Below are 72,089 nucleotides of genomic sequence, written 5' to 3'. Positions count from 1 at the left end.
TGATGGACTGGGCTTCATTCACGTACCAAGCTGTGATACAACCAGAAAGAACGCTTTTTATGGTGCATCGGTAAAAGTTGGTGAGAATTGTCGTGGGCATACCAAATTTCCTAAGCCTTCTGAGAAAGTAAAGTGTTGGTGGTCTTTCTTAACTACAGTGTCAGCGTGGGGGGACAAATTCTGGGTGATTGGGTACTTCAGGTACTTATAATCACAAGGGCGACCGTGAGGAATTATTCCTTCTCAGTAAGTGGCATGGTTGTTGTTGATGACACCTCAGACTCCTGTACATTTAACATGAGTTACTGCAAACCTAGTGATAGTATGGAACTCCCTCAGCCTCTGTGATGTGTGATTCAATCTTTTGAACCAATAAAAAAATTTTCATGCAAATTCCAATGGTTGAAAATGAATCGTGAAATAAAAATGCCTTTTGTGGCGGTTTAATTATTTCACCGGATCCCAGTACCCTGAGTTCATCAGCGTAACACTGTGATCATGATAATGAGGATGATGCTGATCAAATTGATCAAGGTTTGGCTGTATCGAGGGCACGGAAACGTTCACATGCATTGGGCAAAGTCCAACAGAAACGGGGATTTAGATTTGGAGAATGAAGAAGATGGGAAAGATATTAACCTCCCGAGGGTCACCATTGACCAGAAACTGAACTGGACCAAGCCGGTAAAGATTATTTCTACAAGAAGAGGTTAGAGGCTGGAAATTCTGCGACGAGTAATTCACTTTCTGACTCCCCAAAACCTGTCCACCATCGACAAGGCACAAGTCAGGAGTATGATGGATTACTCTCCACTTGCCTGGATGGGTGCAACTCCAAGAACACTCAAGAAGCTCAACACCATCATGGACAAACCAACCCGCTTGATTGCTATCCATTCCACAAACATTCATTCCTTCCATCATCAAAGAACAGTGGCAGCAGTGTGTACCATCTACAAGATGCACTGCAGCGACTCACCAAGGCTCCTTCGACAGCACCTTCCAAACCCATGACTGTGACCACCTTGAATGACAAAGGCAACCAGACATATAGGGAACACCACCACCTGAAAGTTCCCTTCAAGACCACTCACCAGGAAATATATGGCCGTGCCTTCACTGTTGCTGGGTGAAAATCCTAGAAGTCCCACCCTAATAGCGCTCTAGGTTTACCCCATCACAGGGACTGCAGCAGCTCAAGAAGGTAGCTGATCACCACCACTTAAGGGGCTGGGCAGTAAATGCTGGTCTTGCCAGTGATGTCAACGTCTCATGAATGAACTTTTAAAAAACGTCATGAGTGGAGGGTTTTGAATGATAGTGATTATATTTCAGTGAGACTTGCGGATTCTTGAGAGAGAATAAAGATCAGGGGGAATGAAAGTCTTTAGTTGGTGAAAGGTGATTCAGGAAGTGGATTAAAAAACAGATCCTTGAAGGCAAATCTGTGCCAGGTCATTGGGAGTGTGGGGTCAATTTTCTTCAGAATAAACTTGAGCACGACTGATTCAAAGTAAATACTCCTTTATTTAAGCGTCTTTTATAAGCATTTTACAGAAAGCGAAATAAGGATTACTTAAGAGAGTGAAAAAAAATAACAAAAGCCAGCCAGCCTTATTTCCAGTGACTGATGCATGAGGACACCAAGGTCTCACTGAATATCCATCTCTCTCAATTTGCACTCATTCAATTAATAATCTGTCTTCCTATTATTGCTACCAAAGTGGATAATCTCCACATTTATCCACATTATACTGCATCTGCCATGCACATGCCCATACACTCAGCCTGTCCAAATCACGCTGAAGCATCTCTGCATCCTCCTCACAGCTCACCCTCCTACCCAACTTTGTATCATCTGCAAATTTGGAGATAATACATTCAGTTCTCTCTTCCAAATCATTCATACATAATGTGAACACCTGCGGAACCCCACTTGTCACTGACTGCCAATCAGAAAAAGACCCATTTATACCAACTTTTTGCTTTCGATCTGCTAACCAGCTTTCAATCCACCTCAAGACACTGCCTGCCTCCCATCAACTTATCGTCGAATGGAGAGGCAGTCAGTTGGTGTACTGCAATGCAGAGGTCCAGGATAAACCTCTGTGGATGTGGGTTAACATCCCACCATGGAAATTGGTGGAATTTAAATTCAACTAATCCAATTTGGAATATGTCAAGCAAATTGTGAGTGTGAACCTACCTACGATGGATGTGCAAACCCATCTGGGCCGCTCATGCGTCCTTCAGTGAGGGGAAATCTGCCATCATGATCTGCCCTTCATGTCAATCAGACTAATATGGTTGACTCCTTACTGCCCCTAAAATGGTCTAATCAGTCACACGGTTCAAGGGAAATGAGGAATGAGCAACACACCTTGACTGTGTGGCCAACAAGAAATTAATCTCTATCCGATCTCCCCTCAATCTCTTGTGCATTAAACCAGCCTCCCATCCATTGACTCTGTCTACAGTTCCCATTGCCTCGGAAAAGCAGCCAGCATAATCAAGGACCCCATGCACCCCGGACATATACTCTTCCACCTTGTTCTGTCAGGAAAAAGATACAGAAGTCTGAGGACACGTACCAACCAACTCAAAAACAGCTTCTGCTCTGCTGTCATTAGCCTTTTGAGTGGACCTACCTCGCATGAAGTATATCTTTCTTTGCACCCTAGCAATGACTGTAACACTACATTCTGTGTTCTCTACTTTCCTTCTCTATGAATGGTATGCTTTGTCTGTGTAGCACACCAAAAACAATACTTTCCACTGTATACATGTGACAATAATAAAGCAAATCAAATGCATTAAGGTGGACCTTTTCTCCAACCTAACCTTCTAGCTAAAATCCCTTGTATCTGGATCTCCACACTATTGCAAGAACACCCGTTTCCTTCCTAAAGCATGACCAGGATTAGCCACCTCATTTCTGATCAGGAAATAATCAGAATCATGGCAGTGTTAATTTGCAGACCGAGACCATTTGGCCCATCAAGTCTGCCATGTCCATAGAATTCGACCCACTCTCCTGCCTTGTCCCCGTAACCTGGTAAATTATCTCGTTTCACATAGCAACTCAATTCTATTCTGAGTACCACAATCGTAGGGTGGCACAGTGGTTAGCAATACTACCTTATAATGCCAGGGATGTGGGTTCAATTCCGGCCTTGGGTGAATATGTGGAGTCTGCAGATTCTCCCCATTTTTGCATGGGTTTCCTCTGGGTGCTCCAGTTTCCTCTGATGGGATGACATCGGGACTGGTCATCAGGATCGGGGAGGGGTCGGGACTGCCCGGGAGAGAGGGGGAATGTCTGGGTAATCGGGGCTGGCCTATCATGTAATCTTCACTAAGCTTACAATTTCCCTTGTAATTCATTGTTCCCAAATCCTGCCATTTCTATCCTTCATTTTTGTGGGGACATTTCTGATCTGCACTTCAATCAACTGGCCTTTAATGTTGGCCAGGGGGAGGACATAGGGGCCGGCCTGGGAAAGCCAGGGGGCCAGCGATTGGGTGGTGGGGCATCAGTAGGCCAGCGATGGGGGGTTGCGGGGACGGCCAGCAATTTGGGCTGACCTGCGATCGAGAGGTCAGCAATGAGGGGCCACTGCGTATTTGTGGACCTCGGCACTGAAGAATCAGCACATGACATGCAGTGGACCGCTCAGCGCTATGCTCCTGGCCTCTCGGACGAGAATATTTCCAGAGAAATCCCGTTGGGGCACTCTGTGATGCACAGAGTGTCGGAGATTCATTCTGTAAATCACACTAAGAAATCCAATTGGATTTACTCCCATTTTTCCACACGTTGGGAACTTGGGAATTTTTTGGGGAGAATCCGAGCCAATATCCCTGTCAAAATCGTTCAGAATTTTGGGCATCTCATAAGGTCACCTCTTAATCTTCTCTGCTCCAAGGTGAATAAGCCCAATTTCTCAAAATTTCCCTTGTATCTAAAATTCCCCATTCCTGGTATCATTCTAGTGAATCTCCTTTGCACTCTGTCTCTCTCAGGCTTTAACATTCTTCCTTAAATAAGGTGCCCAGAACTGAACACAAAACTCCGAATGCGATCTGACCGATGATTTGTAGAGGTATGGCACCACTTTGTTGCTTTTATAATCTCTGCCTCTATTTATAAATAGAGGTCCAGGATTTAAAAAGAGAGATGCGAGAACCTCTCCGGCTATGTCGAGGGCATCCTGAAACCCATTGTACAAAGAACCCCCACCTTTTGTCAGGACACTACGGACTTCCTACAGAAACTCAGCACACGTGGAGCAGTTGAACCAGGAGCACTCCTCGTCACAATGGATGTCTCAGCACTCTACACCAGCATCCCCCACGATGATGGCATTGCTGCAACGGCCTCAGTGCTCAACGCCGACAACTGCCAGTTTCCAGATGCAATTTTACAACTCATCCGCTTCATCCTGGACCACAATGTCCTCACCTTCAACAACCAGTTCTTCATCCAGACACACGGAACAGCCATGGGGACCAAATTCGCACCTCAATATGCCAACATCTTCATGCACAGGTTCGAACAAGACTTCTTCACCGCACAGGACCTTCAACCGATGCTATACACTAGATACATCAATGACATTTTCTTCCTTTGGAGTCATGGTGAACAATCACTGAAACAACTATATGATGACATCAACAAGTTCCATCCCACCATCAGACTCACCATGGACTACTCTCCAGAATCGGTTGCATTCTTGGACACACGCATCTCCAGTAAGGACGGTCACCTCAGCACCTCACTGTAGCGCAAGCCCACGGATAACCTCACGATGCTCAACTTCTCCAGCTTCCATCCTAAACACGTTAAAGAAGCCATCCCCTACGGACAAGCCCTCCATACGCACAGGATCTGCTCGGATGAGGAGGATCGCAACAGACACTTCCAGACACTGAAAGATGACCTCATAAGAACAGGATATGGCGCTCGACTCATCGATTGACAGTTCTGACGCGCCACAGCGAAAAACCGCACCGACCTCCTCAGAAGACAAACACAGGACATGGTGGACAGAGTACCCTTCATCGTCCAGGACTTCCCCAGAGCGCATAAGCTACGGCATCCCCTCCGGAGCCTTCAACATGTCGTTGATGAAGATGAACATCTCGCCAAGGCCATCCCCACAGCCCCACTTCTTGCCTTCAAACAACCGCACAACCTCAAACAGACCATTGTCCGCAGCAAACTACCCAGACTTCAGGAGAACAGTGATCACGACACCACACAACCCTGCCACAGCAACCTCTGCAAGACGTGCCAGATCATCGACACAGATGCCATCATCTCACGTGAGAACACCATCTACCAGGTACATGGTACCTACTCTTGCAACGCGGCCAATGTTGTCTCCCTGATACGCTGCAGGAAAGGATGTCCCGAGGTATGGTACATTGGGGAAACCATGCAGACGCTACGACAACGGATGAATGAACACCGCTCGACAATCACCAGGCAAGACTGTTCTCTTCCTGTGGGGGAGCACTTCAGCGGTCACGGGCATTCAGCCTCTGATCTTCGGGTAAGCGTTCTCCAAGGCGGCCTTCATGACACACGACAGCGCAGAGTCGCTGAGCAGAAACTGATAGCCAAGTTCCGCACACATGAGGATGGCCTAAACCGGGATGTTGTGTTTATGTCACACGATCAGTAACCCCCACAGCTTGCCTGCTGGACTTGCAGAATCTCACTGACTGTCCTGTCTGGAGACAATACACATCTCTTTAACCTGTGCTTAATGCTCCCTCCACTTACATTGTCTGTATCTTTAAGACCTGGTTGGCTGTAGAGATTCGCATTCTAATCAGTATTCTGTAACTTGATTTTCTGTCTCTGTGCCCTGTTTGAGAGCAGATTTCCACTCCATCTGACGAAGGAGCAGCGCTCCGAAAGCGAATGGCATTTGCTACCAAATAAACCTGTTGGACTTTAAGCTGGTGTTGTTAAAACTCTTCCTCTATTTTTAAACACAGTAAGAAGTCTACTGTGACTTCTTACTGTGTTTTCCCCAGTCCAATGCCAGCATCTCCACATCATGGCTACCATCCATTTTTAAACCCAAAGACCCTATAAACCTCCTGAACAACTGTATCAGCTTGCCTGGCCACATTCAGAGATTGATGCCCTCGAACCCCGTGGTCCTCTGCTCCTGTTCTCCCCTGTACGTTGTATCATTGCGCCTGTTTTGGTTCCCCATTCCGCCCCCCTTCCCCATGTTTTATCTACAAAAATGCATGACCTCACATCTGGCTGCAATGAAATTCATCTGCCAGGTGTCTGCCCATTTGGCCAACTTGTCAATGCTCCTCTGAATTCACTCAGCACCATCCTCACAATTCATTATTCTCCTCAGCTTGGAATCATCTGCCGATCTAGAGATTTATGTCTTCTACAACCATCTCTGAATCATGCGTATAAATCAGAAAAAGGAAAATACTGATCCCTGGGAAACACCACTTTCAACTCATCTCCAGTTTGAGAAATGCACATCTCTCCTACCCTCTGTTTCCTTTCTCTTAGCCAACTTCCACTCCATGCTGCCAAGGGCCCATCAATCGTAAACATTTCAAATTTGCTAACCAACCTGCCATGTGGCACCGTATCAAATAAACAAGCAGATAAGGGATGCGTGTAAAAACGGAACGGCAATAATCATGGGGGACTTCAACATGCACATTGACTGGCAGACTCAAGTCGGTAAGGGTGGAATGGAGGAAGAGTTCTTAGAATGCTGTCGGGATAGTTTCCTTGAACAGCATGTTACGGAACCGACGAGGGAACGAGCTATTTTGGATCTGGTATTGTGTAACGAGGTAGGTAGAATTAAGGATCTTATTGTGAAGGACCCTCTTGGGTCTAGTGACCACAATATGGTCGAATTTCTGATTCAGATGGAAGAGGAGAAAGTTTGGTCTCAAACCAGTGTCCTCTGTTTGAACAGAGGGAAATATGATAGGATGAGGGATGAATTGGCTAAGGTAGACTGGGAGAGCAGGCTGGCAGGTAGGATAGCTGAGGAACAGTGGAGGATTTTTAAGGAGATCCTTTTCAGTTCTCAGCAAAAATATATTCCAGCAAAAAACAAGGATTGTAAGAAAAGGGAGAACCAGCCGTGGATAACGAAGGAAATAAAGGAGAGTATTAAAATAAAAACAGCTGCGTACAGAGTGGCCAAAAATAGTGGAGAAACAAGTGATTGGGAAAAATTTAAGAAACAACAAAGAGAGACTAAGAAAGCGATAAAGAAAGGAAGGATAGACTATGAAGCTAGGCTAGCAATTAATATAAAAAATGATAGTAAAAGTTTTTATAAATATATAAAAAGGAATAGAGTGGCTAGAGTGAATGTTGGACCCTTGGAGGACGAGAGGGGGGAGTTAATAGTGGGAAATGAGGATATGGCTGAGTCTTTAAATACGTTTTTTGTGTCGGTCTTCACGGTGGAGGACACAAATAGTTTGCCAAATATTAACGATAGAGGGTTGGCAGCAGGAGAAATACTTAATACGATTAATGTTACCAGAGAGGCAGTGCTGGGTAGACTAATGGGACTGAAGGTGGACAAGTCCCCGGGTCCGGATGGAATGCATCCCAGGGTATTGAAAGAAATGTCAGAGGTAATAGTGGATGCGTTAGTGATTATTTATCAAAACTCGTTGCATTCTGGGGTAGTGCCGGTTGATTGGAAAACGGCTAATGTTACGCCGCTGTTTAAAAAAGGAAGGAGACAAAAGGCGGGTAACTATAGGCCGGTCAGCTTAACGTCTGTAGTAGGGAAAATGCTGGAATCCATTATTAAAGAGGAGATAGCAGGGCATCTGGATAGAAATGGTTCGATCAATCAGACGCAGCATGGATTCATGAGGGGAAAGTCGTGCTTGACGAACATGTTGGATTTTTATGAAGATGTGACGAGGGCGGTTGATGGAGGAGAACCGGTGGATGCGGTGTTTTTGGATTTCCAAAAGGCGTTTGATAAGGTGCCCCATAAAAGGCTGCTGAAGAAGATTAGGGCACACGGAGTTGGGGGTAGTGTGTTAAAGTGGATTGGGGACTGGCTATCCGACAGGAAGCAAAGAGTCGGAATAAATGGGTGTTTTTCCAGTTGGAGGAAGGTAACTAGTGGCGTGCCGCAGGGATCGGTACTTGGGCCGCAACTGTTTACCATTTATATAGATGATCTGGAGGAGGGGACGGAGTGTAGGGTAACGAAGTTTGCAGACGACACAAAGATAAGTGGAAAAGTGAATCGTGTGGAGGACGGAGAAGATCTGCAGAGAGATTTGGACAGGCTGAGTGAGTGGGCGAGGATATGGCAAATGGAGTATAACGTTGAGAAATGCGAGGTTATACACTTTGGAGGAAATAATAACAAATGGGATTACTATCTCAATGGAAACAAATTAAAACATGCTACCGTGCAAAGGGACCTGGGGGTCCTTGTGCATGAGACGCAAAAGCCCAGTCTGCAGGTACAACAGGTGATCAAGAAGGCAAATGGGATGTTGGCCTATATTGCGAAGGGGATAGAATATAAAAGCAGGGATGTCTTGATGCACCTGTACAGGGCATTGGTGAGGCCGCAGCTGGAATACTGTGTGCAGTATTGGTCCCCTTATATGAGGAAGGATATATTGGCATTGGAGGGAGTGCAGAGAAGGTTCACCAGGTTGATACCAGAGATGAGGGGTTTGGATTATGAGGAGAGGCTGAGAAGATTGGGTTTGTACTCGTTGGAGTTTAGAAGGATGAGGGGGGATCTTATGGAGACTTATAAGATAATGCGGGGGCTGGATAGGGTGGAGGCGGAGAGATTCTTTCCACTTAGTAAGGAAGTTAAAACTAGAGGACACAGCCTCAAAATCAAGGGGGGTCGGTTTAAGACAGAGTTGAGGAGGAACTTCTTCTCCCAGAGGGTGGTGAATCTCTGGAATTCTCTGCCCACTGAGGTGGTGGAGGCTACCTCGCTGAATATGTTTAAAGCGCGGATGGATGGATTCCTGAGCGGTAAGGGAATTAAGGGTTATGGGGATCAGGCGGGTAAGTGGTACTGATCCACGTCAGATCAGCCATGATCTTATTGAATGGCGGGGCAGGCTCGAGGGGCTAGATGGCCTACTCCTGCTCCTATTTCTTATGTTCTTAAATGCTTTCTTAAAGTTCAAATATGCAACATCGATGGCACACCCCTCAAATGCTGCTTGTGTCACCTTGTCTTATGAATGAGTCCAATGATCAAGATGAATGGTGTTGAAAATAGACCATGTGGTTTTCAATATCTATTCGGTGGGACATAGAATCCCTACAGTGCAGAAGGAGGCCATTCGGCCCATCGAGTCTGTAATGACCACACCCCACCCAGGCCCCGACACTCGGGTCAATTTAGCATGGCCAGTCAACCTAACCCACACATCTTCAGAGTGTGGGAGGAAACCGGAGCACCTGGAGGAAACCCACGCAGACATGCGGAGAACATGCAACTGCACACAGACTCCCAAGGCCAGAATTGAACCCGGGTCCCTCGTGCTGTGAGGCAGCAGTGCCAACCACTGTGCCACCGTGATGAGTGGGGGAGCTCTCTCACCCCAGAGCATGATCCTTTTTGGCATTGGCCACAGCTAATAGAATCTTAGACCCCGCATTATGGTGAAAGCCAATAGCCCTTTTCAACTGGTGCCCCAACTCGCCACAACTCAATTATCTCAATTATTAAAGTCAAAGTATTGTAAGAATGAGTCCAATGGTCAAAATCATGAAGAGGAACAAATGGGGCACAGAATAAGTGACATTACATTCGCTGTCTCTTATATAGGATGGCACGGTGACACAGTGATTGGCACTGCTGCCTCACAGCACTAGGGACCCAGGTTCAATTCTGGCCTCGAGCCACTCTCTGTGTGGAGTTTTCACATTCTCCTCGTGTCTACATGGGTTTCCTCCCACCCGCAAAAGATGTGGAGTTTAGGTGTCTTAGCCATGTTAAATTACCCCTTAGTGCCCCAAGATGTGTGGGTTAGGGGATTAGCAGGGTAAACATGTGGGGTTACTGGGATAGGGTCTGGGAAAGGTATTCTGTCAGAGAGTTGATACAGACTCGATGGACTGAACTGGTCTCCTTCTGCACTGTAGGGATTCTATGATATAGGAAGATGGTGCAGTAATGCGCTCATAAACCAAAGGGCCCACGGTAGTGCTTTGGACATAATTTAAGATCCCACCACAACAGATGGGCCGAATGGCCTCTTTCTGCACTGCAGGGGATCTATGATTCTATGGTGGAGGTCAAATTCAGCTCATAAGTCTGGAATCGAAGGTCAGTCACAGTGATAATGATCATGAATATCTTTCTGAATGTTGCACATCGGGAAGGAAATCTGCTAATCAAGGAAAATTAAACGGATTGCTGCCTTTGCCCGGGACGCCTGTGTCAAATAAAGATTGAACAAAATCAATCAGCTGTGGATCAGTGGAAGATGGCTCCGTCAGCAATGTTCTCCCTGAGCTGCACAATTTCAAGACATCGACATATTGCCCTGTTATACCACCGTGCATGGATGGACGAGCAATGCACAGGACAAATAAAAGAGGATTGTGTGTTTAAACTGGAATTGAGTCCTTTGGATGAAGTCTGCAGTTCTCTGGATAGACTCAGATCAGTTTGAAGTCAGGACAGTTTCTCAGAACCCCAGGTCGACACTGGTCAAGTCACAAACAACAGAGTTTCTACTCCAGCAAGGCTTTCAGATAACCCGCAGAATGTCCAATACCAGGGAGAGAAAGAGAGAGAGAGAGAGACTTGTTTTCCAGCTTGATGTCCCTTCGAAACAGTAAAACTCAATCTGCAGCCAAACAGAAGAAAAAAACTTTAAACCCCCGAGGAAGGAAAACAAAAACCTGTCCAGATCACATGACCTTTTCTCCTAACAATGCAGGACCATTAAACTAATCCTGGAGTAAACATAAACAACACCATTTAGCCACTTAAGTAGCAATGAAAGGACTCCTTGTAGCCAGCTCGGCAACGATGACATCAGCTAAGGCTGTGAGTTGAGAAAATATGATTTTTTTTTTTAGTCTCTCAAAGACACACGAACATCACATGCCACGAGGGCATCGCCTCCCCTTATATGAAGTGCTTTCTTGTTCAATGGCTGTCATCGTGAACTTGTATTCAGCAGAGCTGCTTTACAACTATCAGCATGTTGAACTGAAGCAACTTCCTTGAAAAATTGTGCACCACATAGCAAACAAGGTTCTGTAAAATATTGCCCGCAATTTCATGCGAAACAAGTTTGAGGTTTACAAATTTAGATGGAAGGAAACAAATCTGTTTATGACTGCTTTTTTTTTGATGGAACAACGAACTGAAGTACAAACCTTTTAGTCACGTAAGCATCTCAATAAGAGTGGCAGTGGTGTAATGGTCTTGTCACTGCAGTAGTAAATCGAGGACCTCAGGCGAGATCTGTGGACCATAGTTCAAATTCCACATGGCTGATGATAAAAGATCTGTATTCTTAAATCATAATAATCTAATCATGAACATGAATCCATTGTCGATTGTTGTGAAAAACACATCTGGTTCACTGATGTCCTTTCGGGAAGGAAAAGTGGTTCGCACTGCTGTCTCAGTGCCAGGGACCCGAGTTTGATTCCGGCCTTGGGTGACTGTATGTGTGGAGTTTTTGCATTCTCCCTGTGTCTGCATGGGTTGCCTTCGGGTACTCTGGTATCCTCCCACAGATGTGGAGATGCCAGCGCTGGACTGGGGTAAACACAGTAAGAAGTCTCACAACACCAGGTTAAAGTCCAGCAGTCCAAAGAGATGTGTATTGTCTCCAGCCGGGACAGTTCGTGAGATTTTGCAAGCCCAGGCAAGTCGTGGGGGTTACAGATAGTGTGACATGAACCCAAGAGACTGATAGCCAAGTTTCGCACACATGAGGACAGCCTCAACCGGGATCTTGGGTACATGTCACACTATCAGTTAGCCCCGCACCTCTTTAACCTGTGCTTAACCCTCTCTCCACTCACATTGTCTGTACCTTTAAGATTTGATTACCTGTAAAGACTCGCATTCCAACCATTATTTTGTAAATTGAGTTTGTGTCTTTATATGCCCTGTTTGTGAACTGAAATCCCATTCATCTGACGAAGGAGCAGCGAGCGTTCCGAAAGCTAGTGGCTTTTAATACGAAATAAACCTGTTGGACTTTAAGCTGGTGTTGTGAGACTTCTTACTGTCTTCCTCCCACAGCCCAAAAATGTGCAGGTTTGGTGGATTGGCCATGCTAAATTGCCCCTTAATGTCCCAAGATGTGGAATTAAGGTGGATTGGCCATAATGAATATATGGGGTTATAAGGATCAGGTGGGTGAGAAGGTCTGGGTAAGATGTGCTGTCAGGGAGTCAGCGCAGACCTGATGGGCCGAATATCTTCCTTCAGTTCAACAGCTTCAGAGCATGAACTCTGCTCCATTTCGCCCAGTGCCAGTTTGCATCTTGGACTCATGTCTTGCTTTCAGACAGCGATAACCCTAACTCTGCTATTAACGTTTTCGGCTACTTTGCGTTTAGACAGTGTTGACTTTTGATTTGATTTGATTTATTATTGTCACATAGAGTCATGAAGTCATGGAGGTTTACAGCATGGAAACAGGCCCTTCGGCCCAACATGTCCATGCCGCCCTTTTTTTTTTAAAACCCCAAGGCTAATCCCAATTGCCCGCATTTGGCCCATATCCCTCTCTACCCATCGTATCCATGGAACTATCTAAATACTTTTTAAAAGATAAACTTGTACCCGCCTCTACTACTACCTCGGGCAGCTTGTTCCAGACACTCACCACCCTGTGTGAAAAAATTGCCCCTCTGGACACTTTTGTATCTCTCCCCTCTCACCTTAAACCTGTGCCCTCTGGTCTTAGACTCCCCTAACTTTGGGAAATGATATTGACTATCTACCTTGTCTATGCCCCTCATTATTTTATAGACCGATATAAGGTCACCCCTCAGCCTCCTACGTTCCAGAGAAAAAAGTCCCAGTCTATTCAGCCTCTCCTTATAACTCAATCCATCAAGTCCCGGTAGCATTCCAGTAAATCTTTTCTGCACTCTTTCTAGTTTAATAATATCCTTTCTATAATAGGGTGACCAGAATTGCACACAGTATTCCAAGTGTGGCCTTACCAATGTCTTGTACAACTTCAACAAGACGTTCCAACTCCTGTATTCAATGTTCTGACCGATGAAACCAAGCATGCCGAATGCCTTCTTCACCACTCTGTCCACCTGTGACTCCACTTTCAAGGAGCTATGAACATGTACCCTTAGATCTCTTTGTTCTGTAACTCTCCCCAACACCCTACCATGAACTGAGTAAGTCCTGCCCTGGTTCAATCTACCAAAATGCATCACTTCGCATTTGTCTAAATTAAACTCCATCTGCCATTCGTCAACCCACTGGCCCAATTGATCAAGATCCCACTGCAATTGGAGATAACCTTCCTCACTGTCCACCATGCCACCAATCTTGGTGTCATCTGCAAACTTACTAACCATGCCCCCTATATTCTCATCCAAATCATTAATATAAATGACAAATAGCAGTGGGCCCAGCATTGATCCCTGAGGCACACCGCTGGTCACAGGCCTCCAGTTTGAAAGATAACTCTCTACAACCACCATCTGGCTTCTGTCAAGAAGTCAATTTTGTATCCATTTAGATACCTTACCCTGGATCCCATGAGATTTAACCTTATGCAACAACCTACCATGCGGTACCTTGTCAAAGGCCTTGCTAAAGTCCAATGCAGACAACATCAACTGCACTGCCCTCATCGACATGTTTTCTTTGAGGATAATTAAAGCTTTTTTTTTGGAAGACACTAATGTCCTTTAGGGAAGGAAACTGCCACACTTACCACTCTGGCCTACATGTAACCAGACTCACATCAATGCGGTTGACTGTTAACTGCCCTCTGAAGTGGCATGGCAAACCATTCAGTAAAATGACAAATAGTGATAGGCAGCAAATACTGACACGGTGGCACAGTGGTTAGCACTGCTGCCTCGCAGTGTCAGGACCCGGGTTCAATTCCGGCCTCGGGTGACTGTGTGGAGTTTGCACATTCTCTCCGTGTCTGCACGGGTTTCCTCTGGGTGCTCCGGTTTCCTCCCACACTCCAAAGATGTGCGGGCTAGGTTGGTGGCCACACGAAATTGTGTCTTCGTGTCCAAAAATGTGTAGGTTAGGGGGATTGGCCATGATAAATTGCCCCTTAGTGTCAGGGGGACGAGCAAGGGAAATACGTAAAAAAATGTGGGGTTATGGGGATAGTGCCTTGGTGCGATTGTTGTCAGTGCAAACTTGATGGGCTGAATGGTCTCCTTCTGCACTGTAGGGATTCTATGAACACCAACACCCATGAAATAATTATTTACATATAGAAGAGGAGGATTGACATCCAGAGAGGCAAGGCGAATGAGGAACCGAATAGCTATAAGTGGAAGTTTCAAACCTCCTTGTGGTAAAAGGCATGTCTTTTTTGGGGGGTTTACAGACTGGAAATTCTCTTTTTTGTTGTCAACCCAGCTGCAGTTTGGAGCCAGTTCATTTCAAGACGAGAGCTTCATATCAGAACGGAACAGTTTCCTTCAGGATGCTGCTGCTTCCTTAATCAGCAAAGATGCCTAGGTAACCATTGGGATTTTGCCTTTGACCTTTTGCAGGTCAAAATGAACTGTTACAGAGCAAACTTCAGGCATCTGCTCCTCCTTTGTGTGTTGCGAATTCTCGACCGGACTCTCTGTTTGTCAGTCCTGCCCTTGCGGGTGAAGTCTTAACTCCACACAATCATCTGTGTTGCAAGTGCTGCTCAGCTGCACTGGAAAGAGGAACTATGTTTCTTTTATTCTCTATTCTCAAAACCGACTAACCTCAGATGATCACTCAAGATGCCCCGTTAAACAAATGTCACAGTCCGTCTGTTCAGGGGCCAGTTGGTCTCCAGAAAAACAGCAGCAACTTTACGCAACAGCAGCACGGTATGAAACAATAGAGGTGTTATTTGAAAAGCCATTGGTGAGGCCACACTTGGAGTTTTGTGTATAGTTTTGGTCTCCTTATCTGAGGAAGGATATCGTTGCCATGGAGGGAGTACACAAAAGGTTTACCAGGCTGATTCCTGGGATGGCAGGTCTGTCACTTGAGGAAAGATTAAGTCGGTTAGGATTATATTCACTGGAGTTTAGAAGAGTGAGAGGGGATCTCACTGAAACTTGTAGAATTCTGACAGGTTTAGGCAGGGCAGATTCAGAAAGAATATTCCCGATGGTGGGGGGAGTCCAGAACGAGGGATCATACTTTGAGGAAAGGGGTAAACCTTTTAGGACTGAGGTGAGGAGAACTTTCTTCACCCAGTGGATAGTAAATGTGTGGAATTCACTACCACAGAAAGTAGTTGAGGCTAAAACATTGTGTGACTTCAAGAAGAAATTGGATATACATCTTGGGGCTCAAGGGATCAAGCGATAAGGGAGGAAGGCGGGATCAGGATATTGAATTTGATGAGCAGACATGATCAAAATGAATGGCGGAGCAGACTCGAAGGGCAGAATGGCCTCCTCCTGCTTCTATTTTTCATCTTTGGAGTTTATGCATGCTTTGTTTTGTCCAGCCGCTGTGTGCAAGAATACCACTCCTCCCCCCCTCACTTGTCTCGGTCTTTGTCCAATCTTTAAGCTCTCATAGTGTACCGGGTGATGTTATCTCATGTCTATTGAGTTTGTTATTTGCCCAACACTGCCGGTGACTCACTCCACCTCTGTCTCCTTCAGGTTCTCTGCTCTTCAAGACACAATCACAATCGCTGGCTGGAATTCAAACAGCATTGGACATTGTCAATCTGACCCTGACTTTCTGAAGAAAATTCCTGTCAGAGAGAGGAGTCGAGATGGATCTCCCGTTGGCTTTTCTGTTACTTTGTAAGTATCAGTGTGCATTGAAACGACCGCTAACAATCTATAAGGAGTAATTCTGCCACTGAAATTTCACATATGTATTCACACACACAGAAAAACGCATTGTCCAGCACACATATATTTTCACACACACACATACACACACATACAACTCACATACACACTCTCTCTCTCACACACACACATGCACACTCACACATACGCTCTCTCAAACACAGACACATACACAGTCTTTCTCTGTCACACACAGACAAACACACACAGTCTCTTTCCTATGGTAGAAAAGTCAAGCACTCGGGGACATAGTTTTAAGTTGCGTGAGGAAAACGTTAGAGGAGATGTGCAAAGCAAGTTTTTTACACAGAGGGTGGTGAATGTCTGGAACTCGCTGCCCAGGGAGGTGGTGGGAGCAGGAACGATAGCGGCATTTAAGGGGCAACTGGACGAATTCATGAATCAGTGGGAATGGAGTGATACGGACTCTAGAATTGCATACGGTTTTAGTTCAGGCAGGCATCATGATCAGCGCAGGCTGAGGGCCGAAGGGCCTGTTCCTGTGCTGTATTTCTCTCTGTTCTTTGTTCACTCACACACATGTATAATTATGGCTGCTGTGACTGAGTGGATGTGTGCAGTTGATTGTGAATGTGTGAGTATGGGTGTGAAAGCATATGTGTGTGTGAACCCGGATGTGTGTTTGTGAGTATCTGCATCAGTATGTGTATGATTAAGTGTGTATGAGTCTGAGCATTTGTGCATCTGTGTTTGTTTGTGCATAGAATCATAGAAACCTTACAGTGCAGAAAGAGGCCACCCGGCCCATCGAGTCTGCAGCGACCACAATCCCACCCAGGCCCGACCCCCATATCCCTACATATTTACCGGCTAATCCCTCGAACCTACGCATCTCAGGACACTTAGGGGCAATTTTGGCATGGCCAATCAACCTAACCTGCACATCTTTGGATGATATGTGTGTGCTTGTTATTGTGTGTATGTGCGCGTCTGTATATGTCTGAGTTTGTGCATGTGTGTATCAGTGTTTGCGTGCGTGGGATTGTGAGTGTGAGTTTCTACGTGTGTGTATGTGAGCATTTGCCTTTGAGAATGTGTGCCCTTATGTGTCTGATTCCTTGTGTGTATATGTGCATTTTTGTGCGTGTATATGTGTGAATATGTGAACATGTGCATGTATCTGTGCGTGTGTGTGTGAATGCATGGATTTGTGAACGTGTGTGTATTTGTGAGCGTGTGCGCTCTGACGAAGGGACATCCCGACTCGAAACGTTGGCTCTATTCTCTCTCCACAGATGCTGTCAGAGCTGCTGAAATTTTCCAGCATTCTCTGTTTTTGTTTCTGATTCCAGCATCCACAGTATTTTGCCTTTACCTTGTGTGTGTTGTGTGTTTATATGTATATGTTTCTGTGTGTCTATGTGTCTGTGTGTGCATGTGTGTATGTGTCTGTGTGTTTGTGTGTGTGAGTGTTTCTGTCAGTCTGTGTGCATTTGTGTGTGTCGTGTGAGGTTTGTGTGTCTGTGTTTCTGTGTGTGTGTGTGAGAGAGATTTGTGTGTGTATGTGTTTTTGTTTGAGTGTGTGTGTGTGAGTGAGGTTTGTGTGTGTTTCTGTGAGTGTGCATGTTTCTGTTTGTGTGTGTGTTAATTTAAGGAGTGAGCGATATCCTTGCCTGGGACAAATATGCGCTAACAGAAAGCATGCACCCACACCATTGTAACTTACTCGTCATGGGCTTCCTTCTGATCTAGGTTGCTTCCCACAGCAGTTGAAGCTGTAATAGTCTGTCACATCACCAGTAACATACGTTTCGTATAAGTGACTTGAAAAGTGTTAAAATTATTGGAATTCCCCAAAAGGAGGCAAAATTTAATAAGAGATTATTTCATAGATTGAGACCAGTTAGTTAAAACATGAACAGAGACGGTGGATGTATGTTTGAAAAATGAAGCATTGCATTGCAGACACATATGTTTCACATGGTCTCACTTTTGGCCTGTTGGTAACAGCTGGAGTCGGGGGGGGGGGGTGCGGAATGGCTGGCAAAAAGTCCCAATGTCGTAATGGAGGACAGTCTAGAAATGCCTGCATCTTCCTGGACAGTTGATGGCCGTAGATATGAAGACTATAGCACGGGCACTGAGCAAATTCATTCAGTCCATTAGGGCCATGTTGGCCAACTGAATCATCTCTACATTTCTGTTTCTTTGTTCTTCTATCACTGGTTGCCTGTGACAGGCATGGCTTGTTAGGCCTATTCCAGAGGGGCAGTTCAGAGTCAACAATCTTACTTCCCAATGGTGGGGGATTCCAGAACTAGCGGTCATAGTTGGAAGATAAGAGGTAAACCATTTAGAATGGAGGTGAGGAGAAATTTCTTCACCCAGAGGGTGGGTGAATGAGTTGAATTCACGACCACCGAAAGTAGTTTGAGGTCAGAACATTCTTTGATTTCAAGAATAAATTAGATAATAGCTCTTGGAGCTAAAGGGACATGGGGGAAGGGGGGATCAGGATATTGAATTTGATGATCAGCCATGATCAAAATGAATGGTAGAGCAGGCTCGAAGGGCCGAATGGCCTACGCCTGCTTCTCGTTTCCATGTTTCTACTCCAGGACATGGAGTCTCGGCGAGGTCAGAGCAGATAAGGATGGGAATGTTCCTTACATGAAGGTCATTAGCAAACCAAATGGAGTTTTAAAAATGATAATTGATGACAGTTTTGTGCTCACCATTACTTACAATAGCGTTATAATTACAGATTTCATGGTGCAGTTTCAGAGGTTCACATCACAGTAAGAACCCCTTCAGTCCATTGTGTCTGTGCCAGCCATCAAGCACCTATCCATTCTAATCCAATTTTCCAGCACTTTGTCCATAGCCACGTATGCTTTGGTATTTCAGATGCTCATCTAAACACTCCTTAAAAGTTGTGAGGGTTCCCGCCTTTACCCCTCCTCTGCAGGCAGCGAGATCCAGATTTCAAACATCCTTCTTCCTCAATTCTCCTGCTCCTTTCCTTAAATCAATCCTGCTTGGTTATCAGTCATTGAATTGAAATGTCACCTGCAGCCCTGGGAAGATTTGTACCCGTGGCCAGCAGGAGCCATTCTGCATCCCCACGTGGCTACTTTAGTGACATTGCCACAAAGTTATCTCTTCCTCTTTAGTTCACCAGAGCCCTGATTCTTTATCCAAACTGTGACTTCCTTTTATAATGTTACAGCAAAATCTGCTTCCATCATTGATTCAGCTGCTGAACACAGAATCATGATATCTTGATCATTTCTTGTTACAACTGGTTATTTTTCCAATGACCTTAGATTTGAGTCTCCTGAATGGAGAGTGGATATATCTGAGGGTTCGGCCATTGAGTCTATATGGGTAGAAGTGAGGAATACAAAGGGGGAAATCACTTTGATAGAGTTGTACTACAGCCCCCCAAATAGTCAGCAGGAAATTGAGGAGCAAATATGTAAGGAGATTATAGATAGCTCCAAGAAAAATAGGGTGGTAATGGTAGGGGATTTTAACTTTCCCATCATAGACTGGGGCAGCTGTAGTATGAGAGGGTTGGACGGAGAGAAATTTGTTGAGTGTATTCAGGAGGAATTTCTCTTCAGCATGTGGATGGCCCGACCAGAGAGGGGGCAAAACTTGACTTCCTCTTGGGAAATAAGGAAGGGCAGGTGACAGAAGTGTTAGTGAGGAATCACTTTGGGACCAGTGACCATAATTCCATTAGTTTTAAGATAGCTGTGGAGAATGATAGGTCTGGCCCAAAAGTTAAAATTCTGAATTGAGGTAAGGCTAATTTTGATGGTATTAGAATGGAATTTTCAAAAGTTAATTGGGGCGGTCTATTGGCAGGCAAAGGGACGTCTGGTAAGTGTGATTCTTTCAAAAGTGTGTTAACCAGGGTTCAGGGTAAGCACATTCCTCTTAAAGTGAAGGGCAAGGTTGGTAGAAGTAGGGAACCCTGGATGACTCGGGACATTGAGGCCCTGTTCAAGAACAAGAAGGAGGCACATGACATGCATAGGCAGCTGGGATCAAGTGGACCCCTTGAAGAGTATAGGAGGTGTAAGAGTAGAATTAAGAGAGAAATCAGGAGGGCAAAAAGGGGACACGAGATTGTTTTGGCAGATAAGGCAAAGGAGAATCCAAAGAGTTCTACAAATACATAAAGGGCAAAGGAGTAGCTAGGGAGTGAGTATGGTCTCTTAAGGATCAATAACATCATCGATGTGTGGATCCACAAGAGATGGGCGAGATCCTAAATGAATATTTCTCATCAGTATTTACTGTTGAGAAAAGCATGGATGTGAGGGAACTTGGGAAAATAAATCGTGATGTCTTGAGGAGTGTACATATTGCAGAGAAGGAGAAGCTGGGAGTCTTAAAGCACATCAAGGTAGATGAATCCCGAGACCTGATGAAGCATATGCCAGGACATTGTGGGAGGCTAGGGAGGAAATTGCGAGTCCCCGAGCAGAGATATTTGAATCACCGATCGTCGCATGTGAGGTGCCTGAAGGTTGGAGGGTGGCAAATGTTGTGCCATCGTTTAAAAAGGGCTGCAAAGAAAAGCCTGGAAACTACAGGCCAGTGAGCCTCACATCTGTGGTGGGTAAGTTGTTGGAAGGTATTTTGAGAGACAGGATCTACAGGCATTAAGAGATGCAAGGACTGATTCGGGACAGTCAGCACGGCTTTGTGAGTGGAAAATCATGTCTCACAAATTTGATTGAGTTTTTTGAAGGGGTCACCAAGAAAGCATATGAGGGCAGTGCAGTTGATGTTGTCTACATGGACTTTAGCAAGGCCTTTGACAAGGTACCGCATGGTAGGTTGTTGCATAAGGTTAAATCTCACGGGAGCCAGGGTGAGGTCGCTAAATGGATACAAAATTAGCTTGATGACAGAAACCAGAGGGTGGTTGGAGAGGGTTGTTTTTCAAACTGGAGGCCTGTGACCAGTGGTATGCCTCAGGGATCAGTGCTGGGTCCACTGTTATTTGTTATTTATATGAATGATTTGGATGAGAAATAGGAGGCATGGTTCGTAAGTTGGTGGATGACACCAAGATTGGTGGCATAGTGGACAGTGAAAAAGGTTATCTCGGATTGCAACGGGATCTTGATCAATTGGGCCAGTGGGCTGACAAATGGCAGATGGAGTTTAATTTAGATAAATGTGAGGTGATGCATTTTGGTAGATTGAACCAGGGCAGGACTTAATCAGTTAATGGTAGATCATTGAGGAGAGTTACAGAACAAAGAGATCGAGGGGTACAGGTTCATATCTCCTTGAAAGTGGAGTCATGGGTGGACAGAGTGGTGAAGAAGGCATTCAGAATGCTTGGTTTCATTGGTCAGAACATTGAATACAGGAGTTGGGACATCTTGTTGAAGTTGTACAAGACATTGGTAAGGCCACACTTGGAATACTGTGTACAGTTCTGATCACCTCATTATAGAAAGGATATTATTCTTAAACGAGAAAGAGTGCAGTAAAGATTTACTAGATGCTAACAGAAGTTGCTGGTTTGAGTTATAAGGAGAGGCTGGATAGACTGGGACATTTCTCTCTGGGGCGTAGGAGGGTGATCTTATCGAGGTCTATAAAATAATGAGGGGCATAGATCAGCTAGATAGGCAATATCTTTTCCCAAATGTAGGGGAACCTAAAACTAGTAGGCTTAGGTTTAAGCTGAGAAGGGAGAGATACAAAAGTGTCCAGTGTGGCAATTTTTTCACACAGAGGGTAGTGAGCATCAGGAACAAGCTGCCAGATGTAGTAGTAGAGGCGGGTACAATTTTGTCTTTTAAAAAGCATTTAGACAGTTACATGGGTAAGATGGGTATAGAGGGATATGGGCCAAATGCAGGCAATTGGGACTAGCTTAAGGTTTTTAAAAAAAGGGCAGCATGGACAAGTTGGGTTGAAGGGCCTGTTTCCATGCTGTAAACCTCTATGACTCAATGAAACATAGAATCCTACAGCTCTGAAGGAGGCCATTTGGCCCATCGAGTCTGCATTGACCACAGTCCCACCCAGGTCCTATCACCATTACCCGGTGCATTTACCTAGCTAGTCCCCCTGACACTAAGGGGCAATTTAGCATGGCCAATCCACCTCACCCGCTCATCTTTTCACTGTGGGAGGAAACCAGAGCAGCCGGAGGAAACCCTCGCAGACACGAGGAGAATGTGCAAACTCCACGCAGACAGTGACCCAAGCCGGGAATTGAACCCGGGTCCCCGGCACTGTGTGGCAGCAGTACTAATCACTGTGCCACCATGCCACCCTAAGTACGCATTATTCAACCTTCAGGGAATGAAATGATCCCATTTCATCCATCAAAATCCTGAATGACCATGAACACAATTAACAAACACTGCCTGAGCATTCTGTGATACATGGTGTTAGGGACCAGACCAGAAACTCCAAGGTATTTTATGAAGTTGGCCTAAACCCCATTTGATTTTGGCATTACGGTGAAAATAAGATGTTTCGCTTGACGTATGACTCAATTGACCCACAAGGATGTTTTTACCCAAACAAACTTTATTTAAGAACAAAAGTTAGAATATAACAAAAAGAATGAACCTAATATTTACCAATTAAGATACTTACACATGGTAAAGTATAATCTTAATAGCTAGCTATCTCTGTTGTTCCAATTTAAAGCCGTATCCCCATAGACATACACCGTTCTTCAGAAGTAGTTAGCACAAATACAAGTATGGTCACGGGGTGCTCGATTTCCAGCCTTTTAACAATTCTGGACAAAGATTTACTTTCCAGAGAAGGATATATCCTCAAACAGACAAACTTCAGGGAAGTAACCCAATCTCCAGATTTCACAGAGGGGAAAAGAGAGCTGCTGCACTCTAAAACCTCAAAGCGACATCTAAAGAACAACCAAGCTTGAATTTTCTGCACACGCCTAGTTCCACTTAGACATATGACAATATGATCTGTCAATCATAGAATCATAGAATCCCTGCAGTGCAGAATGAGGCCATTTGATCCATTGAATCTACACTGACTCTCTGACTCAGTGTTTTACCCAGACTCTTTCACCCGCGCAATCCCCATGACCCAAACATTTTACCACGGCTAATCCAACAAATCAACACACCTTTGGACAGTAAGGCGTCATTTTTTAACCATGACCAATCCCCCCTAACCCGCATATCCTTCGAGTGTGGGAGGAAACCGGAGCAACCAGAGAAAACCCATGCAGGTACGGGAAAAAAGTGCCAACTCCATACAGTCACCCAAGGCCAGAATTGAAACCTGTGAGGCAACAGTGCCAACAACTGTGCCCCCATGCCGCAACTTAATCAACTTAATCAAGTCTTATTCTGAAAAACCAGTAGGGCAAGTCTCAAAAGTAACAATCCTGCGTTCGTCCAGATTAACATACTGTCTACATTGTGGTAGCCAGAACAGAGGTGGATGATGACACGTATGTTTCATAAAGGAATCACTGAGTGTTGCTTTTACACAAATAGACAAAGCAAGGATCTGAAAGTCTTTCTTCCATTTTGCCATGCAGACAGAAAATGTGCAAACTCCACACAGTCAGCTGCTAACCACTGTGCCACCTTGCCACCCAAAATATATTTATTAGTGTCACAAGTAGGCTTTCATTCACACTGCAATGAAGTTACTGTAAAAATCCCTCAGTCGCCACACTCTGCCGCCTCTTTGGGTACACTGAGGGAGAATTTAGCATGGCCAATGCCCCTAAGCAGCACATCTTTCAGACTGTGGGAGGAAACCAGAGCATCTGGTGAAAACCTCACACAGACACGGGGACAATGTGCAAACTCCACACAGACAGTCACCCAAGCCAGGAATTGAACCCAGTTCCCTGGCACTGTGAGGCAGCAGTGCTAACCACTGTACCATCGTACGGCCCCTACAGTGGCCAGACTGAATGAAAGGGTGAAGTTGTGCAGGCAAATGGTCTTTCCAAAAACTATCACCCTACTTATCTACCTTTCCAAATGTCCCACTGTCTTTCTACCTGCCTGTTTACTTTTGCATCCACATTTGTCTAAGTTGTTATCTGACTGTAAACATAAACCTCTTTCCAGGTAATTACCTTTGGAAAACAAAGCCAAGGAAAGGGGTCAACACAAATTCAGTTAAACAAAACATTTCACTTTACTTAACTTGAGGCATCAATACTCATACAGACTCATAACAGTGGCAACACTTCAACTCATTTAACTGTATCCCGCTGACTCTCACATTAACTCTAAACATTTAATGGAAGCCCAAAACTACCCGGTTTCAGCCAAATGGCCAGGTTGCTCTCTGTGTAGATCTTCCCTCCTGGTTCTTTGTCTTCTCTGAAGATGTTCTTCAGGGCACATTTGTGAAAGTGGACCTTGAGATGTCACTGGAGACAAAGTCTCAAACAGCATTTTTTTCTACCCCAAACTCCCCAGTCTTTCAGAGTGTTCTCTTAGTGCACACAGAGCGCACTTAGTCAATGATATCACCAGAACACAATCACAATGTTCACTTACAACCAATGGAGTTAATTGTGAACAACTCCCAAATGTTTCTGCCAAACCACACGAAGGTCACATAGTTTCACCGTGTAAGGATACGGTGAGAAACTTCAGCATTGGGAAGTCTAACGTAACCCGAACAACTACCCTTATTTGGTCAGCACAAAAAACAACAGCAAAAAAACATCATGCTCACAGGACAGGTCATGACTTGCAGCAGCATTCTAACCCACATTAAAACTTGGCCACAGTTCTCAGCATGCTTGATTCCCATTGTCATCATTGCTCTCACAGTTGATATTGCCGTTGTTGCTACTTTTGGTCACTTGGCCACAAAGTATAATGTTCCATTGCTTCCAACATTGATTCCTGAGGGTGCAGGAATGGTTTGGCGGGGGGAGGTTGTTGTTGAGTCGGGGAATAGTTTTTTGTAAGACCGTGGACCTGCACAACTTCACACTTCCATCGAGCCTGGCCATTGTATTTCACTAACAAGTGTTACATCTCCGTAACCACTGCTCCTTTATCGACAAGGGGCTGTCATTTTTGCTGAAATGTCCATACTGTAGATTTTTTTTAAGCAATTTTTTTTCTGAACTTCAATCCATTGAACATCATCCATTTCCGGGTACCACATATTTGGATGGATGTGAGGTTGGTGGAGATGGCGCAGAATGGTTGGAGGGATATAGTTTTGTGGCTACAGGTATAGTTTTAGACAAGTTGGAATTTCTCTGTGAGAAGAAAATAAGGTAGAATACAGATTTCATAGAAGAACAGTTCTTAAAAAAGAGAAGTTTGTTTGAAATAGCACGGTCGCACAGTGGTTAGCACTGTTGCCTCACAACGCCAGGGACCCGGGTTCAGCCTTGAGTCATTGTCTGTGTGGATTTTGCACGTTCTCCTCATGGTTGTGTGGATTACCCTTGGGTGTTCCGGTTTCCTCCCAAAGTCCAAAGATGTGCAGGTTAGGTTGATTGGCCATGCTAAAAACAAAGTTGCCCTTAGTGTCCTGAGATGCGTAGGTTAGAGGGATTAGTGGGTAAAATATGTAGGGATATGGCCTGGGTGGGATTGTGGTCGGTGCAGACTCGATGGGCCGTATGGCCTCTTTCTGTACTGTAGGGATTCTATGATAATGGACTGAGTGGCCTCCTTCTGCAGTTTAGGGACTCTATGATTCTGGAAGAAGAACAAATGTGTCATTAATTGCTGAGACAAGGAGCAAGAGACAATGATTTAAGGTTCTGTGTCAGAGTTGCAAGGAAAACATACTTTTTTTCATGCTGTGAGTGGTACTGACCTGGAACGCAGTATCCACAAGGGCTGTGGAAACAGAGACGAAGAATGAGTTGGAAAGGAATTTGTTGGAATTAAGGAAATGTCGAATGGATGCATTCTGTGCCTGAAATAACGCTGTATTTCTCTAATTCAAAGCACATTGTCCCCATGAACTCCTTCCTTTGCTTCAGCAGAGGACTAAAGCAAATCATTAAAACTCAATTTGTCTTAAAATCAAATTAATGATAAATTAGAATTTGAACAAAGTGCGAATTAATTTTGTCCCTGATCAATATCTCTGAATCTGTCTCCACTAACATGAGTTTGACCAGCCAATGATTTTCGGATTCATTCTGGCCTGTAGACATTTGAAAAGCTTACTTTTGTGTGCCACCATTATGGCATGTCAGGAAGATCGAAATATTGCCAAGCTTAACAATTCCCTCGACAGAAAAAGAAACCTTCTATTCTCTTTTGTGAAATCTTTAATTTCCTCTTTAATTATATTCACTTCTTATAACTTCTTTCAAGTTCTTTTGACTGCAAAAACAAAATGCTTGGTGCAGGAAATACAAAATAGAGACTTAGCATGTTAGTCACAAGGGGCATGTCCATTGGTGGTTCATTTATGCTTTTTAAAACAACATCTCAAGTTCCCCTTTATTGCATTTCTCATGCTTGCTGATAATTCTTCATTCCTGAGTTCTTTTTGGTCACGACTGAATACTTAAACTGCTGGATAAAATGCATTTCTGTGTTCCGTCAAGTTACAAAATCTATTTATTCGGGGAGTAACTGACTTGGGTTTTGCCTCTTTCGCCTCGGCACGGTAGCGCAGTGGTTAGCACTCTTGCTTCGCAGCTCCAGGGTCCTGGGTTCGATTCCTGGCTCGGGTCACTGTCTGTGTGGAGTTTGCACATTCTCCTTGTGTCTGTGTGGGTTTCCTCCGGGTGCTCCGGTTTCCTCCCACAGTCCAAAGATGTGCAGGTTAGGTTGATTGGCCAGGTTAAAAATTGCCCCTTAGAGTCCTGAGATGCGTAGGTGAGAGGGATTAGCGGGTAAATATGTGGGGTAGGGCCTGGGTGGGATTGTGGACGGTGCAGACTCGATGGGCCGAATGGCCTTCTTCTGCACTGTAGGGTTTCTATGATTTCTATGATGATTCCTTCACAGTAACGTGACTGCTGTGAAATTATCCACTTCTTCTGTGAAATTATTCTTTGAATGGGTGTAAATTTTGAGGGGTGGATACTCAGCAGAGCCTTGGTGTCCTCGTGCATCAGTCACTGAAAGTGAGCACGCAGGTACGGCAGACAGTGAATAAGGCAAATGGTATGTTGGTCTTCATAATGAGAGGATTTGAATATAGGAATAGGGATGTTTTACTGCAATTGTATAGGGCATTGGTGAGGCCACAACTGGAGGAATGTGTGCAATTTTGGTCTCCTTATCTGAGGAAGGATGTCCTTGCTTTAGAGGGAGTACAGCGAAGGTTTACCAAGCTGATTCCTGGGATAGCAAGTTTTTCATATGAGGAGAGACTGTTAAGATTGTATTCATTGGAATTTAGAAGAGTGAGAGGGGATTGCAAAGAAGCTTATAAAATTCTAACAGGGTTAGACAGGGTAGATTCAGATAGAATGTTCCCGATGGTGGGGGAGTCCAGAGTTAGGGGTCATAGTTTGATGATAAGAGGTAAACCTTTCAGAACTGAGGTGAGAAGAAATTTCTTCACCCAGAGGGTGGTGAATTTGGGGAATTCACTACCGCAGAATGTAATTCAGGCCAAAACACTGTCTGATTTCAAGAAGAAATTAGATATCGCTCTTTGGGCTAAAGGGATCAAGGAATATTGGGAGGACATGGGGTCAGGATATTGAATTTGATTATCATCAATGACCAAAGTGAATGGTGGAGCAGGTTCAAAGGGCTGAATGGCCTCCTCCGGCTTGTATTTGCTATGTGTCTATATTACTACACACCAGCACTGCTTCCTGTTTGAAGACCTCACATTATCCCTTGACTCTTTTGTTTGTTGATTGCCTTTCATCAGAACAATGATGTGAACATTTAAGAACAGCCCAAACCCAACAATATTTTTACCTTTGATCTGAAGAAATTAAGAACATAAGAAATAGGAGTGAGAGTTGACCATTCGGCCCATTCGACCTCTCCGCCATTCAATACTATCATGGCTGATTTTTGGGCTTCAACTCAATTTTCCTGCCTTCTCCCAGTATCCCTTAATTCCTCAAGAGGCCACAAATCCAACTCTCACAGCCACAAATATATTCAAGGATACAACGTTCACAATCCTCTGGGTAAGGGAATTCCAAAAGCTCACAACCCTTTGGGTTAAGAAGTAGCCCCTCATCTCAGACCTAAATTATCGGCCGCCTTCGTCCTTACTCTGAGACTGTCTCCCCCCCTCCACCTCCCCCCTCCCCCTCCCCTCCCCTCTTCCAGGAAATAGGCACCAGTCGCCCAGATTTATGCCAGAGACATGGGTGCAGCTCCTGGTTGGAAAAATCATGGTCAATAAATGTGTCTCTGTCTTTGCTTTTGGCTGTTTATATACTGTTGCCCTGAAACTGAGCTGGACAAGCCGTATGAATATTATATAATTCACTTCTGTTTCCATCAATTTAGTAGACTATATTCGCTGTTTACACAATGGCCTCTGTAACCCTAGGCAGACAACCCATAGACTGGATAACCACTGGATCACCTCTTGTTCAGTCTACCCTGAGCTTCCTGCTTCTTGTAATTTAATTTCCCACCTTGCTTCCTCTGGGACATCTCTGTCATTGCTCTGCCGCAGTGTTCGAATGGAGATCAGCACAAGCTCTGAGGAAATTATCTCATATTTTGATTTGTCAAGGCACGGCCTTCAGGCCTTTGTGAAGCATTCAGCAAATTGAAATTGTAACCTCCTCTTCCACCTTGATACATTTTTTCTTTTACCGGCTTTGAGTCACAGAGCCAGAGATGTCTAAGGCACAGGAAAAGGCCCTTCACCCCATTGCATCTGCAGCAGTCAAAGACAAAACATCTAACTATTCTAATCCCACATCTCAGCACAAAATCCATAGCCTTGTGTGCCTTGGCATTGCAAGTGCACATCTAAATACTTCTTAAATATTGTGAGGGTCTATGCCTCCAACATTCTTTCAGGCAGTGAATTCCAGACTCCCACAACCTTCTGGGTGAAAAGGTTTTTTCTGCACATCCCCTTGAAGCCTCCTGCCCCTTACCTTAAATCTAAGGTCCCCTGGACATTGATCCCTCCACCAAGTGGAAAGGTTTCTTCTTGTCTACTCTGTCTATGCTCCACAGAATTTTATACATCTCAATCACGTCCCCCACCCATCCCCCCTCAGTCTCCTCTGCTCCAAGGAAAACAACCGCAGTCTCTCCAATCTCTCTTCATAACGAAAATTCTGGCAACATCCTGGTAAATCTCTGCACTCTTTCCAGTGCTATCACATTGCTCCTATAATGTAGATTCCAGAATTGCACACAATACTCCAGCTGCGGCACAACCAAAGTTTTATATAGTTCCAGCATAACCTCTTAAATGCAGTGCGTCGGTTATTAAAGGAAATTATACCATATGCCTTCTTAACCAGTTGCTCCACTGGCCCTGCTACCTAAGGGGCCGGTATATAAACATACCAGGTCTTGTTTCTTACTTTATCCTGCATGTCGTATTTCCATGGTTGCTTTGCGCCTCATCTGGACTTATACCTTTCTTTACCCATTACTCCACTCTTTGGCTTTTGCATTGTGGACCTTGTTTTGGAAATTTAATCCCTCCTTTGCTCTAAAACTATAAAGCTGTTGGGGGAACAAAAACACGCAGCAAGTTTGGCAGCAATTGTGGAGTGATAAACAGAATTAATGTTTCTGGACCAACATGGCCATTGTTCAGAACTGCAGGACTCAGTAGTGATGTGGGTCTGATGCTTTTTGAAAAGGGACCAAAGTCAGGTGGATAAAAGCACGGAATATTAGAGATCAAAGCAAATTACTGCAGATGCTGGAATCTGAAACCAAAACAGAAAATGCTGGAAAATCTCAGCAGGTCTGGCAACATCTGGAGGAGAGAAAAGAGCTGACGTTTTGAATCCAGATGACTCATTGTCAAAGTTGTAATGCATAGAAAGTGGAAAATTTTTATATTACCATAGAACCATAGAACCATAGAAAATTACAGCTCAGAAACAGGCCTTTTGGCCCTTCTTGTCTGTGCCGAACCATTTTTTGCCCAGTCCCATTGACCTGCACTTGGACCATATCTCTCCACACCCCTCTCATCCATGAACCTGTCCAAGTTTTTCTTAAATGTTAAAAGTGACCCCGCATTTACCACTTTATCCGGCAGCTCATTCCACACTCCCACCACTCTCTGCGCGAAGAAGCCCCCCCTAATATTCCCTTTAAACTTTTCTCCTTTCACCCTTAACCCATGCCATCTGGTTTTTTTCTCCCCTAGCCTCAGCGGAAAAAGCCTGCTTGCATTCACTCTATCTATACCCATCAAAATCTTATACACCTCTATCAAATCTCCCCTCAATCTTCTACGCTCCAGGGAATAAAGTCCCAACCTATTTAATCTCTCTCTGTAACTCAGCTTCTCAAGTCCCGGCAACATCTTTGTGAACCTTCTCTGCACTCTTTCAACCTTATTTACATCCTTCCTGTAACTAGGTGACCAAAACTGTACACAATACTCCAAAGTCGGCCTCACCAATGCCTTATATAACCTTACCATAACACTCCAACTTTTATGCTCGATACTCCGATTTATAAAGGCCAATGTACCAAAGGCACTCTTTACGACCCTATCCACCTGTGACGTGACTTTTAGGGAATTCTGTACCTGTATTCCCAGATCCCTCTGTTCAACTGCACTCTTCAGAGTTCTACCATTTACCCTGTACGTTCTTCTTTGCTTTGTCCTTCCAATGTGCAATATCTCACACTTGTCTGCATTAAATTCCATTTGCCATTTTTCAGCCCATTTTTCTAGTTGGTCCAAATCCCTCTGCAAGCTTTGAAAACCTTCCTCACTGTCCACTACACCTCCAATCTTTGTATCATCAGCAAACTTGCTGATCCAATTTACCACATTATCATCCAGATCATTGATATAGATGACAAACAACAATGGACCCAACACCGATCCCTGCGGCACACCACTAGTCACAGGCCTCCACTCAGAGAAGCAATCCTCCACAACCACTCTCTGGCTTCTTCCATTGAGCCAGTGTCTAATCCAATTTACTACCTCCTCATGTATACCTAGCGACTGAACCTTCCTAACTAACCTCCCATGAGGGACCTTGTCAAAGGCCTTGCTGAAATCCAGGTAGACAACATCCACCGCCTTCCCTTCATCCACTTTCCTGGTAACCTCCTCCAAAAACTCTAATAGATTGGTCAAACATGACCTACCATGCACAAAGCCATGTTGACTCTCCCTAATAAGTCCCTGTCTATCCAAATATTTGTAGATCCTATCCCTTATCACACCTTCCAATAACTTGCCCACCACCGACGTCAAACGTACTGGCCTATAATTTCCCGGATTTCTTTTGGAACCGTTTTTAAACAACGGAACAACATGAGCCACCCTCCAATCATCCGGCACCTCCCCCGTGAATACTGACATTTTAAATATGTCTGCCAGGGCCCCTGCAAGTTCAACACTAGCTTCCCTCAAGGTCCGTGGGAATACCCTGTCCAGTCCTGGGGATTTATCCACTCTGATTTGCCTCAAGACAGCGAGCACCTCCTCCCCTTTAATCTGTAAAGGTTCCATGACCTCCCTACCTGTTTGCCCTATTTCCGTAGACTCCATGCCCGTTTCCTCAGTAAATACGGATGCACAAAAACCATTTAGTTTCTCCCCCATCTCTTTTGGTTCCATACACAGTCTACCACTCTGGTCTTCAAGCGGACCAATTTTATCCCTCACTTTTCCTTTTGCTCCTAACATACCGAAAGAAGCTCTTTGGATTTTCCTTCACTCTGTCTGCCAAAGCAACCTCATGTCTTCTTTTAGCCCTCCTGATTTCCCTCTTAAGTAGCTTCTTGCACTTTTTATACTCCTCGAGCATCTGATCTGTTCCTTGCTGCCTGTACATTTTATACAATTCTCTCTTCCTCTTAATCAGTGTTACAATCTCCCTCGAGAACCAAGTTTCCTTATTCCGATTTACTTTGCCTTTAATCCTGACAGGAACATACAAACTCTGCACTCTCAAAATTTCTCCTTTGAAGGCCTCCCACTTTCCATTTACATCCTTAGCAGAGAACAGCCTGTGCCAATCCACACTTCCCAGATCCCTTCTCATTTCATCAAATTTGGCCTTTTTCCAGTTCAGAACTTCAACCCGAGGACCAGATCTATCCTTATCCACGATCAGGTTGAAACTAATGGCATTATGATCACTGGATCCAACGTGTTCCCTCACACTCACATCCATCACCTGCCCGAACTCATTTCCTAATAGGAGATCCAATATCGCATCCTCTCTAATTGGCACCTCTATATACTGATGTAGAAAATTCTCCTGAACACATTTTACAAACTCTACCCCATCTAAACCTTTAACAGTATGCGAGTCCCAATCTATATGTGGAAAATTAAAATCCCCTACTGTCACAACTTTGTGTTTCTTGCAGTTGTCAGCTATCTCTCCGCTGATTTGCTCCTCCAATTCTCGCTGGCTATTGGGTGGTCTATAATACAACCCCTTTAATGTGGTCATACCTTTCTTATTTCTCAGCTCCACCCATAGGGCCTCTGTAGACAAGCTCCCTAATCTATCCTGCCTGAGTACCGCTGTAACATTTTCCCTGACCAACAATGCCACCCCCCCACCTTTTATCCCTCTGCCTCTATCCCACCTGAAACATTGGAACCCTGGAACATTGAGCTGCTAGTCCTGCCCCTCCTGTAGCCAAGTTTCACTAATGACTATAATGTCATATTTCCATGTGTCTATCCATGCCTTCAGCTCATCTGCCTTCCCCACAATACTCCTGGCATTGAAATAGACACACCTCAAAAGATTATTTCCACCACACTCTACCCTTCCATTTGTGATTTTGCTTGAACTAACCTGTCTTTTTACCCCTGCTCCACTATCTGCTCTGGCACTCTGGTTCCCACCCCCCTGCAAATCTAGTTTAAACGCTCCCCAATAACACTAGCAAATCTCCCTGCAGGTATATTGGTCCCCTTGTAGTTTAGGTGTAACCCGTCTCTCTTGTACAGGCCCCACCTGCCCCAGAAGAGGTCCCAATGATCCAAGAATTGGAAACCCTGCCCCCTACACCAGTTCCTCAGCCACGTGTTCATCCGCCCAAGCATCCTACTCCTGCCCTCACTGGCATGTGGCTCAGGTAGCAATCCTGAGATTACTACCCTCGGGGTCCTGCTTTTTAACTTCCTTCCAAGCTCTTTGTACTCACTCTTTAGGAGCTCCTCACTCTTCCTTCCCACGTCATTGGTACCGATGTGTACCACAACATCTGGCTGATCACCTTCCCACTTTAGAACGTTGTGCACGCGATCAGAGACATCGCTGACCTTGGCACCTGGGAGGCAACAAACCATGCGGGAGTCTCTGTCCCGACCACAGAACCTCCTGTCCGTACCTCTGACCATTGAGTCCCCTATCACTACTGCTCTCCTCTTCTTCATCCCACCCTTTTGCGCTGTAGAACTAGACTCAGTATCAGAGTTCCGGGTGTGGCAGCTTGTCCCAGGTAAAGCATCTCCCACAACAGTATCCAATTCAGTATACCTGTTGTGGAGGGGTACGGCCACAGGGGAACCCTGTTCTGCCTGTCCTTTCACACTGCCATTTCCTCTCCTTACAGTAACCCAATTTCCTGTTCTCTACTGCTTAGGTGTAACTATCTCCCTAAAGCTACTGTCTATAAACTTCTCATTCTCCCGAATTAGATGGAGGTCATCAAGCTCCTTCTCCAGTTCCCTAACACGCTTTGCTAGCAGCTGCAGCTGAATGCATCTTTTGCAGGTGCTGTCGTCATATTGTAAGATGAGCGAATGAAAGATGATATCCGGGATAGGTCAGCCTTAGAAAAGAGATTAAATTATAAAATTGTCACAAAGCAGAAAGTTGGAGCAGCATAAGTGACGTAAAATAATCCAGCATTGCTCTTTAAATGCATTTACTTGTATATCCGTTTGTAGTCATTTATGATTGATGCAGATTTTTATTCAATGAACTTCCAATCCTTCTAATTACATCAATTTAATTCGAATGCCACCTCCTAATTGCTGATAATTTATTCATCTTGGGGGTTATTTACTTCTGGCCTATCATTCTGGTTAGTCTCAATCACTCAATCCCTGTCCACAGAATTCTGACTCTCACCAAATTCACGATGTAATGTATCTACCATTCGGAGGTCAATTTGTGAAAGCCTTGGTCCACAAACTCTGAGCTTTAACAATCATTTCTCCAATGCTTGACCATACACAACCGCTCCGGGCTTACAAAACTCAAAGCATTGCGTCCAACATTAGGTGCCATTCAGCAATGAGGCAGCACCTGCTGGCCAATCCTGATTGCGCTGAGAAATTCACTGTTGAACCAATATCAGTCCACCTTGCACTGTGGCACTCAAAGCCACAGGTATTCACATACAACACTTTTTTTCTGTGCAAATAGAACAATTATGTCAATGCATTGAGTATTTCTCATTGAAACAAAGGTTTGGTGGGCAGCCATTCCCGAGTTCATTCCTCATGCCAATGCCTTGATTTATAAATGTTAACCTTCCTCTTTGAATTTAAGGAACTGCTCATATTTAACATATTCTCTGGTCTATTCTTCATGCTATCACCTCTTCCATTCAGAGTTCACTTGCCAACCAATCAGCACTCTCGAAACTGCTGTTCACTTTGCTGTTTGGTGTTCTTGCTCACCTGGTCAAATGAGTGCAAGATAGTAAGCTTCAATGGAATGTCTCTATTTTCAGCAGAACACCAGTAGTTATATCATTGAAATGGCAACTTGCAGGTACAGCACTTAACAAGTCTGGGGCCACTCACAGAAGATTGATTGGCAAAAGCAAATACACACTTTCTGTAACAAAACAACCCTTTCAGGCAGCGTATTGTAAATGTATAGATCACAGATCAATGTCTTGCAAATGTGGGAAGTATGGTTATATACAATCAGTGGCGTCGTTGTATTGTCGGTGGACAAGCAATCCAGAGACACAGAGTAATGCTCTGGGGAACCCGGGTTCGAATTCACACCATAGCAGATGGTGAAATTTGAATTCAGTAAATCTGAGACTAAAGTCGAATGATGACCATGAAAGCATTGTTGTAAAAATATATCTGGTTCACTATTGTACTTTAGGGAAGGAAATCTGCGATCCGTACCTGGTCGGGCCTATATATGACTCCAGACTCACTCTTCAATTGTAATTGCTTGTGAAACATATAAAATAGGAGCAGGATTAGGCCATTCAGACCTTCTTGCGTTCTCTGACTTTCCCACAAGACGTAGGCCTGAACAGTTTTCTATGTTTAACTTCAGCTACCAAACATAGAAACATAGAAGAAGGAGCAGGAGGAGGCCATTTTGCCCTTCGAGTCTGCTCCGCCATTCATTACGATCATGGCTGATCGTCCAACTCAATAGCCTAATCCTGCTTTCTCCCCATAACCTTTGATCCCATTCGCCCAAGTGCTATATCTAGCCGCTTCTTGAATACGTTCAATGTTTTGGCATTAACTACAATCTGTGGTAATGAATTCCATAGATTCACCACGCTTTGGATGAGGAAATGTCTCCTCACCTCCGTCCTAAATGGTATACCCCGAACCTTCAGACTGTGACCCCTGGTTCTGGACACCCCCACCACCGGGAATATCCTCCCTGCATCTACCCTGTCTTGTCCTGTTAACATTACATAAGTCTCTATGATCCCCCTCATTCGCCTGAACTCCAGTGAAAACAATCCGAACCTAGTAAATCTCTCCTCATGCATCATTCCCGCCATCCCCAGAATCAGCCTGGTAAACCTTCGCTGCACTCCCTCGAGAGCAAGAACATCCTTCCTCAGAAAGGGAGGCCATGTCCCAATTTTAGCAATTTGTCAATGGGCGATGGAGACCTGCAACTATCCATTTGTTGTAACTTACTTTCCTGTCACAGCAACATAGTAAAAGGGGGTAGTCAACTTGGCCCTCTGAGCCTGCTCTTCCAAACGAAAACTAATCTGTGACCTCTACATCATGTTCACAGTACACCCCAATCCCCTGATGGTCATTCGTATCCAGAAATCTAACATTTACAATGCTCTGACATTCAGCAGCCCTTTAGGGTCGGGAATTCCAAAGATTCACGTCTCTCTGAGTGAAGAAATTCCTCGTTACCTCATTATTAAATGGCCTCTCCTTTATTCTGAGATGGTAACCCCTGATGTTGGACCACCAGCAAGGGGAAACATCCTCTTTACATCTTTCCGGTCACGACACATAAGAGGCTTGGATGATTCAGAGATCACCTCTTTGAAACTCTCGTGAAAATGCACACAGTTCTTCAATCCCTCCTCATAAGATAATCACATCATCACAGAATTCACTTTGTGGCACTCCCTCTAGGGTGGCTATAACCTTCCTTTGCAATGGAGAGCAACATTACCAGTAATACTCCACATTCAATCTGACCAAGACTTTATACAATTTCAGCACAAACTCTTTACTCCTGTCCTCAAATGCCTTTGCATTGGATGCCAAAACTGCAAACGTTTAACTTATGATCTGTGTAAAAATCAGTGATTTACATGAAAAATAGCCGTGTCCCTAATGTTAATTCCTGTGAAACAACACTGTGTATTCTCCAGTAAGGAAACCAATTGTTCAACATTAATCTCTGTTTTTTGCCCTTGGTCAGGCAGATGGGATCAACCTCAGCACCCTCATCAACACTCTCTTCTTGGAAGAAAGACATGCTTTCTAATATGCTCACTCACTCACACACACACACACACACATAGAATCCCTACAGTACAGAAGGAGGCCATTTGGCCATTGAGCCTGCACTGACAACAATTCCGTAATTTCCCCGTAACCCCACATATTTACCCTGCTAATCCCCTCGAAATTAGGGTCAATTTAGCAATCAACCTAACCCGCACGTCCTTGGAGTGTGGGAGGAAACCGGAGCACCCGGAGGAAACCAACGCAGACACAGGGAGAACATGCAACCTCCACACAGGCAGTGATCCAAGCCAAGATTCGAACCTGGGTACCGGGCGCTGTGACGCAGCAGTGCTAAGCACTGTGCCACCCTGACATACTTTTGCTCACACACTCATATGTACACACACATACACATACAAAGACGCACATACACGAGGCACACAATCTCTCGCCCTCTGTTACGGATATATATACGGTAAAACACACACACACAATCACACAAAGGATCCCCTAATTTCTCTCACGCTCACACACCCATACACTGACACACACACGCATACAATACACATTCACAAACACACATGCACACACACTCTCTCTCATACAGAAAAGCACTCATACACAATCACAATCACACACTAATCCTCACTCACCCACCCTCTCGCCCCCACCTCCCGCCCACCCCCCCACACACACACACATTAGTGCACATAATTACTCTGTCTCTCCCTCTCTATCTCTCTGTCACACAAACACTAAGACAGCATGGTGGCACAGTAGTTAGCACTGCCGCCTCACAATGCCAGGGAGCGTGTTCGATTCCTGGCTTGGGTCACTCTCTGTGGTGAGTCTGCATGTTCTCCTCATGTCTAAGTGGGTTTCCTCCAGGTGCTCTGGTTTCCTCCCACAGCCCGAAAGATGTACTGGTTAGGTGCATTGGAAATGCTAAATTCTCCCACAGTGAACCAAAACAGGTGCCGGAGTGTGACGACCGGGGATTTTCACTGCAGTGTTAATGTAAGCCTACTTGTGACACTAATAAATAAACATACGCACATATCACCAACTGACAGTTATTGGTCTATTTCAAAGGATTGTATCATGAGTATTTTCATTCAGAATTATAAAATCATCACATTACAAGTTCTGTTTTAAGACATGAATTAAGAACGAACAATGATAAACTTCTAACTTTTCTCGGTTAACTAAAACTTTCTGGGGTTTCTTTCTGAATGGAAAATCACAGCAATCAACGCAATCTCAAATATGACATTTCTGTTTATATTTTTCAGTGGAAATGGTGTTTCCGATGACAGCACAAGGTATGTTGAATTTAAAACAGTTCATAATCTTTTAAACGGCTACTAGATCGTCAATAGTCATCATTCATTTCACAGCGCCAGGGACACAGGTTCAATTCCGGTCTTGGGTGACTGTGTGGAGTTTGCACATTTTCCCATGTCTGCGTAGGTTTCCCGCAGTCCAGAGGTGTGCCAGCTAGGTGGATTGGCCATGCTAAATTGCCCCTTAGTGTCCAAAGATGTGTAGGTAAGGTGGATTGGCCATGCTAAATTGCCCCTTAGTGTCCAAAGATGTGTAGGTAAGGTGGATTGGCCATGCTAAATTGCCCCTTACTATCTGAAAATGTGTAGGTTAGGTGGATTGGCCACACAAAATTTCCCATTAGCGTCCAAAGATGTGAAGGTTAGGTGGATTGGCCATGCTAAATTGCCCCTAAGTGCCCAAAAATGTGTAGGTTAAGTGGTTTGACCATGCTAAGTTCCCCTTAGTGTCCAAAGACGTGCAGGTTTGGTAGACTAACCATGGTAAATTGCCCCTTAGTGTCCAAAGATGCGCCAGTTAGCTGGATTGGTCATGGTAAATTGCCTCTTAGTGTTCAAAGATGAGCTGGTTAGATGGATTGACCATGCTAAATATTTCTCCTTCGTGTCCAAAGATGTGCCGGTTAGGAGGATTGGCCATGCTAAATTGCCCTTTAGTGTCCAAAAATGTGCAGGTTAGGTGGATTCGCCATGGTAAATTGCCCCTTAGTGTCAGAAAATGCGTAGGTTCAGTGGATTGGCCCTGCTGAATTGCCCCTTAATGACCCAGGATGTACAAGGGGAATTAGCAGGGTAAATAGTCAAGTTATGGGGATAGGTACTGGATGGGGTGAACTGTTGGAGAGTCGATGCAGACTCGATGGGCCGAACAGCCTCCTTCTTCACGGTATGAAGGATAAGACTCCATATCAAGGTTATTCAATATCCCCATGATGCCCTTTGATAGTATTTTTTTTATTATTGCATGAATGGCAATATCTAAATACTTATTATTAGAGTTTCTGCTAAAGATTACACAATAACTATCTCCAGTTGACCCGGTCATGTCGGGAAGTTCCTTTCCCATCAGCAGAAACTATTTGTGGCTCGACATCTTTCTCCTTTCTCTTGAGATGGTCATGCGGTTACTGAATTGCAGAAGCGTGTGAAGATCCTCTTTTGTCAGGCAGAGTTCTTGGCAAAATATGGTACAAGAGTCAGAATGTGCCAATCAAACAAGGGGAAGCTAGGAAAGACATAACAAGAAATTCATTATTATGAATTCATCCAGAAGATGTGGGCCCCACTGGTAGAATCATAGAATCCTACAGTGCAGAAGGAGGCCATTTGGCCCATTCAGTCTGCGCTGACCACAATCTCTCCCAGGCTCTATCCCCAGACATTTACACTAGCTCGTTCCCCTGACACGAAGGAGCAATTTAGGATGGCCAATTCACCTTTGGACTGTGGGAGGAAACTGGAGCACCCAAAGGCAGCCCACGCAGACATGGGGAGAATGTGCAAACTCCACACAGAAAGGAAACCAAGCCAGGAATTGAAGCCGGGAGACTGACGCTGTGAGGCAGCAGTGCTAACCACTGTGCCACCGTGCCACCCCATTTGTTGCCCATCCCTTAACTGAGTGGCTTTGTATGCCATTTTTAAAAACAATTAAGACCTAATCACATTGCAGTGTGCCTGCAGTCAAAAGTAGGCCAGACCAGGTTAGCAAAGATGGTTAGAGTGTTCACGAACCAGTTGAGATTTTACAGCATAGTTCTGAGGTGGGATCTGGGTGTCACGCTGCGTGAATCGCAAAACGTCAGTACGAAGGATACATCAAGTCATTAAAAAAGTTTATAAAATATTTGGATTTATTGCGAGGACAACTGAAAACAAAAGTAGGAAGGTTCTACTTCAGATGTACAGGACATTGGTGAGACCAAATCTAGAGCATTGCATACATTGCTGATTTCCTTATTTAAGGAAGGATGTAAGTGTTTTCAAAACAGTTCAGGGAAGGTTTACTCGGCTAATTCCTGGAAAGGATGGTTTGCTTTATAAGGAAAGTGTGGATCGGTTGATCTTTTACGCAGTGGAGTTCAGAAGAGTAAGAGGTTACTTGACTCAACTATATTTGATCCTGAGGGATCTTGACAGAGTGGATGTGGAGAGGATGTTTTCTCTTGTGGGAGAATGTAGAACTTGGGGGTCACTATTTAATATGAGGGGTTCCTCATTTTGGACAGATCATGTTTTACCCAGGACTACGGCCCAGAAAGAAAACACAGGGTTGGAATGATAACAGTGGTTCATTCCTTGCAAGTGTGATGTGCGAAAATGTGAGGAATGGGAGAGGACTAGAGGATTTATATGGGGAGAGATTATAAAATTCAGTGGTGTGGAGGGAACTGGCTGTCCTGTGTTACGATCCTTGCTGATGTTATAACTGGGTGGAAAGGCGCCAGATTGGAACCCTGGCTCTAAAGACCAGAACTTTTACCCTTTTTAAATATCTTTTTTTTAGTTTATTTATTAGTGTCACAATTAGGCTTACATTAACAACACTATGAATTTACTGTGAAAATCCCCTCGTCGCCATCCTCCGGTGCCTGTTCGGGTACACTGAGGGAGAAATTAGCATGGCCAATGCACCTAACCAGTATGTCCTTCAGACTGTGGGAGGAAACCGGAGCACCCGGAGGAAACCCACGCAGACACGGGGAGAACGTGCAGACTGTGCACAGGCAGTGACCCAAACCAGGAATCGAATCCGGGTCCTGGTGCTTGAGGCAGCAGTGCTAACCACTGTGTCACCATGCTGCCAAACATGGAGGAACAGAGTCACATGACCACTAATTAATTGTCAGAGAAAGGGAAAAAATATTAAACATAACAAATGGTTGATAATAGAATGCTGCTTTATTCCTCCTTTAGCTCAGCCAATACATGTAGGATTTAGGATTGACATGGATGACAAAGTGCATTTGAAGCTATAAGGGTCTCATTAGCTCAAAGATGTTGTTCGTGGATTTCTCCTCAGAATACCCCCAAATGATTGTCGTGTGAGAATTTCCAAACTGCACTCCAAAAATATGCTTTAAAATCTTCTCCCCTCGCTATATATTCAATGAGTGATCTGGATTTCCAAATCGAGTTCACTTTTTCCAAATGATATGTTAAACCAGAGCTTCCACCCCTTTTCCTGCAGTAGGTGCGTGCGAGGATTTTGGATGAACCCTTTCAGGTTTTCACTCTTCCACCAATTCTGATATCCAGTCAATACTTTATAATTTATTTATATGAAATTGTACGGTGGCACAGTGGCATATTTCTGCCTCACAGCACCAGGGATCCAGGTTCAATTCCCGGCTTCAGTCACTGTCCGTGTGGAGTTTGCACGCTCTCCCCATCTCTGCGTGGGTTTCCTCCGGGTGCTCCGGTTTCCTCCCACACTCCAAAGCTGTGCAGGTTAGGTTGATTGGCTGTGATAAATTGCCCCCGAGTGTCAGGTGGGCTAGCGAGGATAAATGCATGGGATTAGGGGGAATAGGGTGGGATTGTTGTCGGTGCAGGCTCGATGGGCTGAATGGCCTCCTTCTGTGAATTCCATGATTTTATGATATTTCAATCCTTTGGATTGCTTTCAGAAAAACCTTTCTCTGGTGTCCTCGGCTTTGTCGGGTGCTCCTGATCAGAATCCTGTTCCAGTTCTCAGTTTCTTCATTGTTCTGGTTACATCCAGACCATCAGGAAACCTGTCTTCATTTTCCCTAGATTATTAATTAGTTGCCCTTCAGTTCTTTGGCACTGTCTGTCTGAATGATGTCTCCCACTGCTTCCAGCTTCCAGCTAAAATGAAAGAACGAAGAAAACTTCTTCTATCCCCTATCTTCTTCCAAACCCCACAGCCCCCACCCCATAGCTCTCCGCCCCCACCCCATAGCCCTCCACCCCACCCCCCCACACCCCGACTACCCCCACCCACCATCTCCCTATCCTCACACCTCCATACCCCCAGCTTTCTACCCCAGACCCCTACCTTCACCTCCCTTACCCCACGTCTCCACCACCCCACCCCCACCCCCGCACTACGCTCAGCTTCCTACTCCCCACCCTCACCTCCCTATCCCCACACCTCCTTATCCCCAGACCCCTAACCACCACCTCCCCATCCCTTAACCCCCACCACCCGCGCACATTCCTACCACCTGCCCATCACCCCTACCCCTCAACCGCTCCTCCCTACCCCCCTGACCCCCACCCTCCCACTGCCCCTCACCTCCCTTCACCCCACTGTCACCCACCTTCCCACCTCCACCACCCCCCAGACCTCCCCACAACCCTACCCCCTCCACCACCTGCTTAAAGCCCCGCCTGCCTTACATCAGTATCTACTGGCTGTTTAAGTAAAACACCACCAGCCATTGAGCAATGTAATAAAAGCAAAATACAGCGGATGCTGGAATCTGAAACAAAAACAGAAAATGATGCAAAATCTCAGCAGGCCTGACAGCCTCTGTGGAGAGAGAATAGAACAGTAAGAAGTCTCACAACACCAGGTTAAAGTCCAACAGGTTTATTTGGCAGCACTAGCTTTTGGAGTCTCAAGCTCCTTCTTCAGGTGAGTGAGGACTTGTGTTCACAAACAGGGCACATAAATACACAAACTCAATTTACAAGATAATGGCTGGAATGTGAGCCTTTACAGGTAATCAAGTCTTAAAGGTTCAGACAATGTGAGTGGAGAGAGGGCCAAGCACAGGTTAAAGAGGTGAGTATTGTCTCCAGCCAGGAGAGTTAGTGAGATTTTGCAAGCCCAGGCAAGTCGTGGGGGTTACAGATAGTTTGACATGAACCCAAGATCCTGGTTGAGGCCATCCTCATGTGTGCGGAACTTGGCTATCTGCTTCTGTTCAGAGAATAGAGCCAATGTTTCGAGTCTGGATGACCCTTTGACAGATCCAATAATCAGCATTTGTGGTGAATAAGAATGAATGATGTTGCACGCATGACTATCGACTCATAGAATTATCATTTGCTATCTGTTTGCTATTGGCCTTCACAGAACAGACTGTGCCACCGATACTGTCAATGGAACCTCCCTGGGACAGATTCCTGACTGGTGACAAGATCATTCTCAAATGTGATGCTGGAAAGATTCTGCGCTCCCGGAGTTATATGTGGAAAATAAATAATCAGAATGACAGAGTCGGGAAGGAAACCTACATCATCGAGGCAGCCAATAAGAGTGATAATGGACTGTACAAATGTAAAACAACATCAGGTTCACCAAATCTGAGCACATCCTACAGTAACGTCATTCACGTGAACATCTCCGGTAAGTTACATAGAACATAGAACAGTACCGCACAGAACAGGCCCTTCGGCCCACGATGTTGTGCCGAGCTTTATCTGAAACCAAGATCAAGCTATCCCGCTCCCTATCATCCTGGTGTGCTCCATGTGCCTATCCAATAACCACTTAACTGTTCCTAAAGTGTCTGACTCCACTATCACTGCAGGCAGTCCATTCCACACCCCAACCACTCTCTGCGTAAAGAACCTACCTCTGATATCCTTCCTATATCTCCCACCATGAACCCTATAATTAAGCCCCCTTGTAATCGCTCCATCCACCCGAGGAAATAGTCTTTGAACGTTAATTGCACTAAATATTCTTTGAGCATTTTAACCTTTTATTAATTGAACAATTGAATGAAGAAACATTTAGAAAAATTTCAGGAAATGGTAGCCATACAAAAATAGATATTTAGTTCATGTAGATGTACTAGTGTAAACTTTATTCACAATCATAACAATATTACAGGTAATTATGCTTAAATGCTGTCCCTATAGATGTAGCTTGTATAGAAAGGCACCGACTGTGAAGTTGGATTTTTCACATGCTAACTATAGTCAAATGAACTCATGGAGTTTGCATTGGAGGAAGCCAAGGGTCATCTCAGAATCCATAGGACCCCTACAGTGCAGAAGAAGGTCATTCGGCCCATCGAGCCTGCACTGACCACAATCCCATCCAGGCCCTAATCCTGTAACCCCTCATATTTACCCTGCTAATCCCCCTGACAGTAAGCTTAATTTAGCACGGCCAATAAACCTAACCCGTACATTTTTGGACAGTGGGAGGGAACCGGAGCACCCAGAAGAAACCCACACAGACACAGGGAGAATGTGCAAACACCACACAGACAGTTACTTGAGACCAGAATTGAACTGGGTCCCTGGTGCTGTGAGGCAGTGATGCTAACTACTGTGCCACAGTGCCACCCCTGAGATCAATCCCTGCTATCATGAGAGCTTCATATACAGCCCCCTACACCTCCTTCGTATTAGGTCTTACCTATCTGCAGGCTGCAGATGCCCAAAGTAACCGTGAGTGCTCCACGTGCTGTCACATCGATCATCTGTTATCCCTCCTATTGTTCAACTGATTGTCTTCAAGCACATTGAGCATTGAGTGGAGACTGCAGCAGACGGTCAGTGGTATCCTGCGTAGTTATAGGTAGCCATCCGGGATGAATTCCTACCCTCCAATGTTGTTTCCTTGACAAGAGCAAATGAAATGGATTGGGGAGGGGTGGGATTCGTAGAAACATTGGAACATTCATAAAAAACATAGAAACATAAAAATATGGAAAATAGGAGCAGGAGGAGGCCACTCTGCCCTTTGAGCCTGCTCCACCATTGATTATGATCAGGGCTGATCATCAAAATCAATATTTGATCCTGCCTTCCCATGCCCCCAGTATCCTTGGATCCCCATCGCCCCAAGAACTATATCTAGCTGCTTCTTGAAAACATTCAATATTTTGGCCTCAACTATATTTTGTGGGAGCGAATTCCACAGGCTGACCACTCTCTGGGTGAAACAAATTCTCCTCATCTCTGTCCAAAACCGTCTACCCTGTATCCTCAAACTGTGATCCCTGGTCCTGGACGCTCCCACTGTTGGGAACATCCTTCCTGCATCTACCCTGTATGGTCCTGTTAGAATTTTATAGGTTTCTATGAAATCCCCCTCATTCTTCTGAACTCCATTGAATATAATCCTAATCGACTCAATCTCTCCTCTCCAGTCCTGTCATCCCAGAAATCAGTCTTGTAATTCTAATCAGCTTAGGTCCTCAGTGAATGAAATGACTGTCCCTAGCTTTCATACGCATCACTTCAAATTCAGCATTATTCACAGAATGGCTAGTCATGGAAGAGGCTATTCAATCCATCTTTTCTGCACTGTCACCAAATGAGCCTTTGCGCGGTGCCATCCACCTACTGCCCGCGTTCTGCTCCTCATATCCTGTAGATTGATTATTTTAAGTCTTCTCATCGATGTCTCGATTGAACCTGCCTGCACCATCCTCTCCGGCAGAGAATTTCAGACGCCAACCATTCGTTGTGTGATTATATTTCTTCATGTCGGTTTTGCTTCTTTCTCCAATCACTTCAAAGAGTCCAAACTGGAGGGATAGGTTTAAGATGAGAGGGGAAAGATTTAAAAGGGACCTGAGGGGCAACTTTTTCACACAGAGGGTGTTGCGTGTATGGAATGAGCTGCCAGAGGAGGTGGTAGAGGCGGTTACAATTACACATTTAAAAGACATTTAGACAGGTACATGGATGGGAACGGTTGAGAGGATATGAGCCAAATGCAAGCAAATGGGACTACTTCAGTTGAGGAAACGTGGTCGGCATGGATGAGTAGGGCTGAAGGGCCTGTTTCCATGGTGTATATCTCTATGACTCAATCTGTGCCCCTTTGTCCTTGGTCCTTCCATGACTGAGAACAGGTGAATGAGTTGATGGTGCAAATCAGCACAAGTGGGTACGATCTAGTGGCCATTACAGAAACGTGGCTGAAAGGTGACCAGGACTGGGAGATGAATATCCAGGGGTATCAGGCGTTTAGGAAGAATAGACAGGAAGGAAAAGGTGGTGGGGTCGCGCTATTAATAAGAGATAATATCAGGGTAGTACTGAGGGATGACATAGGCTCTGAGGAACAAAACGTGGAATCGTTATGGGTAGAGATGAGGAATAGTAGAGGGAGAAAGACACTAGTAGGTGTGGTATATAGGCCCCCGAATAATAATGTTGAGGTAGGGAGGGCTATAAACAAGCAGATAAGGGATGCGTGTAAAAACGGAACGGCAATAATCATGGGGGACTTCAACATGCACATTGACTGGCAGACTCAAGTCGGTAAGGGTGGAATGGAGGAAGAGTTCTTAGAATGCTGTCGGGATAGTTTCCTTGAACAGCATGTTACGGAACCGACGAGGGAACGAGCTATTTTGGATCTGGTATTGTGTAACGAGGTAGGTAGAATTAAGGATCTTATTGTGAAGGACCCTCTTGGGTCTACTGACCACAATATGGTCGAATTTCTGATTCAGATGGAAGAGGAGAAAGTTTGGTCTCAAACCAGTGTCCTCTGTTTGAACAGAGGGAAATATGATAGGATGAGGGATGAATTGGCTAAGGTAGACTGGGAGAGCAGGCTGGCAGGTAGGATAGCTGAGGAACAGTGGAGGATTTTTAAGGAGATCCTTTTCAGTTCTCAGCAAAAATATATTCCAGCAAAAAACAAGGATTGTAAGAAAAGGGAGAACCAGCCGTGGATAACGGAGGAAATAAAGGAGAGTATTAAAATAAAAACAGCTGCGTACAGAGTGGCCAAAAATAGTGGAGAAACAAGTGATTGGGAAAAATTTAAGAAACAACAAAGAGAGACTAAGAAAGCGATAAAGAAAGGAAGGATAGACTATGAAGCTAGGCTAGCAATTAATATAAAAAATGATAGTAAAAGTTTTTATAAATATATAAAAAGGAATAGAGTGGCTAGAGTGAATGTTGGACCCTTGGAGGACGAGAGGGGGGAGTTAATAGTGGGAAATGAGGATATGGCTGAGTCTTTAAATAAGTTTTTTGTGTCGGTCTTCACGGTGCAGGACACAAATAGTTTGCCAAATATTAACGATAGAGGGTTGGCAGCAGGAGAAATACTTAATACGATTAATGTTACCAGAGAGGCAGTGCTGGGTAGACTAATGGGACTGAAGGTGGACAAGTCCCCGGGTCCGGATGGAATGCATCCCAGGGTATTGAAAGAAATGTCAGAGGGAATAGTGGATGCGTGAGTGATTATTTATCAAAACTCGTTGCATTCTGGGGTAGTGCCGGTTGATTGGAAAACGGCTAATGTTACGCCGCTGTTTAAAAAAGGAAGGAGACAAAAGGCAGGTAACTATAGGCCGGTCAGCTTAACGTCTGTAGTAGGGAAAATGCTGGAATCCATTATTAAAGAGGAGATAGCAGGGCATCTGGATAGAAATGGTTCGATCAATCAGACGCAGCATGGATTCATGAGGGGAAAGTCGTGCTTGACGAACATGTTGAATTTTTATGAAGATGTGACGAGGGCGGTTGACGGAGGAGAACCGGTGGATGCGGTGTTTTTGGATTTCCAAAAGGCGTTTGATAAGGTGCCCCATAAAAGGCTGCTGAAGAAGATTAGGGCACACGGAGTTGGGGGTAGTGTGTTAAAGTGGATTGGGGACTGGCTATCCGACAGGAAGCAAAGAGTCGGAATAAATGGGTGTTTTTCCGGTTGGAGGAAGGTAACTAGTGGCGTGCCGCAGGGATCGGTACTCGGGCCGCAACTGTTTACCATTTATATAGATGATCTGGAGGAGGGGACGGAGTGTAGGGTAACGAAGTTTGCAGACGACACAAAGATAAGTGGAAAAGTGAATCGTGTGGAGGACGGAGAAGATCTGCAGAGAGATTTGGACAGGCTGAGTGAGTGGGCGAGGATATGGCAAATGGAGTATAACGTTGAGAAATGCGAGGTTATACACTTTGGAGGAAATAATAACAAATGGGATTACTATCTCAATGGAAACAAATTAAAACATGCTACCGTGCAAAGGGACCTGGGGGTCCTTGTGCATGAGACGCAAAAGCCCAGTCTGCAGGTACAACAGGTGATCAAGAAGGCAAATGGGATGTTGGCCTATATTGCGAGGGGGATAGAATATAAAAGCAGGGATGTCTTGATGCACCTGTACAGGGCATTGGTGAGGCCGCAGCTGGAATACTGTGTGCAGTATTGGTCCCCTTATATGAGGAAGGATATATTGGCATTGGAGGGAGTGCAGAGAAGGTTCACCAGGTTGATACCGGAGATGAGGGGTTTGGATTATGAGGAGAGGCTGAGGAGATTGGGTTTGTACTCGTTGGAGTTTAGAAGGATGAGGGGGGATCTTATGGAGACTTATAAGATAATGCAGGGGCTGGATAGGGTGGAGGCGGAGAGATTCTTTCCACTTAGTAAGGAAGTTAAAACTAGAGGACACAGCCTCAAAATCAAGGGGGGTCGGTTTAAGACAGAGTTGAGGAGGAACTTCTTCTCCCAGAGGGTGGTGAATCTCTGGAATTCTCTGCCCACTGAGGTGGTGGAGGCTACCTCGCTGAATATGTTTAAAGCGCGGATGGATGGATTCCTGAGCGGTCAGGGAATTAAGGGTTATGGGGATCAGGCGGGTAACTGGTACTGATCCACGTCAGATCAGCCATGATCTTATTGAATGGCGGGGCAGGCTCGAGGGGCTAGATGGCCTACTCCTGCTCCTATTTCTTATGTTCTTATGTTCTTATGTTCTAACAGTTACTCCCTCGCTTTGTTTACACTGCCCAGACACCTCATGATTTTGAATACATCTATCGAATCTTCTCTGAGCCTCATTTTCTCCAAGGAAAACTGTCCCAGCTTTTCCAATCCCTGGAAACATTCTCATGAATCATATCTGTACTCCCGCTAATGTCTTCAAATCTTTCCAAAAATCCTCAGAACTCGACAATATTGTAGTTGAGGTGGAACTATAATCTTATAAACATTAAACGTAACCTCCTTGCTCTTATACTCGATGTCCTTATTAACAAAGCTCAGGAGACTCTAACCTTTATTAACTGTCCTGCCTCCTTTAATGATTTCTGCACATAAGCAGTCCAGACCATTTGCTCCTGCACCCCCTTCAGATTTTATATTCGTTACCCTCCATTTTATATTGCCTCTCTGTCTTTTTGTCAACAACAGGAGCAGCACGGTGGCACAGTGGTGAGCTCTGCTGTCTCACAGCACCAGGGGACCCGGTTCAATTCCGGCCTCGGGTCACTGTCTGTGTGGAGTTTGCACTTTCTCCCTGTGTTTGCATGGAGGTGCTCCAGTTTCCTCCCAAGATGTGTGGGTCAGGTTGATTGGCCATGCTAAATTGTCAGGGGAGTAACAGGGTAAATATGTGGGGTTATGGGAATAGGGCTGGATGGGATTGTGATCAGTGCAGGCTCGATGGGCCAAATGGCCTCCTGTACTGTAGGGATATGGGATTTTATGTATCACCTCACGTTTATCCATATTGAATTAGATCTGCCACCAACCCACAAACTTGAGTTTGCGCACTCTCCTCCTCAAGGTTCACAATGCTATCAGGTTTTGTATTGAATTCAAATACATTCAATGTCAGGTCCCAAATAAGAAGTGTCCTGGATTTAATGGCCAATACTGTCCATCGACCGAGCCTAGTAATATGAATTTCTTCCATGAGACAGATTTACAGTAGTTATGGTTTAAACATGGTGAAGCTATTCACAATCAAGGCAAAGTTTTGCATAGCAGAGTTTGGCGCCGTTATCAGTTTTGAAATTGCAGGAAACACCCAATCCATCTTATATGTTGCATAGTAAGAGGGGAAGTGGCCAGTCAGAAATTCAAACCTCTCCCACTATTCAATGCGGTAATGCTTGAGCTGAAGCTAAACTCCACCTAGATCTAGGGACCCTAGAGTTGGAAGTGTCGGTGATTAAAATGGATCCATATCTGTTTTGAAGCTTCTGTTGTTCACCTCCATCACCAGACCCAATGGCCATTTCTTTTGGAGATCATTCCAGATTACCTCTCTCCATTGTTGAAGGATTCTTTCTTTACATCAGTTCATGGACTTGGCATTACGCCCAAAATCTCTGCACACCCATAGAAAAACATAAACATAGAAACTGGAAGCAGGAGTAGGCCATTCGGTTCTTCGAGCCTGCTCCGCCATTCATTTTGATCATGGCTGATCATCAAGTTCAATATCCTGATCCCACCTTCCCCCCATATCCATTGATCCCTTTCGCCCCAAGAGCTGTATCTAATTTCTTCTTGAAATCGTGGTAGTAAATTGCACACATTCACCATTCTCTGGGTGAAGAAATTTCTCCTCACTTCAGTTCTGAAAGGTTTACCCCTTTTCCTCAAACTGTGATCCCTAGTTCTGGACTCCTCCACCATCGGGAACATTCTTTCTGAATCTATCCCGTCAATTCCTGTTAGAATGTTGTAAGTTTCTATGTGATCCCCTCTCACCCTTCTGAACTTCTCAGCAAAATCATTAATTTCTGTCTATTTAATTTATCAATGTATTAAATCATCTGGTGCACGGCAACTAGACCACCCTGTACCCTTCAAGAGCAAGAAAGTATTACAATAGTGTTATAATTTACCCGTGTTCTTCCAGGTACCATTTTTGTAAATCTGCTGTGCACCTGTTCCAATGCCAATATTTCCTGAGGTGTGCTGTTCCGAATTAGAATATTCTACATAGGATTTAACTAGAGATCTCTACCACAACTAAATAACTCCCATCCCTTAGGAATACAGGCTTTGAACAACATCAGGGATTCTTTTGGCTGTGCCAGACTCCCCACCGCTCACATTCGAACCAACTGATTTATTTTGATTGATTTGATTTATTATTGTCACATGTATTATATACAGTGAAAAGTATTGTTTCTAGCGTGCTATACAGACAAAACTTAACGTTCATAGAGAAGGAAATGAGAGAGTGCAGAATGTAGTGTTACAGTCATAGCTCGGTTGTAGAGAAAGATCAACTTAATGCAAGGTAGGTCCATTCAAAAGTCTAATAGCAGCAGGGAAGAAGCTGTTCTTGAGTTGGTTGGTACGTGACCTCAGACTTTTGTATCTTTTTCCTGAAGGAAGACGGTGGAAGAGGGAATGCTCAGCGTGCGTGAGGTCCTTAATTATGCTGGTTGCTTTACCGAGGCAGCGGGAAGTGAAGAAGACAGAGTCAATGGATGGGAGGCTGGTTTGCGTGATAGATTGGGCTACATTCACGACCTTTTGTAGTCCCTTGCTGTCTTGGGCATAGCAGGAGCCATACCAAGCTGTGATACAACCAGGAAGAATGCTTTCTATGGTGCATCTGTAAAAGTTCATGAGAGTCGTAGCGGACATGCCAAATTTCCTGAGTCTTCAGAGAAAGTAGAAGCGTTGGCGGGCTTTCTTAACTATAGTGTCAGGATGGGTGGATTAGGGCAGGTTGTTGGTGATCTGGACACCTAAAAACTTGAAGCTCTCGACCCTTTTTACTTTGCCACCATTGATGTAGACAGGGGCATGTTCTCCTTTACGCTTCCTGAAGTCGATGACAATTTCCTTCATTTTGTTGACATTGAGGGAGAGATTATTGTTGCTGCACCAGTTCACCAGATTCTCTATCTCATTCCTGTACTCTGTCTCGTCATTGTTTGAGATCTGACCCACTACGGTGGTGTCGTCAGCAAACTTGTAAATCGAATTGGAGGGGAATTTGGCCACACAGTCACTGGTGTAAAAGGAGTATAGTAGAGGGCTGAGAACATATCCATATGGAGCACCAGTGTGGAGGATGATCGTGGAGGAGGTGTTGTTGCCTATCCTTACTGATTGTGGTCTGTGAGTTGGGGAGTTCAGGATCCAGTCGCAGAGGGAGGTGCCGAGACTCAGGCCACAGAGTTTGGAGATGAGTTTTGTGGGAATAATAGTGTTGAAGGCTGAGCTGTAGTCAATAAATAGGAGTCTGACATAGGTGTCCTTGTTATCTAGGTTTTCCAGGATTGAATGCATGGCCAGGGAGATGGCATCAGCTATGGATCTGTTGCAGCGGTAGGCAAACTGTAGCGGATCCAGGTCGACCGGGAACTGGAATTTATTATCTAATTTAATATGATTTAAGTATCGATTTTCTGCCCCAATACATCCACTCCTTAGGAATGCAGGCTGTGGGCAACATCACAGATTCAGCTGCAGCTTACATTGGGCCCAGTCAATTTGGATGCAATAAACTCTCGCACACACCTGAACCAATTGATTTATCTCGAAATAATCACATGCAATTTAAGTAATGATTATCTGCCCCATTCCTAATTTTGGTTCTTTCATTCCAACAGAATTGGTTTCATTTGTGAACATTGAGGCTGTGCCAAGAATCGTGTGGGCCGACCAAAGGCTGTTACTCCGATGTAATTACAGCTTTCCCATCGGGAAAGGGCTGATTTACACTTTTTACCGAGAACGTTCGATTGTAACTGAGACAACCGTTCTGAATGAAACTGCTACATTGGAACTGAGGAATGTTACTTTGGAGGATAAAGGACGATATCGATGCGAAGTGCGCTATGTTGGGTATCCCAATGGACCTGTATTCTCATCAAATTACACACATGTCGTTATTAAAGGTACATGTTGCTGGACATTATCCACAAACTTAGCCAGTGACAAGTTGAAATTAAAGGTGCTCGGAAAGCTCAGGTCTGGAAACATCTATGGAGAGAGAAACAGAGTTAACTTTTTTGAGTCTGCAAAGGAATGAAAATGTGATGGTTTATAATGTTGAAAAGCGGGGTATGTGTGTGTGAAGGGGGGGCGCGTGGGAGGGTGGGGTGCAATCGGGTGGAGCAGAAAAGAGGTCAGAGTTAGCGTAAAAGGTAAGAGAGAATAAATGACAAATGTTATAGAGCAAAAGGAATGAGAAGGTCATGGTAAAGATCAAAAAAAAATCCAGAGGATGTGTGAATAGCAGCATAATAATCTGAGGGAAATTAAGACAACGAAAACCAAAGAACAAGAAGAGAAGGCGATGGTCTAGTCATATTATCGCTAGATTATTGATCAAAAACTTAGCTAATGTTCTAGGGACCAGTGTCCGAATCCCACGATGGAAGCTGGTGGAATTTGAATTCAAAAATCTGAAATTATGTGTTTACTGGTGACCAAGTAACCACTGTTATTTGTCAGAAAAACCCACCTGGTTCTCTAATGTCCTTTTGGGAAGGAAATCTGCCGTCCTTACCTGGTCTGGCCTGCTTGTGATTCCAGAGACACAGCAATCTGGGTGACTCGCAACTGTCCTCAGAACTGGCCCAGCAAGCCACTCAATTCAAGGGCAACTAGGGATGGGCAATAATGCTGGCCAGCCAGCGAGTCCCATGCCCTACGAATGAATAAATTAATGGGTGGCATGGTGGCACAGTACCACACAGCACAGGGACCCAGGTACAATTCTGGCCTTGGGTCACTGTCTGCGTGGTGTCTGCACGTTCTCCCCGTGTCTGCGTGGGTTTCCGCCGGGAGTTCTGGTTTCTTCCCACAGTCTGAAAGATGTGCTGGTTAGATGCCTTGGCCATGCTAAATTCTCCCTCAGCGTACCTGAACAGGTGCCGGAGTATGGTGAGGAGGGGATTTTCACAGTAACTTCGTTGCAGTGTTAATGTAAGCCTACATGTGACATATATAAAAAAAACTTTAAACTTAAACTTATAAAACTTTAAAAAAGGCTTATTCTTGCAAAAGAGGGAAAATGAAATGCAAAATGAGAGAGGTTGCTGAGTTCAATGTTGATCCCAATGTCTGTTAGTTTTAGCATCATCACTGGTTAAGGTTGACATTCATATTTGATGATTGGATTTTTAAAAAAGTTTGTTTGATGCTTATAAGAAATGTCAGAAGAAAAAATCTGAATAAAGCTTGGAAGGTGCAAAAGGGATTTTTCCCTCCAGCCCATTGCTTAACCGATAATTCTTCCAGAGAGGCAGACAGAGAAATGATCCAGATACTCACTGCGGTTTTCCTGTTAGATTGTAAAAGATGCAACCTTATGGAGGGCCTTTGCTGACATTACTTCTTGATGATTGGGTGTACATTGTTGGTTTGCAGTCAGGCATAAAAAGTGCTGTTGTAAATCAGACCGTATTCTTAGAGTTCACCCGATTAAATTATTTCAAATGGGGTGAACAGCCTGATCCACAACACTTTATCAAAAATAGTCCACAGCAGATGGTGACATTTGAATTCAATAAAAAATCAGGAACTAAAGTCTAAGGATGTCCATTGTGGATGGTCGTATTAAAAACATTGGGTTCACTCATGTCCTTGAGGGAAGGAAATCTGCCGTCCTTTCCTTGGGTCTGGCCTACCTGTGCCTCCATATCCACATCAATGCGGCACGGTAGCACAGTGGTTAGCACTGCTGCTTCACAGCTCCAGGGTCCCGGGTTCGATTCCCGGCTCGGGTCACTGTCTGTGTGGAGTTTGCACATTCTCCTCGTGTCTGCGTGGGTTTCCTCCGGGTGCTCCGGTTTCCTCCCACAGTCCAAAGATGTGCGGGTTAGGTTGATTGGCCAGGTTAGAAAATTGCCCCTTAGAGTCCTGGGATGTGTAGGTTAGAGGGATTAGCGGGTAAAATATGTGGGGGTAGGGCCTGGGTGGGATTGTGTTCGGTGCAGACTCGATGGGCCGACTGGCCTCCTTCTGTACTGTAGGGTTTCTATGATTTCTATGATTCTCAAATGCCCTCGGGGATGGGTAATAAATGTTGGTCCAGTCATCGACTCCCACATCCCGTGAACAAATCAAAAAACATCACCAGCTTCGTGACTGCTCTGAACCTGCATGTTAGGTGAATCTCATAGCACATCAGGTATCATCACCAGCTTATGCTGCTCAGAGATGCTATCAACACTGGGGTTTCCACTGAGCAGAATCTGAACTGGGCAAGCCATATAAATACTGCGACTACAAGAGCAGGTCAGAGGCAGGGAATCCAGTGGTGAGTGACTCACGTCCTGACTACCCAAAGCCTATCCACCATCTGGATAAATGCATCGCCAACAACATTCAAGAAGCTTGACACCATGCAGGACAGAGCAGTTGCTTGATTGTTACCCCTTCCACAAACATTCACTCCCTCCACCATCGATGCACAGTGGCAGCGACAAGCTGCACTCTGGAAACTCACCAAGGATCCTTCCTCAGTATCTTTCAAACCCACAACCACTACCATCTAGAAGGGCAAGGACAACAGATACATGGGAGCGCCACTGCCTGGATGTCTCCATCTAAAACACTCACCACCCTGACTTGGAAATATCTTGGCCGTTCCTTCACTGTCGCTGGATCAAAATCCTGGAACTCCCTCAGAGCACTGTGGGTGGACCTACATCTCAGTGACTGCAGCATTTCAAGAAGGAAACTCACCTCCTTTTCAAGGGGCAATTAAGGACAGACAATAAATGCTGACATTGCCGGCAATGCCCAAATCCCATAAATGTATAAAAAATACATTCTACCGAATTTTAAAGAATTCGTTCATGGGATATGGGCATCACTGGCTGGGCCAGGATTTGCCATCCCTAACTGCCCTTGAACTGAGTGGCTTGCTGGGCCATTTCAGAGGGCAGTTAAGAGTCAGCCAAATTACTGTGGATCTGGAGTCACATATAGGCCAGACCAGGTAAGAATGGCAGATTTCCTTCCCTCAAGGACATTAGTGAAGCAGATGGGTTTTGATGACAATTGATAATGGTTTCATAGTCATCGTTGGACTTTTATTTCCAGACCTTATATTGAATTCAAATTTCACCATGTGCCGGAGTGGGATTTGAACCCGGGCCCTCAGATTTCATAAAATGACCACCACCGCCCTTTTCCTCATCCCGAATTGAAATTACTACACATATAACTGCTTCATTTTGAACAAAATAGCAACAGGTCTCAGCCAGATACTTGGAATACCAAGCAATCATTAACAGGGATCTCCTTTTGCCCTTCAATTTCAGAAACTCCAGTGAGGATAACCGTGGACCCGGAAGTACCAGAGGATGGTGATAACATAACGCTGCGCTGTCTGTGCACGGATGATCTTGCGTGTGGCAGCAGACAATATTCATTCTACCGAAACAACACCCTTGTGAATTCTGATTCCGTCAGTCACAATGAGTATCGAATCCAAAATGCCACTGTGATGGATTCTGGATGGTATCATTGTGCAATTCTCAGCAGCAGTTTAACACACACAGCCAAAAGTGTGCAAATTACTGTTAAGAGTAAGTTGGAGATTGGTTCAAGTGCCTTTGGCCAGGAGTGAACAAACTGCGCTTCCCATCCATGGGATGTGGGCATTGCTGGCTGGGCCAGCATTTATTGCCCATCCCTAGTTGCCCAAAGGCAGTTGAGAGTCAACCACATTGCTGTGGCTATGGAGTCACATGTAGGCCAGACCAGGTAAGGACGGCAGATTTCTTTCCTGACAGGACATTAATGAACCAGATGGGTTTTTACAACAATCGACAATGGTTTCATGGTCATGATGAGACTTTTCATTCCAGATTTTTATTTAATTCAAATTCCACCACTTGCTGTGGCAGGATTTGAACCCGGGTCCCCAGAACATTACCCTGGGTCTCTGCATTACTAGTCCAGTGACAAGACCATTATTCCTCCCATGGAGAATTTAATTCACAGAATTTAATTCTGATCAATTCAATAGATCTAAATCTGATCAACTTTTCTTCCACAGAAATTGCTGGATTTACTGCTCAGTGACCAAGTGGCAGTTGATTGTTTTTAAATATTCGCCTCTATTGAGAGATGGAGGCCAATTTCTAACCTTTCTGCGCAATCATAAAGTGCACGCATCGGGAAGTGTACAGTGTACATCATGTTAAATTAACTAGAGGCTGCAATGTCTATAAATACAATTCTCTTAGGAATTGCTGCTCAAACTGTGATTGTAATAGTTAAACAAACTGCATTTACCATGAGGAAAATGTATTCCCTGAATTTCAGTGAAAAGGTTTAACTGTCGGATCCCTGAAGGAGGGCATTCTGCCCATCCAGTCTGTACTGGCTCTCAGAAAGTGCATTACACCAGGCCCTTCCTCTCCTCTCTATCCCCATAACCCTGTGCATTGTTCATGGACAATCCACCAAACCTGCACATCTTTGGACTGTGGAGTAAATTCCGATTTTCACAATGACATCCACATCCCATGAAGCTTCAGTATTTTTAACCCAACTCTTTCAGAGCTCCTAGTTTGTGGAGGTTTATCTGAGAGAAACATTGATTAAATTCCAGTTTTCTTTCTGTATTTGATTTAGACTTTATGTCTGTTCTCCATTCCACCTTCATTGATGGGTGTGGTTGTGGCTGTGTGCATTTGTGTGTTCGTATGTGGGTGTATGTTTGTGTTGGTGTGAGTGTCTGTGATTATGTCTGTGTACAAGAGAGAGATAGTCTGTTGTGGGAGAGAGAGGAGAAAGGGGGAAAGGGCGGGGAGTGAGCCGGAAAGGGCGAGACAGTGGGGTTTTTGCAATGTAATGATGGGATATTAACAAAAGAGTTTCACTTGGAGGATTTTTTTGTGACTGGAAGCCTGTGTCCGATGGAGTGCCACAGGAATCCATGCTGGGTCCCTTGCTGTTTGTAGTGTACATTAACGACCAAGGCACGAATGTGGGAGTATGATCAGTAAGTTTGGAGATGGCAGGAAAATTAGTGGTGTTTTAAATAGCAAGAATAAAAGTTTTAGATTACAGGACGATATAGATGGGCTGGTCAGATGTGTCGAGCAATATTGAATTTAACCTTTGAAAGTGTGAGGTGATGCATTTTGGGAGGACCAACAAGGCAAGGGAATACACAATGAATGGTAGAAAGCTCGGACACACAGAGGACCAAGGGGACCTAGCAGTGCGTGATTAGAGGTCCCTGAAGGCAGCCGGAGAGGTAGAGAAGATCGTTAAGAAGCACATGGGGATATTTGCCTTCATTAACTGGGCATAAAATAGGGAGGTTATGATGGAGCTGTATAAAAGCTGTTTAGGCCATAGCTTGGGTACTGTGTGCAGTCCTGGTCGCCACACTATAGGAAGGGTGCAATTGCACTAGAGAGGGTGCAGAGGAGATTCCCCAGGATGTTGCCTGGGTTGGAGTGTTTCAGCTATGAAGGGAGGCTGGATAGGCTGGGGTTGTTTTACTAGGAGCAAAGAAGGGGGACCTGATTCAGGTGTACAAAATTATGAGGGACATAGATAGGGAAGATAGGAAGAAATCTATGTGCCCCTTTGTGGAGAGGTCAATAACCAGGGAGCATAGATTTAAGGTAAGGGGGCAGGAGATTTAGAATCATAGAATCCCTACAGTGTAGAAGGAGGCCATTCAGCCATCAAGTCTGTACCAACCACAATCCCACCCAGACCCTATTCCCGTAACCCTCATTTACTCTGCTAATCCTCCTGACACTGGGGTCAATTTAGCAAGGCCAATCAACCTAACCGCACATCTTTGGACTCTGGGAGGAAACCCACACAGATACGGGGAGAAAATGCAAACTCCACACAGACAGTGACCCGAGGCTGGAATTGAACCCAGCTCCCTGGCGCTATGAAGCAGCAGTGCTAACCACTGTGCCACCGTGCCGCCCATAGAGGGGACTTGAAGAAAACCCCTTTCACTCAGAGTGAGGTGGGAATCTGGAACTCACTGCCTGAAGATATGGTAGAGGCGGGAACCATCACAACATTTAAGAAGCATTTCGACGAATGCTTGAAATGTCACAGCAGACAATGCTATGGACAAAGAGCTGTAAAATGGGATTCAAATAGGTGCTTGATGGCCGGTGCAGACATGATGGGCCAAAGGGCCTCTTTTTGTACTGTAAAATTCTATGGAGGGAATTTTCCTATCCTGCCCGCCACAGGAATTGTGGGAGCTGACGGGGGACGTGGGGTAGGGGTGGGGGATGGGGCAGGGGGGGGGGGGCGGGGGGGAGTTGGAGACGGATCATGCGGGATTTGCCAGCTTTGAAAAATCCTGCCCTGTGACTCAATGGCAGATGCTGAGATTTGAACTGCGGCAATATGTCTGTACTATAAACCTTTCCCTGGCTATGGCGCCTGTTAAACAGTTATCCATGATCGTAAAAATCCAGCTGGTTCAATTATGTTCACTAATCTAGGGAAGGAAATCTGCTGTCCTTAATGAGCCTGGTCTACAATTCACCGGGGGAGCAGGTTCATTCTGAACTGCGCTCTGAAATGGCCTCGCAAGCCTTTCAGTTCAAGGGCAATTCGGGATGTGGACAAGTATTAGCCCAGTTTGCGACACCCACATCCCATGGAAAACGTACATAGAAATTTCCATGGTGTGCAATTTGAATCCATCACCTCCTGTCTCAGACAAGAATGTCTAATGAATTAGAATGATAGCCAAAACTGGCTCACGAAATGACATGGCACGTGATGCGCGTTATTACTCACGAGGCTTGAGATGCTCAAGGAAATAAAGGCTTTTATTTACTATTACAACGAAGCTACCATATATAGTACACGATCCCAGACTGAGGGGTCCCAGACAGAGCAGTGACCTTTATACCTCTCCCAGGAGGCGGAGCCCGACTGGGATGTACCATAATAACTATAATACAGGTGTAACAGCCCAACCCTAACCCCAACAGTAACAAGTAGAACAACCCATCCCTAACCCCAACAGCAACATATATACAGACTCGTCGTACTGGCCAGACCCTGGCTCAGTACTACCTAGTGGGAACCAACGATGGTTCACCACAGCACGTGACTTGCGACATGAAATCATACCGACTTTAATCAGTGCTTGAATCTCCGACAGGAATTTCAGTTGCGAACCCACGTTTGCACATCATTCCACTCAACACCAGGGTAAGGGAAGGAAGCAATCTGACACTGAGGTGCTCAGTCAATGAAGGTTCCCCACCAATGGATTTCACCTGGTACAAAGAAGGGACAAAATTCCCCAAGGAAACTTCATCCAGCAGGGAGGTCACTCACCAAATCTATCATTTCAAGGAAAGCATTGAGGGCACTTACAGCTGCAGTGTTTTCAATAACATGAAATCAGCTGTTTCCAGTGCAGGAGTTGATGTGAAGGCTGAAGGTGAAGAATATCTTCAATTAGAATCCCCCTGTTAACAGAGCAATGAATCATTATCAACGCATTGATTGTAGTAATAAGTCGGCACAACAGTGAGGGAGAGCAAACACATGTTGTGTCGACGGATGTGGACCACAATTGACATTAAGGTCATTTGGTGTTTCATGGGATGTGGACATGGCTGGAAAAGCCAGCAATTCAACCGCATGGCTTGTGAGGCTATTTCAGAAGATTGTTAAGAGCCCATAAAACATAGTAGCAAAAGGAGGCCATTCAGCCCATTGAGTCTGCTCCACCATTCAATGAACTCACGGCTGGTCTGATCTGCTAATCCTCAACTCCACTTTCCTCCTCTGTGTACTCCACTTATCCTCATAACCCTTGATTCCATGACTGATTAAAAATCTGTCTATCCCAGTCTACAACATACTTGGTGACCCAGCCTCTACTGCCCGCTTATGGTAAATAATTCCACAGATTCACTCCCCTCTGAGAGAAGATATTCTTCCTCATCTCTGTCTTTGATGGGTGACCCCCCCGCCCCCCCCCCCCACCCCCCCCCCCCCCCCCCCCTCGCCCCACTCTGAGATTATATCCCTCTGCTCCTAGACTCTCCCACAAGAGGGGAAACAACCTCTCAGCATCTACCCTGTCAAAGCCCCTGAGAATTTGATATGTCTCAATAAGATCGCCTCTCATTCTTCTGAACTGTACTGAGTACAGGTGCCACCCAGTCTAAAGATATGCAGGTTAGGTTGATTGGCCATGTTAACTTGCTGCTCAGTCTCCCAAGGTTAGCGGGATTATTGGGGTAAATATATAAAAGTAAAAGTAAAGTATATTTATAAGTCACAAGTGAGGCTTCCATTAACACTGCAATGAAGTTTCTGTGAAATTCCCCTAGTCGCCACAGTCCAGCGCCTGTTCGGGTCAATGCACCTAACCAGCACATCTTTCAGAATGTGGGGGAAAACTGGAGCATACGGAGGAAACCCATGCAGACACGGGGAGAACGTGCAAACTCCACACAGACAGTGACCCGAGCCGGGAATCGAACCCGGGCCCTTTCGCGTGAAGGGTGAAGCAGCAGTGCTAACCACTGCAAGAGCGGTGCAGACCCGATAGGCCGAATGGCCTCCTTGTGTACTGTAGGGATTCTATGATTCTACTCAACCTCTCCTCATAAGAAAATCCCTCCACCCCCTGGTTGGCCTCCAATGGGAGTATATCTTCCCTTAAATAGGGGGCCTGGGTGGGATTGTGGTCGGTGCAGACCCGATGGGCGAAGTGGCTTTCTTCTGCCCTGTAGGGATTCTATGATTGTATGATCCTAACAGAGGGCATTTGAGAGGGTATCATGATCACATGTAGGCCAGACCAGGTAAGGATGGCAGATTCTTTCCATTGGTGAAACAGATCAGCCTTGGCGACAATCAACAACGGTTTCATGGTCATCAGTAAACACTTATTTCCGGATTCTTTTGAATGAACTCAAGTTTGAACCGGGTCCTCAGCTCTTCTCCTCAGTCTCTACATTAGTAGTTAAGTGACGATACTACTGTGCCACTGCCTCCCAATATTAATGCTATTCCATTGAGGATTCTTTCATCCGCATATACTTGGAGAATCCATAGAACCCCTACAATGCAGACTCAGCCCAAGGACTCTACACTGACCCTCCAATAGAGCACTCTACCTGGGCCCACTTCCCCGACCTATCCTCATAACCTCACACATTTAGCATGGCTAATCCATCTAACCTACATCTCTTTGAACAAAAAACAGCAATTCAGGATGGTCAATCCACCCAACTTAGGTATCTTTGGACACTAAAGGGTAATTTAGCATGGCCAATCCATATAACCTGCTCATCGTTGGACACTAAGGGGCAATTTACCATGGAGAATACACCTAACCTACACATCTTTGGGCACTACGGGGCAATTGCACAGGCCAACCCATCTAGCTTGCATATCATTGGACACAAGGGGGCAATTTAGCATGGCCAACCCTCCTAACCTGCACATCTTTGGACACTGATGGGCAATTTATTGTGGCCAATCCACCTAATATTTGAACACTAAGGGTAATTTAGCATGGCCAATCCACATCAACTGCACAATCCGAAAGGAAAATCTAGCATGGCCAATCCACCTAACCCACACCTTTGGACTGTGGGAAGAATGAGTCCAATTGTAATCTGAAGCAGACAACAGTTACATTTACTTTTTCAGCATCCTTCAGGTAAGAGAAGACATTAGTGGAGTAGACATTTGGCCCAACGAGGCTATTCTGCCACCCAACTGGATCACAGCTGATCTTAGGTTTTCTGCTTCATTTTCCCACTGGATCCTCATATCCCTTCATGCCCCGGAGAAATCAACAATCTCTCTGTCCGAACATGTATTGTATTCAACGATGGAGCGTTCACAACGATTAATGGATAAAACAGGAGTGAATTGATGGGCTCTAAAACTAGGAGGTTCTAATTCATAAGATTGACATTGTAGATAGTACATAATATAGAGACTTGTCTAAGAGTAAACCAAAATAAAGAATTTGGCTTGATTTGACCCTGATTTATGTTTTAATCGAAACCATTTCTGCTTTAATCCATGTCAAATTTATTTTTCACAAGGCTATTTAAAGATAAGATGGGGAATCTTCACATTTACCACTGTGGCCACCTCTCTGCATTGGAAACAATGCGACCTTCTATGATGTTGTCGTGATTGTTCATTGAAAAGTGTATTTATTCATGGATTGACTTCATTTCAGTGCCAGTGGGCTGTCCAGATGTTGCATCAGATTGGAGTATTCCGACCCTTGCTATTGGAGACAGGGTGACACTCACATGCAAGTCCCAAAGAGGCACACCACCCATAGATTACATGTTCTATCGTGATCGTCAAATCATCGCGAACCAGACAGCTATTGACTCCAGGACAGGGAACTTCACCTTTACAGTGGAGTCTGAGGCAGAAGGAGGCCTGTACTCCTGTGGTGCTAACAATGGGTTTGGCCCCATTGTCCACTGTGGAAAAACCATGGTCCTCACAGTAACAGGTATGACTCAAAAGCCAACGATGTATGAATGGGTGAGGTAGATTGTACTCCTTGGTTCCACAAACTGAATGTCCTCATGTTACAGGGCTGGCATGATGTCTTTATTGCTGTGGACAAAACTATCATCACCCTCAAGTAGCCAGACAAAGTCACAGAGCGGTTTAAGATGATTTATTGCTATAGCTACAGGACTCTGACCGAATCTCCAAGATTAGCCAGAATGCAGAATTCAGAAATACACAAGCAATTATGCTTTCAAATTCAATTACAAGTAATTAATAAATAACAATCGAAGAAAAGGAGATAATAAAGAAGACAAATGAAATGTTGGCATTGACAGCTAAAAGGAATAGAATATAAATGTAAGGAAGTATTGTTGCAAATATGCAAGGCATTGGTGAGACCACACCTGGAGTTTAATGCACAGTTTTAGTCCCCTTATTTGAGGAAAGATGTAGTGGCATTGGAGGCAGTTCAGAGGATTGAGTTCAGTGGAAAGATGGAGGCTGAGGAGGACCTGATAGAGGTCTACAAAATTATGAGAGGCATAGACAGAGGGGAAAGTCAGAGGCTTTTTCCTAGGATGGAGATGTCAATTACAAGGGGACACAGGTTCAAAGTGAGAGGGGGAAATTTTAAGGGAGGTGTGCAGGGGAATTTCTTCATGCAGAGAGTGGTGGGTACCTGGAATGTGCTGCCAGAGGAGGTGGTGGAAGCTGGCACATTGGCTTGGGTTCATGAATAGAGAGGGAGTAGAGGGATATGGACCTAGGAAGGGCAGACGCGTTTTTTGGTTTAGTTCGGGCATCATGATCGGCACAGGTTTGAAGGGCCGAAGGGCCTGTTCCTGTGCTGTACTTTCCTTTGTCCTTTACTTTGTTCTTGAACATTAGATGATTACTTGAATAGAAACAGTTCTGCTCGAGCTTCTACTGGGACCATTGAATTTGGATGCAATAAACTCTTGCACACATCTGAACCAATTGATTTATCCAGAAAAAATCATGTGTGATTTAAGGAACGATTATCTGCCTCGTTCCTAATTTCAGTTATTTCTTTGCAACAGAATTGGTTTCATTTATCATTGAGGCTGTGCCAAGAATCATGTGGGTCAACCAAAGTCTGTAACTCAGATGTAATTACAGCTTTCCCTTTGGGAATGGGGTAATTTGAGCTTTTTACCGAGAAGGTTCGATTTTAACTGAGACACCCGTTCTGAATGCAACTTCTACATTAGAACTAAGGAATTTTAATTCAGAGCATCAAGGATGGTATCGCTGCGAGGTGCACTTTTTTGGGCATCCCAATGGACCTGTATACTCATCAAATTACACAGTTGGGAACATTAAAGATACGTGCGACTGTATATTGTCCACAAGCATTGTCAGTGCCAAATTGAAACAAAAGGTGCTAGAAGAATTCAGTAGATTTGGAATCATCTGTGGACAGAGAAGTAGAGTTAACGTTTCGAGTGTTTGTAACTGAAAAGAAGTGATAATGTGATGGATTTCATGCAGTTGAATTCAAGGGTGGTGATTCAGGTTTAGCAGGATAGCGAAGGTCAGAGTTAAGAAGAAACGTGAGGGAGATTAAATGACAAATAAACCATAGGGCAAAAGGGGAAAGAGAAGGTTAACGATCGGTGTAAAGAAACAAAACTTGATCCAGAGTAGGTCTTAATAGCAGCACAAAGGTCTGAGACAAATTAAGAAAAACAAACATGAGAACAAGGAAATGTTTGCATGAGGGGATAATAAAATACAAAATGGAGGGGAAGGTTTACTACCTTAAGTTCTGCAGTCCAATGTTGAGCGTAGAAGGCTTCTAGTGCTAACATCATCATTGGTTGAGGCTGACATTGAGATCTGATGTTCGGATAAACAAAAGCAAAGTTAGTTCGGCACTCAGTTGGAAATTCAAAATCGGCAAAGGTAGAAAACAAAAGTCTGGAAATACTGGAGAAGTGCAAAAGGGGCATCACCCTACAAGTCATAGTGTTTACCAAGTAGGCCAGACAACGAGTTACTTCATTGCTTAACCAATAATTGTTCTACACAGGCAGATGAATAACAGTGATCTAGATACTCCCCGAAATTTTTATCTTAAATTGAAATAGATACAACTTTATGAACGTCTCTTTAATTACTTTACTTATTGATGATTGGATGTGCATTTTTGGTTATTTAGTCAGGTGTAAAATAGCTTTGCACATTGGACAGTATTATTAGAGTCCGCCCAATTATCTCTCCCGATGAAATTGTCGGAAATGGGATGAATGACCTACTCTACAGCTGTTGATCAACAATACTCCCCTTCCATTGGGCAGACAATTAACATCATTCCCCACCATGAAAGATAGTGACTTTTGAATTCAATAACAAAATCTCTGTAACCATAAGTCTAATGAGAAACTTGAAACCATTGCAGATGTTTGTAAGAAAATGCATGAGGTTCACTTATGCCCTACAGAGATGGAAATCTATTGTCCTTACAAGGTCTGCCCTGCTCGTGGCTCCAGATTTTCAAAAACGTTCTTGACTCTTAATTAGCCTCAGGGATGTGCAAAAAATGCTGTTTCTGTGCCAACGACGGCCACATCGTCTGAATGAGTAATAACAAATTTATCAACAGCTGACTGCTTTGGATTTGTACTTTAGTTGAGTCCCATAATCAGATATCATCAGTTTATGAACCGTTCAGAGGTTCTATCAACATCCTGGGGGTTAGCATTAACCAGAAACTAAACTTGACACAGCATATAAACACCGTGGCTACAAGAGAAGATCAGAGGCCAGGAATGTTGCCGAGAGTAAATCACCTCCTGACTCTCCCCATAATCTGTCCACAATCTAAAATGCACAGTGTTCTACACTTGCCTGGATGCGTACAACTCCAACAACACCCAGACAAAGCATCCCTATTTGATTGGTACCACATCCATAAAGATTCACTCCCTCCACGACAGAGAAACAGGGGCAGTCGTGTGGACCATTTACAAAATGCACTGTAGTAACTCACCAAGGTTTCTTAGGCAGCACCTTCCAAATCCACGGCCGTTACCATTTAAAAGGACAAGGGCAGCTCCTGTTGCTATTTTCTATGAATGTATATTTCTATGACATTGAATAATTTGAACCACAGCCAGTTGCAATTGAATTAGAGGTGATCTGTACATTAGTACAGGATTATCACACAGCAAAATTATTAACCAACGATTATTTGTAAAGTAAAGTAAATGTATTAGTCACATTAACATTGCAATGAAATTATTGTGAAATTCTCCTAGTCGCCACAATCTGGCGTCTTTTCGGGTCAATGCACCTAACTAGCATGTCTTTCAGACTGTGGGAGGAAACCGGAGCACTGTGCCACCGTGCCACCACATATTCAATGACTGAACTCCCACAGTCCACTTGGTGAGAGAATTCTAAGAATACACAGCATTCTGTTTGAAGAAATTCTGTCGCATCTTACTTCTAAGTGACTTTCTCCTTATTCTGAAACTGTACCCCTTGTTTCTAGACTTCCTAAACAAGGGAAAAGTCTTAGCTTCATCTACCCTTTCGATTCCTTTCAGTATTTTGTGGATTTCAATAAGATCACCTCACATTTTTCCAAACTCTGGTGAAGTCATTCAAGGGATATATGTTCCATTGGCTAAGCCAGCATTTCCTGCCCATCCCTAATTGCACTTGAGAAGGCGGTGGACAGCTGCAGTCCATGTGCTGTAGATGCATACATCATGTTATTAGGCTGGGAGTTCCAGGATATTAACCCAGCGACATTGCATGAAATGCAAAATATTTCCAAGTCAGGATTTTGAGTGGTTCTGAGAGTACATTCCAAATGATAGTGTCCCCACAATATCTGTTGTCCTTCTAGCTGTGGGGATGGGACGTGCTGCTTAAGGAGCCTGAAGGAGTGCAGAGAAACCCCATCATTCTAGTGAGACAACATAACTAATAAGAGATGGTAATACCTCAATCCGTTGGCTTACAGAAAGTGTTCTTGCATGGATCATGAGGTGAAATTACACGCAGCAGTGGATGGGTCCATAAGGCAACAATATGACATAACGAGATGCAGGAATATTTAGGCCAGTTGGTGTTCCTACAATCTGGGTTTTGCAGTTCTTAAAGAAAGACAATGTCTGAATAAGATGCACAGAGGGCAGTACCTTGCATGAGCATTCCAGGAGAAAAGAGCTGATGCCTGGATGGTGTAACATCCAAGTTCAATCATGCATAAGGTTTCGGTTGATCCTGCAGTACTTGAAACAATATTCTGCTGGTCATGCAATATATTTATTTGATTCCAGAACGGATTAATATCGTTGCTATCCGGGCCACAATTGGAGCCATCTTCTTCCTCGCCTCTCTTTCTGCATTGATATGCGTCAACCTTCCCAACAGGAAACTTGGTTAGCAATGTTTCCCAGGTAAGTGACTGTCTCAACAGAAACACGAGTACATTCGGTGTCGTCCAGATACAGCTGCAACCTTCAAAATGCAATTGTTTATATCACGAATAATGAGCTGGTTGGCGTAATGAATAATGCTATTCGGAAAAAGTTGGTTAGACGAGGTTGAGCTGAAATTCGGTGTGAACTTACAGTGAAAGTTTTATCCTCTCCGTTGATCACGTAGAAACATAGGAAGAGGCCATTCTGCCCATCGATCCTGTTCCTCCGTTGAAACATTTCATGGGTTGATCATCTACATCTACTCCACTTCTGCCCGCCCTCTCCTCCCCCTCCACCCCCACACCCTCATGAGTCTGAATATACCTCATGTTCATAGTACCTGGAAATTGATCGATCCTTACTTTCAGCATGCTCAATGATTGAGCGACCCTCGCCCCCCCCTCCCCCCCAATTCCAAATACCCGCTGCTGAGTGAATAGCTCCCTCCAAATCTCAGTAAAGGAGGCAGCGGAATTGTAATGTCATTGGACTAGTAACCCAATGACCCAGGATAATGTTTTGGGTAATTCAGGGTAATTAAGGATGCTGAATAGTTGACGGCCTTCTCAGCGATGCCCACATCCCATGAAAGAATGCATTTAAGGAACAGGACTGATTGGTCACCTACCATTCTCTGGTCACTGACAAAAGGTCACTAGTGACGCCAGACTTTTAAATCAGTGTTAACATAAAAATTGAACCTCAGAGAATGGATATGCCACTTCATCACTTAATTAATTCTGATGTCCCTTAACTGTATTTTCCATAAGGAAGATTTGGCGGGATCTGAGAACGACCTTCTGCTCTTCAATCAGAGCCTTCAGTTCTGTGCTCCATCACTTCGATCCTGAATGTCCAGCGGTGAAATCGACCACTTGTCTCCATGTCTCATTGTTACCCTTACCTTGGTTACGCTGATTAACACTGACCTTGGACCACAGCCCCCAATTACTGATGCATTCTGTACTTGATCGATCCCTTAAACGAATGGATATACTGAAAACTAGTTCGCTCGGTTGTAAGCATGATCTTCAGATCACCTGCACTTCAATTCACTGTCTTACACTCACACTCACGTCTCTGTCTTCGGCCTGCTCCAATCTGCCAGTAAAGCTGAAAACAAGCTGGAAGATCGGTGCCCCATCTTTCTATGAGACAGGTTTCTGCCTTCGGCTCGCATCAAGGGGAAGCGGTGACTGTTGAAATTGTCACGGTACCAGTAACACAGAAACCCAGGGTGATGTTCTGTTGACCTGGGTACAAATCCCACCATGGCAGTTGTTGCAATTTGAATTCAATAAAATTCTGGATTTAAAAGTTTAACGACAATTGTGAAACCATCGCCGATTGTCATAAAAGAAATCTGATGCAGTAAAACCCATTAGGGGAGGAAATCTGCAATCAAACGTTGGCCGACGTGTGAGTCTGGACGAAACGTGATGTGGCGTACTGTCAACTGCATTTTGAAATGTTCTGTTTCTGGGAAATTTAGGATCGACAGCAAGGGCGATCAATGCTGCATGCCTGAAAGTTCTGTAATCCTTAAAAATATTTTTTTCCAATGCTCCCGATGAAATTTTATAATTCACCTCATATTGCCTCCTATTGTCTTGCCACAAAAGTGAAAAGTTGCACAATTTTCTGCTTTCAATTTCTGCTACCAATTATGCACTGATGTTTTGAGTTCGTCAGCGGGCTCCAGAAGAATTCCTATCCATTTGTTTCTTCATAATTTTCCCTCAGATGTGCACACCTTCAGGTGTAGGCTATTCTCGTCAATGCAAAAACAGATGATAGCTGCAATTCCACCTCTACATCATTTCCCTGCTGCCCCACGTCCCTTTTCCATCAGTATGTAAAATTTATTGATATGTTTCTTTGAACATTCATAATTACTTGACATTCAGTATCCCTCTGGCAACGGGAATTCCAATGACTGACAACCCTCTGAGTTAAGAAAACCCTCCCATTTTAATCTTAAATGGACTTCCCCTTATTCTGAGACTGTGTCCCATGGTTCGAGGCCCTATGTCCCGGTGGAGCATTCATTCTACATCCACATTGTCAAGACATCTAAAAATGTTACAAGCTTCCTTGGAACTCTCACGAGTATGTGTCCACATTATTCAATCGCTCCTCGTTAGACAATCACGCTGTCCCAGGAAATAGTCTGGTGAACATGAACGGCACTCCCTCAAGAGCAGGCATATCCTTCCTGAAATAAAAAATAGAGAAAAAAAACTCCACGTTCGGTCTCACCCACGCTTTGGTCAATTGTGACATGGCATATTTAGGGTGGCACAGTGGTTTTCACTGTTGCCTCACAGCGCCAGGGTTCCAGGATCAATGACGGCCTCTGGTGACTGTCTGCGCATAGTTGGCACATTCTCCACATTTCTGCATCGGTTTCCACCTGGGGCAATAGCTTTCCTCCGACAGTCCAAAGATGTGCAGGTTAGATGGATGAGCCAAGCAAAATTGTCCCTTTGTGTTCGGGGGATTTAGCAGGGTAAATGCATGGGGTTACCGGGATATGGCATGGGTGGGATTTTGGCGGTGCGGGAACACTGGGCCGAATGACTTCCTTCTGCACTCGAAGGATTCTATGATTCTGTGAATTACTCCTGTACTCAAATGCTTTTGCAATAAATGCTAAAACTAGACCGATATTACAGAGACGGAGGTGCTGGAAGTCTTAAAGCGCATCAAGGTAGATAAATCCCCGGACCTGATGAAGTATATCCCAGGACGTTGTGGGAGGCTAGGGAGGAAATTGGGGTCCCCTAGCCGAGATATTTGAATCATCGATAGTCACGGGTGAGGTGCCTGAAGATTGGAGAGTGGCAAATGTTGTGCCTTTGTTTAAAAAGGGCTGAAGGGAAAAGCCTGGGAACTACAGACCAGTACGCCTCACATCTGTGGTGGGTAAGTTATTGGAAGGTAGTTTGAGAGACAGGATCTACAGGCATTTAGAGATGCAAGGACTGTTAGGGACAGTCAGCATTGCTTTGTGAGTGGAAAATCATGTCTCACAAATTTAATTGAGTTTTTTGAAGGGGTAAACAAGAAGGTAGATGAGGGCAGTGCAGTTGATGTTGTCTACATGGACTTTAGCAAGGTCTTTGACAAGGTACCGCATGGTAGGTTGTTGCATAAGGTTAAATCTCACGGGATCCAGGGTGAGGTATCTAATTGGATACAAAATTGGCTTCTTGACAGAAGCCAGAGGGTGGTTGCAGAGGGTTGTTTTTCAAACTGGAGGCCAGTGACCAGCGGTGTGCCTCAGGGATCAGTGCTGGGCTCACTGATATTTGTCAGTTATATTAATGATTTGGATGAGAATATAGGGGGCATGGTTAGTAAGTTTGCAGATGACACCAAAATTGATGGCATAGTGGACACTGAAGAAAGTTATCTCCAATTGTAACAGGATCTTGATCAATTGGGCCAGTGGGCTGACGAATGGCAGATGGAGTTTAATTTAGACAAATGTGAGGTGATGCATTTTGGTAGATTGAACCAGGGCAGGACTTCCTCAGTTAATGGTAGGGTGTTGGGGAGAGTTACAGAACAAAGAGATCTTGGGGTACATGTTCATAGCTCCTTGAAAGTGGAGTCACAGGTGGACAGAGTGGTGAAGAAGGCATTCGGCATGCTTGGTTTCATCGGTCAGAATATTGAATACAGGAGTTGGAATGTCTTGTTGAAGTTGTACAAGACATTGGTAAGGCCAAACTTGGAATACTGTGTGCAATTCTGGTCACTGTATAAGAGAAAGGATATTATTAAACTAGAAAGAGTGCAGAAAAGATTTACTAGGATGCTACCGGGACTTGATGGATTGAGTCATATGGAGAGGCTGAATAGACTGGGACTTTTCTCTCTGCAGCGGAGGAGGCTGAGGAGTGACCTTATAGAGGTCAATATAATAATGAGGGGCATAGACAAGGTAGATAGTCAATATCTTTTCCCAGAGGTAGGGGAGTCTAAAACTAGAGGGCATAGGTTTAAGCTGAGAGGGGAGAGATACAAAAGTGTCCAGAGGGGCAATCTTTTCACACAGAGGGTGGTGAGTGTCTGGAACAAGCTGCCAGACGTAGTAGTAGAGGTGGGTACAATTTTATCTTTTAAAAAGCACTTAGATAGTTACATGGGTACGATGGGTATAGAGGGATATGGGCCAAATGCAGGCAATTGGGATGAGCTTAGGGGTTTTTGAAAAAAAGGGTGGCATGGACAAGTTGGGCCAAAGGGCCTGTTTGCATGCTGTAAACCTCTATGACTCTATGACCATTTGTGTACAAATTCAAGTCGATAAT

At 44.6% G+C, this 72,089-nt stretch overlaps 1 protein-coding gene across 1 annotated transcript; it reads left to right on the top strand.

The window, feature by feature from the left end:
- Window positions 1–14,957: 14,957 nt before the first annotated feature.
- On the top strand, window positions 14,958–71,389 carry LOC144494204 (Fc receptor-like protein 2). The gene is made up of 9 exons (XM_078213806.1): window positions 14,958–15,116; window positions 15,872–16,018; window positions 38,122–38,151; window positions 43,220–43,492; window positions 52,444–52,731; window positions 56,110–56,376; window positions 63,021–63,308; window positions 67,627–67,746; window positions 68,541–71,389. Exons 2-8 carry the CDS (start codon window positions 15,988–15,990, stop codon window positions 67,731–67,733), a joined length of 1,284 nt encoding a protein of 427 aa, XP_078069932.1. The 5' UTR covers window positions 14,958–15,116; window positions 15,872–15,987; the 3' UTR covers window positions 67,734–67,746; window positions 68,541–71,389.
- Window positions 71,390–72,089: the final 700 nt, after the last annotated feature.

Source organism: Mustelus asterias, chromosome 5, assembly GCF_964213995.1.
Source record: "Mustelus asterias chromosome 5, sMusAst1.hap1.1, whole genome shotgun sequence".
NCBI classification, from domain to species: Eukaryota; Metazoa; Chordata; class Chondrichthyes; order Carcharhiniformes; family Triakidae; genus Mustelus; species Mustelus asterias.
This window is presented reverse-complemented; position numbering and strand designations above follow the sequence as displayed.

What these genes read in the sequence shown, in the direction of transcription:
- LOC144494204 (XM_078213806.1), top strand. Translation starts at nt 15,988, where the DNA reads ATGGATCTCCCGTTGGCTTTTCTGTTACTTT. An exon ending in GTTGGCTTTTCTGTTACTTT is followed by an intron (nt 16,019 to 38,121) that starts GTAAGTATCAGT and finishes TATATTTTTCAG; the next exon opens with TGGAAATGGTGTTTCCGATG. An exon ending in CATGGTCCTCACAGTAACAG is followed by an intron (nt 63,309 to 67,626) that starts GTATGACTCAAA and finishes ATTTGATTCCAG; the next exon opens with AACGGATTAATATCGTTGCT.